The sequence below is a fragment of the Myxine glutinosa genome, chromosome 1, assembly GCF_964187855.1.
Source record: "Myxine glutinosa chromosome 1, kmMyxGlut1.1, whole genome shotgun sequence".
NCBI classification, from domain to species: domain Eukaryota; kingdom Metazoa; phylum Chordata; class Myxini; order Myxiniformes; family Myxinidae; genus Myxine; species Myxine glutinosa.
In genome coordinates this window covers 340878315-340934803 of record NC_136261.1, presented here as the reverse complement: position 1 = coordinate 340934803, position 56489 = coordinate 340878315, and the positions used below count along the sequence as shown (strand labels likewise).

Genomic DNA, 56489 nt, shown 5'->3' with positions numbered 1-56489 from the left:
GTCTATGGGATAATTCATTTATGGCCCAGTGGAATTGGAATCAATCCAAGCTATATAAACACGAGGTATTATATGTGCACATAAGCAATAGCAATATTTTGGCTTCATTAGATAACTATTACGTATTACCTTCCCAAACCACGGTTACGGTGCACCTCAGAGTCTCGAGAGGGAACGCAGCAGAAAGATTTGTTATTTTGAGTGTTCTAATCAACCATGGTAAAACCACACCAATGCAATTGTGAAGAAAAAAACATGTAGTTTTATTTAGAACTCTCACATACACAATAATAACACTATTAAAGAAAGTACGATGAAAATATCACTTGCATCAAATGAGAAATACATGTGATTGTACCATCATTTCCCAATGCTCTCAAAGCAATAAACTCACGATACGCCAAACATGAGTGGAATGTCACACTCCCAAAGTCTGTGCACGAATCCCCAAGGTGGTTGAAGCTGTGCAGAACGACAAGAACAGGCAGGCATCGGCATGGCGGCGGCCAAGGAATTACGAGGTGAGAGGTCGATATGGGAATTGAGCCGATATGTAAACCAACGGCAATCAACACGATGATGTCGATATGGGAATCCCAATGACAAAACAAGATGCACCAAGCGGACATTCTCTTCGAGGACAAAATGGCGGATTGACCTGTAATGGAGGCGCTGGCTCCCTCCAACAATAACTCACCCTTGGTGTTTGATGAAGTCCGATGTCGGATGTCCGATGAGACACTAAAGACACCATACTGAAGATACAAGCCATTTAATATGGGATTCACACATATGCGGGAAAAGGGAAGGCTCCAGATAATTGTCAAGTCCCTTCTCAATAGGTTTTACTGCGCACTCTGTTTAAAAGCAAAAAGGCAGTTTCAGTGGAGTAAAGATACCCATCTCCACAGGAAGCTTCCCACAAGAACATGGCTCATGCTCAATGCATCTCACACGTAACCTTGAGGGCCACTCCTGTCGATGTAGGAGTTTTGTACAAAGGGAGGAAACCTCAGAGTTCCTTTCATTGTTAGATAAGCAGGAATGAGAAACAGACCAGCTTGTGGTTGGAAAAGCAAAATGCAAAATAAATCACAGAGCATGAGATACACATTCTCAGCCTGTCAGCAGTCTAATAAGCGAAAGTTTAATAAAGCAACCATCAGCTCCAACATGATAAAACCTGAGACGCAGGTTTAATTGCAATCGCAATATGTGACGATGTCACGGGCAATCCCTTTCACGGGAAGCCTCAACTCATTCGTGACCAATATCAAAAAAGTTTGCTGGCAGCCTCGATGCGACTCACAGCTGTCTACTCCTCTCCCTGCCGATCTCCATCTCTCTCCTCCTCCGGTTCCTTTGCCGCGTTTTCCTTTTTCCTTCAAAAACATTTATTTTTACCTTTTACAAAAGTCATCTCCATTTCACACAAAAATCTTCACAACAACATTACCTGAAACGTAAAATCCTACAAGTATATAATAACAACAAAGGCGGAAGTAACGGATCCGTAACATAACCCGAGTTGTTATTTTATTTGGAGGCATTGAGCAATCAAGCCAGCATTTCTTGCCTGTGCACCACCCGCGGTAATCTTCATCCTGATGAAGCAACACTTACACGGGAGAAAGGAAGGAAGAAATCCCACCTAACGTTTTGAAGTGTTCATGATTATAATGCCATTTTAACCCATTCCTGTTTCCCATTCCCTTATTGCAAATAATTCATCGGATGTAATCCATAACTTTGTGTGTATAATCCTCTGTGCTTTGTGGAGTTTTGTGCACCCATCATGATTGTATCATATAAGCTTATTTAAAGCTGATATATTTGATTTTTTTTTTACACCGTATTTTGATGTGATTTTATTACAGGTCATTAGCGATCTTTTTGGATTAAATTCTACTTTTGTATCAACTTTTGTTGCTCCCATGAACGTCATTGTCTGATCTGTTTTCTTGCTCTTCCACAAGCCTTGTTAATGTATAAATATTGAAAGATCTGGCATTATTTTATTATGCATCTCTTTATTAATATTAATTGTTTATTAATAAAGTTGCACCACTTGTGCGTAAGATCGCCATCCATGTAGCAACTGTTATTGAACCGGTTCCCACAGAGTGCTTCTATGTATGTATGTCCACACACGTACGACATCTTCTTTCGCTGACAACATATTTAGCTCCCAAAAATGTCTGTTTGCGGGTTTGAACTCCTACCCTGTACCTTCACGCGATTATCTACTGTTGAAAAGGTAATCATCGATTTACCTGGTTGAAAACAACCGTTCGCATAGTTATATATTCCATCTGAACGCAAGTGAAAATGGGTGGGGAAGAGAGCAGAGACAGGGGAGGGAAAGGAAAATTGGAGGAGGGTGAGGCAAAGGGAAATTGGATGAGGGAGAGGGAGATGGGTAGGGAAGGGGTGGGGGGAGGCAGGGGAGAGAAGGGAGTGAAGGAAGAAGAGGGGAGATGGGGAGAGAGTGGGGGAGAGATAGAGAGGGGAATGGGGATCCTATGCTAGCTTTTCCCGTCACTTGGGATGGGTACTCTTCCGAGTCCATAAATAAGGGCAGGTGTTATGGCCTCAAAAATCAGTTATAATTATTCAAATTTTCAGTGTTACCTCATTGCATGTTGTGAGTCCTTTCCTTTCACAGTCCATCAATTTCGCTGAGGATGATGAGCTCTCTCAAGCTGCTTTCTGTGCTTGTCCAAGTCCACATGAGATTGTAAATGAATAGCACCTTTATTTGCCACAGAGACGTATCACTCTACATACCGAGCACTCAACTTTCCATTGAAGTGTACAACATAATCACGTTCAGCGAAGCTGTAGACAGCAAGAAACTCAACTCAGTATATGAGAAGTTTGAGGAATATTGTAATCCACAAATGAATCTAGTCTTTGAAAGGCACCGTTTTTGGGAAACCGACGGCAAGAAGGTCGGCCCTTTGAACAGTATGTCACCGAGTTGAGGCCAAACGCCAAATCGTGCAGTTTTGCAGAAACGGAGACAATGATTCGAGACCATATAGTTTGTTCGCCATGTCGGATTTTTTTTTTTTTTTTTTTTTTTTTGTTGTATACAAGATCGAGGCTCGTGAAAGAGCGAGCATTAATCACACAGAAAGACAAACCGACACATAAAACATAACATAGGGAGCAGTAGACAAGATGGGGAGAGAGGGGGAAGGACACAAACACAACATTTGAGAGCAGGGACCGAGAGACATGGAGACATCGAGAGATCTGAGAGAGGGTGAGGGCTTTGGGGGGGGGGGCGTGGAAAGGGGGCAGTGGGAGAGGTATAAAACATATGGACACTGCCAGGACTTCCAGGAAAGAAGTTGGAATTTCAAACAAGGTGGATCTGGGGTGAATTAGCGGGGGTAGAAAAGATCAAGGTTTTGGATGGGGGAAGATAAGAGATGGTGGCGAACAGCTGTTTTAAAGACCTGGAGGGAGGAGTGGGATTGAAGGGAGTGAGGGAGTTTGTTCCAGAGGCGGGAGAAAAGAGGAATGAAAGAGTGAAGGTGAGCGGAGAGCCGAGATTTCGGCAGTTTAACCATCAGAGGGTTGCTGGCAGATCTTGTGCGACCTGTAGGAATATTTGGGGGACAGAGCACAGAGAGAGCTGGGGGTGCAAGGCCGGAGAGGAGTCGGTAGAAGACAGAAAGACCACCTACCTGCCTGCGGTGAGTGAGTGAAAGGCCCTCAGAGATAGCTTCATCGCGGGAGATTCCAATAATTCTGAAAGCTTTGGTTTCAACAGCGTGAAGCCGAGCTAGGTGTGAGGCAGGAGCACCGGCCCATAGGGGAGAACAGTATTCCATTGAGCTGCGGATGAAAGCCTTGTATGTGGTGAGGAGCTCAGGTGTGCCGAGGAAGGACTTCGCACGACGGAGGATGCCCAGTCGGCGACTGGCTTTGGAGGCCAGCTTGGAAATGTGGTTTTCCCAAGAAAGATCATGGCAGATAGTGAGACCCAAAATCTTGAGCGACAGAACTTCTTGGAGAGGATTGTTGAGAAAGTAGATGGGAGGGTTGTCCAGTCGATCTTTTCGGAGAGACATGGTAAGAGTGTGAGATTTGTCAGGATTGAAAGACATGTTCCACTTGTTTGACCAGTCTGTGATTTTGTCCAGGTCTTCAGAGAGTGAGGAGGCAGCAGACTGCCGATCTGAGGGAAGAGGAATGGAGCGGCAGAGAGTGGAGTCATCAGCAAAGAGATAGAGAGGATTTTCGAGAGAGTCAGAGAGATCATTGATGAAGACCAGAAAAAGCACGGGGCCCAGAACACTGCCTTGGGGAACTCCAGCCTGAACAGGAAGAGGAGATGAGAGAAACCCATTCAGGGCCACACGTTGACGACGACTAGAGAGGAAGTCCGCCAGCCATGCGTGGAGATTTCCATGGATACCAAAGGAGGAGAGTTTGGTGAGCAGAGCGGGGTGCCAGACCGTGTCGAAGGCACGTGATATGTCGAGGGAGACAGCTCTAATTTCCTGTTTGGCATTGAGGACCTCCATCCAATGTTGAGACAGCAGAAGCAGCATGTCCAGAGTAGAGTGACCTGGTCTGAAACCAAATTGATGATCAGAGATCAAGCCATTGGAGAAGAGGAAAGATTTCATATCAGAAGCAATGATGGATTCCATGACTTTGCTGATAATTGGGAGAAGGCTGATTGGTCTGTAGTTGCTAGGATCTGTTTTTGCACCTTTTTTGTGCAAAGCGGTGATGTTGGCTGATTTCCAAGCAGATGGCAGTTGACCTTGAGCAAAAGAGAGGGTGAAGAGAACAGAGAGAGGGTGAGATAGAGCAGCAGAGCAGGATTTTAGGACCCGTGGGCTGATGCCGTCGGGTCCAGTTGCAGAATCAGAGTCGAGGGTTGACAGAAACTTTTCCACCTTGTCAGGAGGAAAGGACATGGAGTCCAGAAGCAGCAGGGTACGACTGGGTATGGTGGGTACAGAGAGGGATGGGTTTGGGACACAAGATTTAGAGGCAAACACAGAGTTGAGGCATTCAGCTTTTTCACGTGCGGAGTCAGCTGTGTAGCCGTTTGAGGTAAGGGAGGGGATGGAGGGGGAACAAACACCAGAAACGGATTTGACCAGACGCCACCAGGATTTGGAAGAGGGAGACAGATAAGAGAGTTCGGTCTTGAGAACGGAGAGATATTGTTTCCTGGCTCTCCTGAGGGTGGACACACACTTGTTTCGGGCTTTGTGAAAGGAAATGAGATTTCCTTCCGTTGGATTTGCTTTCCAGGAGACGAAGGCAAGTTGTTTCTGGGCAACAGCCTCACCACAAGATTCCGTGTACCATGGACGGGAGGAAGGGTATGACAACTGAAGACGAGATGGGATAAATCTGTGCATGAGAGAGAGCAATTTACTTTGGAAGAATTCCCAGGATGAGTTGATGTCAGAGGTGGTAGAGATGGGAGACCAGTCCAGATGATTGATGGCTGCTTGAAGACCGTGCCAGTTGGCCTGAGTGAAATGCCAGACTCGTCGACGCTGAGCAGGCTCCCTGAGGATGGTCAGAGAGATGTCCACTTTAACAAGGACATGATCAGATGATCCGATCGGAGCAGAAGAAGAGCAGCAGACATTTTCAGGGAAGTTAGTCATAACCAAGTCCAGAAGAGAAGATGTTCCGTTGACTGAGATCCGGGTCGGGAAATTGACAGATTGTGTCAGTCCCAGTGAGTCGCAGAAGTCCTTTGCTGAGGAGCCATGGCTGGTGAGAGAGGTACCCACACCCAGCCAACTGGCATGATGACAGTTGAAATCACCACATATGAGGAAGAGAGAGTTGGGATGAGTAGATAGAAGTTGGTCCATATCATCAGACAGCGAGATGTAGATGGAGTCATCACTGTTTGGTGGACGGTACAACACACATATGAACAAGAGGTGGGAGCGAAGGGGAAGCCGTAGCCAGAGGTATTCCTGGGGGTGAGGTGGAGAGAGTGCAGTGCAGGGCGAGTGAGGAAGAGAGTTTTTGATAAAGATAGCAACCCCGCCTCCAGGACGAGGCTCAGGTCTATCATACCGGAGGAGGGAGTAGCCCGGGAGAGATACTATGGAATCAGAGACATCATAAAGGAGGAAAGTTTCTGTTAAGCAGATCACGTCTGGTTTGACAGAAGCAACCTGTATGGAGAGATCAGTTAAGTTTGAACGAAGGCCCCGGATGTTTGAGGTCCATACCGTTAATGAAGAGGAAGGGGGAGCATCAGATACAGAACAGGGGGGAGGAGGGGTAGGGTAAGATGTGGAAGAGGTGGAAGAGGTAGGGAGAGCTGTTGAAGGTGTGTCAGAGATTTCAGAATAGCTCGGAGAAAGGGAAGGATGGGGCGGACAAAAGGTTTGATGGTGATTGGGTGAGCCACAATGAGGTGTTATTTGAGGAGGGGGAAGAGCGAGGCAGAAGGTTGGGGGAGATGGAGGTGAGAGTTTGAAGGGGGAAGAAGCGGGGAGGACGCTTTGAGGAGGGGGAGTGAGAGGGGGGAAATTGAGAAGCAATGAGGGTGGGGAGATTTGAAGGGGAGGGGTGAGGGGGGAGTTTGGGAGGGAAGGGACAAGGGGAGGGATTTGAAAGGGATGGGATATGGGGGAGATTTGGAGGGGAGGGGTGAGGCAGGAGTCTAGGAGGGGAGGGGCGAGGGGGCGTCTTGGCGGGGAGGGGTGAGGGGGTAGTTTAGGAGGGAGGGGGCAAGGGGGGAGATTTGAAAGGGATGGGTGATGGGGAAGATTTGGAGGGGAGGGGTGATGGGGAAGATTTGGAGGGGAGGGGTTATGGGGAAGATTTGGAGGGGAGGGGTGAGATTGGATTTTTGAAAGTGTACGATTTATGGGAAACGAACATTTATTGCAAAATGAGTTTCTTGTGACCTTCGAGTTAAAAATACGTTTAAGGACGCTGGATGGAGGATGGAGTGCAGGAGAGTTTAGGGAATGTAGAAAAAAGGCACTATTGGAGATGGATATTTTTTTTGGGATGAATTGATTTGGTGAGCAAGTCGAAAGCAGCCTTTTAAAGAAGAAGAAGAAAAAGGTGTTATAAAATATGACGGAATACATAACTTCAGGGGAAAGTGTAAACATTGAAGGTTAATGAGTGAAAACTATCTGGGGAAATGGGGGAGAAACACGTGGTCGAAGAACGAACGAACGAATAAGAATGAATAAACGAATGAGAACAGAGAAGGAAATGTTTTTTTTTTTTTTGTTTTTTTTTTGAGTTGAGATTTACACAAGGAAGTAGGCTATGGGTGAAAAGACTGGGAATCCAGAGAACGAAAGTTATTGGATCACAAACGACGGACCGCTGAGAGAAAAACAAAGCCTCAAGGTTGTACAGTGCACACTGTACAAGGCCTTGCTCGCGACACGGCAAACAGACGATCAATTTATGAAAGATAAACACCGAGAAACAACCAAAGTTGCACACAATAACTTCACACACCGAAAGATAAATACAGTTTCGACAAAATACAATTGTGAACAGACTTAACTTCGAAAAACGTGGAGACCGTGTGGAGCTTCGAAAATCCCTGCCGCCGTCTCCAAGATCTCGCGAGATCTGCAAAAGGAGCGTTTATTACACCAAAAGGAGCGTTTATTCTGTGAAAAGGATCTTGACCTCACTAAAGCGGTGCAGAGCAGAGCAGCAGAGCAGCAGAGGCCAGTCACGCCCAGCTGAAGACCATGAGAAAGACACCGCTCAAAGTAAACGAGATGCGCAGTTTTCGACAGCAGGGCGCAGTACCGAGCCATGCCAATATTTCTCGCAGTGAAGACTGCTCCTCTTTGGCCCGGAAGGACCGCCGACCATCACTAAGTGTCCTCAATGTGGATACGAAAATAAACAGGTGCACGAATGCCTGGCTAAGGAGAGGAACTGCAATAATTGTGGCCACACGGGCCACTTCAAGAGAATGTGCCATGCTCAACCTTGATCACAAGTACACGCCATCGACACTCATAGTGATAACGTAAGTCTTGATCAATTGTTTATTGATGGCGTTGATGCTGTCTGTCACCGGCAAGAATTGATTTGCGGACTTCTCTATTGAAGGTGAAGGTCAATCTGGACCCTGGTGCACAGGCATCTGTCGTGCCCTTTTCCGTTTATAGAAAATTGACAATGAAATCGCACATCTATAGTTCATCCGTCACTCTCAAAAGCACATTTGGGGCATCAGGTTTTGCACAAGGGTAAGGCTAACCTTCACGACCAAACAGAAAACAGGGAGGGCACGTTTGAGTTCTGTATTATTCGTTCCTCAACCCCACCTATTCTCGGATGTCGACCGACATCCGAGAATAACTGAATGAATGGTTGCACAACCTTGTGATCATCGAAAATAAAGGTAGCTCGTTCCGGTTATCCTTGAGTCCAAGGAATTTAAACAAAGCTGTAAAAACCATCTGTGTCTGTCCGTCTTCTACCGACTCCTCTCCGGCCTTGCTCCCCCAGCTCTCTCTGGGCTCTGTCCCCCAAATATTCCTACAGGTCGCACAAGATCTGCCTGCAACCCTCTTATGGTTAAACTGCCAAAATCAAGACTCTCTGCTCACCTTCACTCCTTCATTCCTTTTGTCTCCCACCTCTGGAACAAACTCCCTCACTCTCTTCAATCCCACTCCTCCCTCCAGGTCTTTAAAACAGCTGTTCACCACCATCTCTTATTTTCCCCCATCCAAAACCTTGATCTTTTCTACCCCCGCTAATTTCACCCCAAATCCACTTTTTTGAAATACCAACTTCTTTTCTGGAAGTCCTTGGTGTCCTTGTGTTTTATACTCCTCCCACCCCCCTCCCCCTTCCCACTCCTCCGCCCCCCAAGCCCTCTCCCTCCCACACATCTCCCGATGTCCCTGCTCTCAAATGTTGTGTTTGTGTGCTTCCCCATCTCTCCTCATCTTGTCTACCGCTCCCTCTTTTTATATATATTGTTTGTCTGTTTGATTTTTTTTTTGTGATAAATGTCAGCTCTTTCATGAGCCTCGATTCTGTATACAAAAAAAGAAAAAAAAGAAAAAAAGACCATCATATCCCCACTACTGAGGAGGTAATCAGCCGGTTCGGAGGTAAGCGGGTGTTTTTATCTTTGATCAAAAGGACCTGTTCTGGATGTGGCAGTGTGGGAGTCCACGTTTGCACCGATCGCTGCACCAAGTGCCGCACGAACAGCTGCACCGATCGCAGCACCGTGTGCCACACAAACGACCAGCACCGATCGCTGCACAGCTGCATCGATCGAATGTGGCATGAAGGAGGATCTGCACTTCGGCATGAAGGAGCATCAGATCTAACCGATCGCTGTCTCCATCGATCTTGCCAAGGCCGTAACAGCTATCGGCTCAAAATCCTTTTAACTGTTGATTTGGTACAGTTACACGTTTCGGGAATTTGTTACACGTATCGGGAGTACATACGACATAGCGATTGTGAACACGATTATCGATCACGATTCACGATCACGATCATCACGATCATAGTGTGTCGATCACGATTTGAAACATGATGGAATAATATTTACCGATATGAACAGTGATGTGGCATTTGTTGAAATTCGAAAGATACTGTTTAGATGTTGATGATTTGCGTGTGATATGAATCAACGGATGTTTACATGAATCGTTTAAAATAAAAAAAAGGCTTCAATTTCTGATATTTTGCCATCGCCATATGCAGATTCGTCACGGACCCACGATCGATGTTTCTACACGTGAACGTACCCGTTTGTTTGCGAACGGGTACGTTTTTCATGGAAGTCCTTCATGAACTTGCTGTCCATGTCTGACGTGCGACTGAAGGTGCTACAGGAATGTGGAATTTATTGGTTTCATGCTTTAGCATTCGCCGTATCTGCATTGCGTGTTTGCTTCTGGCCTCCAACCCGTGCGTAGCATGGGTATCTCCCGAGTAGAAAAAATTGAGACATGGCTCATTGTAAAGAACTCTCCATGGGGTATAATATATGTTAATAGTGATGTCATAAGTGCCTCCATTATGACGTCGTAATTCGAAAAGTACAAAACTTCATCCTATCAAGATGAAATTTCTTGAGCATAATCTAGGAATAAATTAGTTTAGAAGACAAATAATGATGACGTCATCCGTCACATGGTTCGGCCGCCATATTTGTCCAATATGGCCGATAAAAAATTACGTTCCGTCAAGTCCTCGGCCTCTGACCGATTTTTGATCTGTCTGTCTGTCTGTGCGCAGTACTACGGCTGCATCGTTGCACCGAGCATCGCCATACTTTACACACATATTTTTCTTGCCCTGGAATAGACTGTGCCCAATTTTTAACTCTCTCGGCCTCCGTTACGACGTCATAATTTCAGAATTCGAAAAGTACAAAACTTCATCCAATCAAGATGCAATTTCTTGAGCGCCATGTCGGCATAAACTGGTGGAGAAAAAAAATAATGACGACATCATCGGTCACGTGTTTCGGCCGAACATCTTGGAAAAACCGAAAACCTTTGCACCTCTATATCTCCGAAAGTGCTGAATATAAATATTTGACACATGGCTCAATGTAAAGAACTCTCCATGGGGAATAAAATATGTTTATGATGTCATACGTGCCTCCATTATGACATCATAATTCGACAAGTACAAAACTTCATCCGATCAAGATGAAATTTATTGAGCATAATCTAGGAATAAATTAGTTTAGAAAAAAAATAATGATGACGTCATCGTTTATGTGGTTTGGCCGCCATATTTGTTTTCACACAAAAGCCTTAAAAACCACTGAAAATGCATCCTGGCGAGGGTTTGCAATCTCTGATTGCTCTTTTTTTCTTGTTACCTATTATTATTCATCGAGCATCCTACTCGGGTTAAACAAAGTATGGTTAAACAAAGTACCATCCTATCTGGACTAAGGTTTTTCATTACCTACCCCCACAAATGTAACAATATTGTTATGTGGAAGAGTGGAATCCTGATCTTGACTGTAGTAAGTGTAGTATGGTCCGTGTGTTTTGAGTAGTGGTTAGATTGTACCATGTAATAGGGACCTGTTTGAGTACGTCGTTTGTTGCGTGTGATTTCACATTCCCATTCGTACTCCTGCACCAATCTATCTAACTACTTGCCCTCTAACTAGCTCGTGAACTCCCTGCCATCCCTTACACAATGCATGTTCCTTTTAATACTAAGTCACTAAGCGAGCTGCGTACCCACTTAGATCGGGTGTAACATGTTAGATAGGGTGGTGTAATAGATGCTGGGTAGAACGGAGGTAAAACCCGGAATTAATATTATTTATGACATGATTTTAAACCTCTTTCAACATTCACTTAAATTTAATTATATACTTGAAGACCGCATAAAATAAATCGCCTTCATAATACTTCCAAGAACCATGCAATATATCGATACACTGTATAACATTAGAGTGTGTGGTGGCATGTTTTTCGAGTTAAAGAGATGGCGGCCATTATGGGTATGCACCGATCATCTGTCAACTTATACTCAAAGGCAAAATTTATTTTGACACAGAAACAACAAACAGAATCAGTGTTAAACTTTTACTGCCGCGAACGAAATGTCATTACATGGAAAGACAAATGTTTCAAGGTATGGTACGATCAACAGTCCATAAGAACAGCGCACCTGGCATATGCAAATGAGCCACAACACAAGAGGGGGTTCACAAGCAAGTTCACACGGTCAGTAGCAAGTGTGTCCACCTTGTGCATTGATGCAGGCCTGGCACCTTCGCCTCATTGAGGCCACTAAACGTCGATGAAAGTCCTGGGGAAGATCCGAGGAAGGATTTGACAGAGTTCCTGCAGCGTTGTTGGAGGATTCGGATGACGTCGTAAACGTCACTCCATTTCATCCCAGACGTGTTCAATGGGTGACAAATCAGGGGATCTTGCAGGCCAGGGTAACACATCAACATTGTTCTGATTAAGATACTGCTGTACAACTCGAGCAACGTGTGGTCTGGCGTTATCGTGTTGAAACGTCACTCCAGAGCCGTTCTGTTGCAAAAACGGTAAAGCGGCCATTTGCAAAATCTCGTCTCGGTACCTCACAGCATTCAAGTTCCCCTCAATCACAATCATTGGCGTCCTTGCTGCAGCTGTTATCCCACCCCAGATCATAACGCCCCCACCTCTAAAACGATCCCCTTCCAGAACACATGGCCTGATGTAACGTTCACCTGTGCGCCCGTAGACACGTGTCCTGCCGTCAGCTCGGTGAAGAAGGAAACGTGAGTCATCGGTGAAGAGAACTCTTCTCCACTCACGTGCTCCCCATCGCAAGTGTTGTCTGCTCCACTGCAGACGTCAACGTCGATGTTCTGGCGTCAGAATTGGCCGTCGGGCTGGGTTCCAGAACGATGAATAGATGTGTTTTTCTGACTTCTGCACTTCTTAAGACTGCATTGAGTGGAAATGATAAGCGTCTGGTTGTCTGGCCTTTAAAAGTGAACATTGCTGGCCATTTTTATCGAATATGTCATGCTTCTTGCGAATTTCGTGCAATTCGAACAACAACTGCTTGGCTGCGTTTCTTCGACCATTTTAACACACTCTTTCTCTGGTTAAAATCCAAAAATTCATTCACAAGATTACCAATGAAAAAATTCCATGTCACAATAACTTTTGCCTCTGAGTATATTTTTATCGTAGTAATCTTCAACATCACGATTGCATTATTGGATCAAGTTTATCATTATTATTAAAGGTAAGTTTAATGAGCTTAATAATTCAAGAAAATAAACTTTATTTTATGTTCCTCACACAATAAAACAAATCTGTTGTTGGTTTAACGGTTAAAGTGGCTGGCTTGAGATCTGAAGGTCTTGAGTTTGAGATCCTCTCGTGCTGTTAAATAACACCAGGTGGGTTGACTCAGCCTGTCATCCTTCCGAGCTCTGCAAAGTGAATACCAGCTTACTGGAAACATTGGGCACTGCATCAGCAGCACAGCCGCACTTTCAGCAATGATGCAATCAGTCACCACAGGCTGCATTCGAAATAATAATACCTCAATAAAATGAACTTTATTTTATGTTGTTTATAACTCTTTTATTCAAGAAAATAAAAATCACAAAAACAGTGCATAAACATGTTAATTAATATAAGGGTACAGCTTGGACAAATTTAAAACTTTTAGTCACTCATCCTATTTCCCAATTAGCCCCGAAGTTTGCGGATTTGTGATTCATGTGGATTTTCAAGAATGTTACCGCGAGCACAGCAAGGGCGCAAGGCCCTTCTGTATACACCTGAACACGGTGTGGGGTATTGTGTTCTATGAACTCTCAAATTGACATTGTATTTAAGTGTGTGAAGATGGTCCCATCTTGCAAAACAAGAACTTTTTATATGCTGCCATGAATTCAGGGTTTCGTGAATAGAGGAAAGGGTTAAATGTTGAATTAATGTAACCAAGCCAGTTGAAGAAAAGGAACAGAGGATTGGGAATGCAAAAATTACATAAAACCTGCATAGGGTGTGCAATAAAGAAAGGAAGCCAGCACATAATAAAAACCCCCATGACCAGACCAAGTGTTTTTAATGCCCTCTTCTCACTGATGGACACCGCCGACAGGTTTTTTGCTTGATTCTGTAGGTTTTGTCCATTCAATCCATGTTGCTTATCCCGCTGGATGATCAGCTTCGCCTAAAGGAGCAATAACACTTGAGTTTTTCTTATGCATATCGACTCGTTCATCAAACGTAATTTCAACAACAAAGTTTATGCTGACTGCAAGAGAGGGGGTTTAGCAGCGAGCAACAACATTGATATGAGGTGCGCCAGACTAAAATGGTAGGAGCACCTGATGGAAACATGAATTGATGCAAGAGAAAGGAAGTGATTACAAAGGGATCTGATGATTATGTTTAACATAATGACAGACATTATAAAAGTAAATGCAGAAGTTTTGCAGAGTGGACAGAAACACGACCAGGGTCTCCAGCTTGAGAGTAAAGCAGGAGAGAGTTGGGACATGACTGAACGTTATGTTTCAAGGTGAAGGGTCTTTCACTCAGAGAGTACTTAATGCATGGAATTATAAGCATCACAATGTTTTACATGCATGGAATGACATTACATGAATTACATGAATTACTTACAAAATAACCAAATTATAGAGAAAACCAAATGATTAAGTGGAATAAATAAATGGAACTTACAATGATAGGACTGATGGAAAGGATGCGAGAACACATTGAAAAACATAAAGTACTATTATGAATTTTGGGGTAGAGTGATGCATAGATCAGGTATATCTGTGTAGGTATCCTGCTCTGACTGTCGTGAAGAAGAAGAACCATCTCTATGTACAAAATCAGGGACCTGTTTAGTCCGAATGTCGAATTAAGTGTATATTCGTCTCCGTCACAAGGGGCGGGGCTTGTTAACTTGATCAGGGCATACGAGTAAATTATCTTTTGTAAGTCTTACCCGATGTGATTATCCTTCGTCGCATATGGCAACGCACATAGACACTAGGCAGGCCCATTAGTTACACCACACACACACTACTTCAATTAACCCCCCTCCACCCCTCCGCCCCCCCCCCCCCCCCCACAAAAACTCACCGGAAGCCAGTTCGGAGCACTTCCGATAGAAGCACAGCCAGCTACATCACCAACTTGCATAGCAACACTCATCGCTCAGGCAGGGCGAGAGCCACGACCAGAGGGGCAGCGATTGGACGAGACACCACCAATAGGGAGACGAGGCAGGATGAAGCTCGTGATTGGTCAAGGCAGGGGCAAGAATCTGGCCAATGATTGGTGAAAGCAAGGCCGAGGAGGAAGAAGAGCACCGATTGGCCAGGTACCACCGATGACTTGACAGGCGAGCAAGAAGCGACGTGCGGATTGGAGATGTGCCTGTGACGTCACTAGACTGCCAATAAAAGAACTCGCTGGCCGGCATTTTGCCCTTCTCATTTGGACCTCCGTCTCGTTCTGGATCTCTTTTGTTTTGGACCTTCTCCCTGCGCTTGCCATTGGCCCTTGCGATCTTGACCCTGGACCCTTGCTTGTTGAGCGACGACAGATGGTGGAGCGCTGACGATTCTCCTCCCCTTTGTTCACGTGCGAGTGCCGAGTGTATAAGCGAGGCTTGTCGCTGCAGCGTACACTGGCCTAGTTTGTGTGTTTTCGACGTCTGGTGTGGGAGCGCTCCATTTTAGAAACATTAGTTAGTAACCGGCGTGTTTTCTTGTTCTCGGGTTCTGTTAAATAAACCTATTATTTTTGTACATTCCAATTCAGTTTTCGTTTGAGTTAATTTCTTGCAGGATCGGAGCTGCCGTGCGGGACCGTCAGGTAAAGCTTCCCACTTCTTCTTCTTTTCTCTTCTTCCTGTGCATAAATATAACATCTGCTATTGAATAACGTCTCAAATAACGCTCGATTTGCTGTCCGTAATTTCCCGGTCTTCACTGAAGGGAATCACAAGACAAATGGTGTCAGGAGAGGGATTTGAACCCCCTGGAATAAATTGGTTTCAAAAGTGGAGGATTTGGAGGCAAATTTTTCGTCGGACAGAGACGATAAATTTTTTTTTTTAGTCGATTGGAGTGGGGAAGGGTGCAAACATTGCGTCGCTAAATTTAAATTTTGTCTGAGGTAAAATACGTGCGCGGGAAAACGACTTCCTCACCGAGGATGGAGGAAGGGCGTAATATGGAGGGGCAGAGCGAAGATGCTGGGATCGTTGGAAGTGTGCCAAATATAAATGGGGTGGAGCATCGTGATGGAACCTCCCCTGTCCCAGACCGGGAAATAGATGGAGCGGCCGCGATACCCGACCAGGGCCTGGCTAAATTATTGAGGGAATTAATGGGAGGAATGGAGGAGCGAATGAATAATAAAATTGATGGCTTGAAGGGGGAGTTAACAGAGGAAATGAATAACAATAGTGAACGAATAGAAAACAAAATTGATGGCTTGAAGGGAGAATTGAATGCACAGAGTGATAAAATTGATGGATTGAAGGAGGAATTGGAGGGACAAACTAATGGGTTGAAGGGGAAGATAGAGGGAATGAGTGCACAAATGAATGAACAAGGGAATGAAATAAGGGAGATGAATGAACATTTGGAAGGCAAAATTGAAGGAATAACACAACAGCGAGGGAAACGAATTGATAGCATGGAGGGGAAAATGATTAATCAAATTACGGACAGACTGGGGGAATTGAGGTCAAAGTAGACTAAATTAGGGGAAATGGAAAAATCCATGGAAGTAGAAAATGAACTTAAACGGGAGGAATTAGCATTCAAAGTAGAGGAGGGCATGACCCCGGCTGTCCGAATGGGGGAAAAGTTGGAGGATAGAATTGGTGCCATGAATACCCGAATTGATAAAGTAAATGGAGACCTGGAAGGCAATCCGGGCTGGGTGGATGCCAGAATGCGGCAACATTGTGAGGAATAGGGACTCCTCAAACAGCAGGGGGATATATTGGCTGAAGAGGTAAAGGGGCTGGAAGCCCACGTACCAGAGCAGGAGCGGGTGTTTATAGATAAAGGCCTGTGGGGGCCGAAAATGACTGATGAAAGGGTGAGCGATTTGATGCAGGAGTGACTGGAGACCTAGGACAGTACCATCGAGGTAGAGGTTGACCGAGCCCAAGGGAGCTTGGGGGTTGAGGTGAGTCGGTCCGTTGATGAGGTTAGAGTGACAGAGGGCATCCTCACCACGAACCATGATTGAGTACCAGAGGCTCCGAAAGTGAATACCCAGTTTGGGGGGGGGGGAGGGGGAGGGGCGTTTTGGCTCCGAGCTGGATTCGGAGCGGAGGAGTCGGGAGATAGAGCCTCGGAGAAACTGGTCCCCGGAGGAAATTTGGAACAGCTGCTGGGAGGGGCAGAACAGCCTGAGAATGGGGTTGTTACCTGCAGCTGCCGTGGTTGGGCACGCGATGCCAGCATTTTAAAAAGGAAAAATAAATTTATATTTAAATGTGAAATTGATTTGGAGCAGCCTTGGTGGGAGTTGGTCCCCGGGCTGTGGAATGTGGACCAGGAGAGGTCATTGGGGATGGCCTCAGATAAAAGTTGCCTCTTTCGAAATTTGGTTATGCCAGCCAGCTGGGGTCTGTGCTGGCGAGATTTGGACTTGGGGTCCAACCATGTGTGTCATGGTACGACCTCGGCCTCACGGGGGTCTAGCAGAGTGTGGCATCCCTTGTCCATCGGGGCGCCGCCCGAGCGGATGTCTCGGGCAGACAGGGTCACCGGACTCTGGTGGGCGTTAAGACCTCCAGCGGGTCCGGAGTGGTTTCTCAGGAACCTAGGGTGGTGCATTATGAGGACCACTAGGGGGTGGTGTTGTAGGTCGCGCTTTGTTGGCGGCACCATGGATGGCCAACATGGGCCTGATGTGGTGACCACCTGGGCAGGTGGCCTGACAGCGTCTCCTTGAGACTCTGGGACAGCCAGCATGTGGTGACCTGCCATGCTGTGCTGGTCTATGGACGTGGGTCGATCTGCATGGACAGGGATGGATATAGCCTACTGAACAACCATTGGGGCATATGTGGAACGTGATGGTGTGAGAATGATCTTCCGCAGATGTTTCGTTATGATTTGTTGACTCACAGCTTGGGAAGATAGCCATGGGATTGATGAAATTGGAAATGTGTAACGAGCCGAGCATCTGGGCCATGATCGGCTGGCATGTGTATGGAAAAGAACCCTTCTTTGGTGAGATTAGAAAGTTGTGAAAGATATTTGGCATGGATAATCTGAGGGTTAGATGTAAATTTAAGGGTGAATTTTGTAACGCAATGGTGGACACTGCACAGTGGCACCATTATTGTTTCAGACGTGTAAGACCAAAATGTTGGAGGCTGGAATAAAATTGATAGAGTAGCAGGACACAGCCTTCAACTGGTTGTGGGGGCAATTGTGCCGATATTTCGGATGCGGAGTTGTTGGGATGTATTTGGGTAATCTGAAGGTCAACGTGGTGCTGTGGGTGTCCGAGGTGTTTGGACCATGTCTTCTGGGTGAGTCTCATGGTGGAGCATGGCTGTCGACTTGACCTTGGCGTGGTCAAGTGTGGGTGGGCACTGGGGGCTGCAGTTGAGTGGACTGGGGGATGTGGGTGGTACAGGTGATGTGATGTGGATGCCACGCACTGCAACCGCTGCCCCCAGGGCCGAGCTTTTGGGAATGGTAGTGTTGTTGGCAGCAGGTGCTCACCACATTGGCCATCTGGGGCTAGCGCAGCCGTGTTCCTCGCGGCAGGGCCGAAGGATGGATGGTGGGTCACACCCTTTTGGACACTCGTGGGCCATGTTGGCGTTTCGGCTGCTCAACTTGTCCCTGTGGCCCTTGCATGGTAGAGGTGCTGAGCTGCCATAGCCAAATGTAGTAGTTTAGTACAGTGCACCATTGGAGGCGGATCCACATACCTGCCAGTACAGTCGGGATAAAAGAGCAATTTGGAGAAATTTGATTGGTCCAATGGGAGAAATTTTGGGATTCTGTAGTATGGATGGCACTTTGGACCTGACCAACTGGCAAATACCTGCACATCAAGGTAGGGTTAAAGCCTTGATGTTTACTGTCCCAGGCTTCAGGACTTGCTCACGTAAATTGGGACATGTAATTTGGAGAAGGGGGCGGGTGAGAGTGATGGCATGGTCGGTGAGGGGATGGAATGTGTGCCACACAGTGTCTTGTTGGTGGCGTTTGTTTTTGTGCAGAGGTGTTGTGTTTTCATGTGGTCATGAGGTTGGAAATTGAGTATGAGTGATGATTCTTGTGATGTGTTTGGAAATTTAAATGTGAATTGGGATTTCACATGGGCAGGCCATTGCATCTCTTTTGTAACATCTTCTCAGGGAAATATGTGTTGGAGAATTGAATGGCAGCGGGGGAGGAAATGTTTTTGTGGACTTTGTGGGTGGGGAAGGTGTGTATATCCGCAGGTATGGATAAAGCTCTGGAGGAGCGATGACTGCGGCCCCCCTCTCCAGTGATTACGCCTGGCAACAAGTGGTGTCTGAAAATTGGAGCCCATCGGTGGTGGGGTCTGGTTGGGCGCCCTGGGGGGGAGAGATTCCCGGCAACCCGTGAGGCTGCAAGGAAGCCGGAGGCAGTGAGCCTGGTGTGTGGAAACCCCCACCGGCGGGATGACAGTGTAATGAGCTGTTTGGCTGTCACGTGGCCAAGAGGTAAAGGGGGCTGGGGGGGGGGGCGAATAAGTTGTAAGTCGGGTGACATGTTTTGGGACTGCGGGCACCACAGCCTGAAGCGCCCGCACCAACTTACTTTTGCTGTACCTCCCCGCTGCCTCGTAGAAATGCATACTCATGTGAAATGACATCTATGCCATGCTCCTGCATGGGGGTGAAATAAGTGATTTGTTGTAACGAGTTTTGTGTCTTGATGATTTTTGGAATGTGTATGAGTGGTTATGGGTTTGTGTTGCATGAATGTGGGCGAAATCCACTGAGCCATGTCACTCACCTGTAACACCAGAACAGGGCCCGTGGAAATTTGGGGTGCATTGGGATGGCCCCGCAGGTAACGTTAAGTATTGTGGCATCCACCGGGTGACGCGGTCTGTAGGAAGGGGTTGTACAAATATTTATTGGAATATTTGAATTTTGGCAGGTTTGGTTACGTTTTGTGGTTAAGTTAGGTTTTGGCGTGTTGTTGTTTTTCTCTTCCTCCCCAGGAGTTAGGCATGAACTTCAATGATTATACATATTTGCATGGTTGTTTTTGGGGGTAGCATGTTAAGGAGAATAGGTAGGTAGCTTCAGCTCTATTCCCACAGCCCTCCTGATTTATTTCATATGCTAACTAGAACGCCCCTCAGTAAAGCGCATAATTCCACCGTGGGTGGCCGCTGCTGAGCCGTATTTTCCAATGGTAAAAAATACTTCAAAAAATTCCTGGGTCCGGAATAATATCCTGAGCTTCACCAAAAACTAATCAATTCTTCCTTATCCCAAGGGCAATCATAGCACCAACTTTCATCCAAATCCGTTCAGAACTTCTCCAGATATCATGTTCAGAAACACATGAACACACGAACATACGAACACACATACGCATACAGTTAATTGCCGACAGGATCGGAGCTTCTGCGCGGGACCGACAGGTAAAACTTCCCGCTTCTTCTACTTCTCTCCGCACATAGATACAACATCCGCTATTGAATAACACCTCGAATAACGCTCGATTTGCTATCCGTGATTTCCCAGTCTTCACCGAGAGGGATCACACACAGTACCAAACACACAAAGGCTTTATGGCTGGAGGAGGGAGAGAAACATGTAAAAAGGAGAGTTGTTGATTTGAAAAGAAAATTTTGAATCAATAATCCGAAGGTAATTTTAAACAATCCAGAGACTCGTGATTGTTTAAAACATTTTAAAACAGTTTCAAACACTATGTTATTGTTCTAATTGATAAAGCAAATTATAAAATTGCATGTGTATGCAAAACATTCTGCATTCAAACAATTATATTTATAGAAGAATTGGGCTTACAGCCTGGACTTTCAAAGACCTACAATATAAGTAACAATAATATAATAGACTTGACACAACACTCATGTAGATGAGTGCCTTTCTTTCCTTTCTTTGAAATGAAATATTTGAAAATGCCATTCTTTGACAGCAATATCCTAATCCTAAGAATCTATTTTATGGAACGGTGGCAGGTGTAATAATTAGGACAGTGAGAGCAACGACACAAAAGTAATGCACTTATCAATGGATTCATAAATTAAATAAAAAAATCCCTCAAAATCAAGAAGACTGGTAGTTTCAGATAAACACCATAAATTACCATTAGTTTACTTGATCCCCCAAAATGCACAAAAACCCTTGTAAGATTAGGCTCATCAAGGCTAGTATAGAATGTAGTTTGAAACCATTGTCACTAGTAATATAGGGGTGATGAAAATAATATATTAATGCTTCAAAAAATACCATGAAAAGATGAGGTTTTATTTTGGTATTAAGAAATTCTGGAACATTGATAATTCCAAACCTACAATCGACAGTATCCACAACTTGAATGACAAGCGTAAGGCTAAATTTTGTATCAACTTGTGCAAGATTTACAGGAAAAAATTAACGATAGCAAAAAGGTGTGGAAACATCTTGAGATTCATTGATGATTTTTTCGCAATTAATGAGGGATTGGTATTTGATGAGATTTATGATGATATTATATATCCAAAAGAACTTAAAATATAAAAGAAAACCAAACTCACACTTCAGTTTCCTTTTTAGAATTACAAATTGATATCCATGATAATAAATTTCACAACATATTATTTGATAAACGAGATGCTTTTCCATTCCACATTGTACGAATGCCTTTCTTTGACAGCAATATCCTAATCCGAAGAATCTATTTTATGGAAAGGTGGCAGGTGTAATAATTAGGACAGTGAGAGCAACCACACAAAAGCAATGAACTTATCAATAGATTAAAACAACTCGTTATACGTATGTTTACCCAGATAGCTATAGTTGGCAGATTAAAACAAGTTTTCTTTAATATCACAAAATGACACCAAATATAATTGGTGAAATGCAATATGAAGAGTAAAAATATTAATGAGATATTTCCATAAATCCAGTATATATATATATATATGAACAGGATTATATCTAATTAATTGACATATATGGGGAAAATTAACATTTATATTTTTAACACTTTATTTTCCTCATGGGAAAGCAGCACTGGTACAGTTCACCAGAGGACCGACGTTTGAATCCTGGTCTGGGCATGTAATTTCCCACATATGTCAATAAATAAGTTATAATCCTGTTCATTTATATATAATTTTGTTTCTACATCAATCGATTGACGAGTCATTAATCGATGGACTAAAATGACATAATGATAAAAATATGTCGTGGAGTTGGTTTTTAAAGGAATTTCTGCTGCCAGCGAAGGTTTCGTAAAATAGATTCCAAAGATTTTCTCATGTCCCATTAGACTAATTTAGTTCTTCATCATAAAAGTTAATTTTGTGATTAATGAAGACATTTTTTCAAGATATTAATTTTTTTTTTTTTATTTGCATCATCTACTCTTCTGCTCCATTATTCATTTTCTAAAGATCATTGCACTACCACATTTTTACATTTTTAAACGTTTACTACATTTAAAACGGTTTGCTACATTTTTAAACAAATTATTCACCTGTAGACTTACTTATAGTTAATCGAACATTTAAGTGACAAATAAACAACACACAAGTCATTGCCACATGAAATTGATGACATCAAAAACACTTACCTGACGTTCAGCCTCCTTCAATACTCGATTATAGACAAATATCATGATGATAAGTGGGATGTAGAAAGAGATCGCAGAGCTAATAACGGCAAAATATTTGTTTGTGATGAAATCGCAACACGTTGGATCATCATAACAAGTCTGGGCTGCGGGATCGTCTGACCGCCACCAGCCGAGGTTAATTGGGAGGATGGAAATTGCAGCAGACATGACCCACACGCAGATAATGAGGATGTAAGCTCGGCGTCGAGTCATGATGGACTGATAGCGCAGCGGAGACGTGATGGCCACATATCGATCAATAGCGATCGCACACAGGGTCTCGATACTGGCAGTGACTGAAAGAATGTCGATGGAAAACCACACTGCACACATTGTTGAACCGGCACTCCAATAGCCGGTGAGCATAAGAGAAGCACCAGGAGGCATGATGAGAGCACCAATCAGCAGATCTGCACAGGCGAGTGAACTCACAAAACAGTTCGTTACTCCTTGCATCAACCGTTTGTTGCTCGAAATTGCTCCGAGAACCAAAATATTTCCTACAACTGTTATTATTGCCAGGAAAATGAAAAATGTTCCTAAAGCGATGTTGATACGTTGAAATAACACATCGAAATTTTTTACATTAGTACTGCTGTTCATCTTGCCATGGGTTGCTGATCATCTTGGATTGAATCACCCACAGCAGAGATATTTAAGATGGTTCCACGTCTCCAGAGTAAACACTCATTTGAGAATTATCGTGCAAAGCACCAATTGGAGTTTGTACAACTCTATTGGGACTTATGTATTAATTGGTTTTGGGATATTGGGACGTATAGTTTGGGTCTTCAGGATCCTCAGGATCTTGGTGGCCCAAAGGGTCTTTTGGATCTTCAGTGTCTTGGTGGTCTAAAGGGTCTTGAGGTGTCTTAAAGGGTCTTCAAAGGTGTAAGTGGTCTAAGAACTCTAAAGGGTTGAAAGGAACATTCCATTAGTTCGTATTTAATATACGACACAATTAATAGACAGTGTTCAAACTGTACAAAATTAATAGACATATAGTCACACTGCTTCACGGATAGCTTCACGGTCGGCTTCATGGATGGACGGATGGACTATGTTTTTTAGTTTTATATACACTACATGACCAAAAGTATGTGGACACCCGAACAACGAACATCTCATTCCAAAATCATGGGCATTAATATGGAGTTCGACTCCCCTTTGCTGCTATAACAGCCTCCACTCTTCTGTGAAGGCTTTCCACCAGGACTAGATATTGGAACATTGCTGTGGAGATTTGCTTCCATTCAGCCACAAGATCATTATTGAGGACAGGCACGGATGTTGGGCGATTCGGCCTGGCTCGCAGTCGGCATTCCAATTCATCCCAAAGGTGATCGATGGGGTTGAGGTCAGGGCTCTGTGCAGGTCAGGCAAGTTCTTCCACATCGATCTCGACAAACCATTTCTGTATGGACCTCACTTTGTGCACGAGGGCACAGTCATGCTGAAACAGGAAAGAGCCTTCCCCAAACTGTTGCCACAAAGCTGGAAGCACACAATCATCTAGAATGTCATTGTATGCTGTAGCATTAAGATTTCCCTTCACCGGAAATAAGGGGCCAAGCCCAAACCATGAAAAACAATCCCAGACCAATATTCCTCCTCCACCAAACTTTACATTTGGCACTATGCATTTGGGCTGGTAGCGTTCTCCTGGCATCTGCCAAACCCAGATTCCTCAGTCGGACTGCCAGATGGTCCTGCCCGAGCATGATACATCATGATACATGATCATACAAGCATGATACATCACTCCAGAGAACCCGTTTCCACTGCTCCAAAGTCCAATGGTGGGGAGATTTACTCCACTCCAGCCGACGCTTGGCATTGCGCATGGTGATCTTAGGCTTGTGTGCGGCTGCTCGGCCATGGAAACCCATTTCATAAAGCTCCCGACGAACAGTTGTTGTGCTGACTTTTCTTCCAGAGGCAGTTTGGAACTCAGTAGTGAGTGTTGCAATAGAGGACAGATGATTTTTACGCACTTCAGCACTCAGCGGTCCCTTTCTATGAGCATGTGTGGCCTCCCACTTCGCAGTTGAGCTGTTGTTGCTCCGAGACGTTTCCACTTCACAATAACAGCACTTTCAGTTGACCGGCACTGCAGCTCTAGCAGGGCAGAAATTTGACGAACTGACTTGTTGGAAAGATGGCATCTTATGACGGTGCCACGTTGAAAGTCACTGAGCTCTTCAATACAGCCCATTCTACTGCCAATGTTTGTCTATGGAGATTGCATGGCTGTGTGCTTGATTATATATACCTGCCAGCAATGGGTGTGGCTGAAACAGCCGAATCAACAATGAGGATTCAACAACAACAATCAATATGAGGATTATTTAATTTTTTAAGTGATTCTTCACCATTGAGTGATTGGGCTAAAACCAACATATAGCAGTATATCTAAAAAAATGTTATGGACAGATTTGGACGAAACTTGGTGGACGTGTTGTGTGTGTGTGTGTGTGTGTGTGTGTGTGTGTGTGTGTGTGTGTGTGTGTGTGTGTGTGTGTGTGTGTGTGTGTGTGTGTGTGTGTGTGTGATACGGACAAAATTATTAGATTTTGGTGAAGATCCGGATTTCGGATCAGGTTAGTATAATTTTTTAAGTGATTCTTCGCCATTGGGAGATCGGGCCAAAAACTATATACAGCAGGATATGTCAAAAATTTATTGATGGATTCAGACGAAACTTGATGGACAGGTTAGGTATGTGATGGACAGGTTGGGTATGTGATGAGTACAAATTGATTCAATTTTGGTGAAGATACGAATACGGATCTGGATATGAGAATTTTTTAATTTAAAAAATGATTCTTCACTGTTGAGAAATGAGGTAAAAACGATGAGCACGATATTCTGGGCACGATATTTCAAAAAGTTGTGGACGGATTTGGACAAAACGTGGTGGACAGGTTGGGTGCGTGATGGGGATGATTTGATTTGATTTTGGTGAAGATCCAGATCTGGATACTACAATTTATTTGTTAAGTGATTTCACCATTGGGAGATAGGGCCAAAAATGATATATAGCAGAATATCACAAAAAGTTGTGGACGGATGATTTTCATTCAATGTGATTCTGTATTGTGACTTTCTCGTCCACTCTGGCATACAAAAACGTAAACCTCACCTGGCAGAGGTATGCTCTCTATTGAGTGCCGTTCTAGTTTGTTTGTTTGTTTGGGCAACATCTTAGCCATCCTTTGAGCTACGAAGCTGAAATTTGGGCACAATAGTATGCAAGTGCTTTGAAAAAAACTGTATTTTTTGTTTTTTTATAAATCAATTAATTAATGAGTTACTTGATTATTATCGATTGATTAAGTACTTATTTATTTCCTTTCTCATCTGGCCAATATCTCAGGCACCTTTTGAGCTAGGAAGATGATATTTGGACATGACAATGACCAAGTGATTTGGCTATAAAGAGTATTTTTCATTTATCTGTTAATCAAATACTCCATTAATTAATTATTTTGTCGATTATTTATTTAATTATATAATTTTCAAAAAGTTACAGATTCGGATGAAACAGCGGCGGTTTTGGTATGCCATTAGCCAATTGGTTAAGAAATTAATTATTTTACGATTATTATTTATTTATTTTAATTATGCAATAAATCAGTTGCTGTACACTGCTTACTCCCAACTCCGGCATCGACAGATGACAAAGGCCCTGCGGCAATGTTGCATGCTGCATGTAATTATTTGGAATATGTTATGTATTTATTTAGTGTGGGGGTGGTGTACTTTGAATGTAGCTCTACTTGTTTGTTTTACTCCAGCCCCCCCCCCCCCTCTTGATTACATCTCCAGGCACTGAATGACGTCATCTCCAGGCGTTGAAGAGGGCCCGTCGATGATGTGTGCCGAAAGAGCGTATTCAGTTTTCACTTTGTTTGTTGTACTCCGCACCTCGCCATCCCATCTCCAAACACTGCATGACATCATCTCCGGGTGTTGAAGGCCTTTTGTCCCTCCCAATTACGTCTCTATGTGCTGTGTGGCGGCATCGTCAGGCGTCTGAGGCGCCTTGGCAATGACTCGCGCTGGAGGATATGTTATTGATTCATTTGGCATGGGGGTGGTGTACTTTAAACATAGCACTATGTGTCGATATGCTTATTTGAGAGAGTAAACCCTCACTAATTTGAAACTTGGTAATTTTAATTCAAAACAAGCTGATTCAAGTTTGAGTTTTAGCTCAAACTGAATATCTTACATAGCCTAAGGCCATACACACTCACCTCAAAGCAATTTAGCTTGGGTTTTTGTGTGACCCTGCTAAAAACAGGCAGTGCAATGCATCACTGTGTGCACCAACCATGAGAAGGATGTTAAACTGGAGGGCTCTTTTTCCAGCATTGGTTGTTGATGGATGTTAAAGATCCCATGATGTCTTTTGCACATAGTGGGTGATTTATCACCGTCACCTTGGCCAAATTCCAAATGCTTGTCAATGTTGTGCGTAGCAAGTGATCTCATTTCATGACCTCCACCACCAAAGGTGGCCGAAGGTTATGTTATGTACCAAAGGTGGTGGGATGATCAGACCCTTAAGACACTTTAACCCCCTTTCAATCCTTCAGCCCTTTACAGCCTTTAGACCCCTATAGACCCTTCAGCCCTTTACACCCCTTAGACTTCATATATTCCTTGGACCCTTGAGGCCCTTTATACACTTTTATACCCCTTTCGATCTTTTCACTTATATTAATCGAATGCCTGAATATTACAAATATTTCACCACCTAGTGCAGCCAACCAGTAATGCAACTTTACCACCTGTTTCAGGTACTTGCAAGTTGGATGCCTTTTGTTTTTTAGACCAATAGGTAAAAAGGTCAATGTCACTAAAGTCATCAATTTTCAACGGATTCACTTCATGTGTGTGTATATATATATATATATATATATATATATATATATATATATATATATATATATATATATATATATATTGTTACGGACACGACTTAAGATGTTGCTTGACCGAGCGGAATGGCCGCCGTGTTCGCACAGTTTACCCGATTACCCCCAACTCACCCGATTCCACTCGAACGTTGGCCGAATCGCGCTACGCTAAATCAATGATGGAAAGGACACAACGGCTGGGATAAATGAAACGACACAAGGGGTAAGGATATAATTGGTGGTGGAGAAAAGGGGTAGATTACAAGGTATGAGGTAAAGCACAGAAAAGATGGGCACTTAGACACAATCTTATCTATCCCAGACAGACCACAGACAAACGGAACAAGACTGACTTACACAGGGATTGATGGCAGGGAAGGACAGGCAGTCGATAGCACAAGGTGCACCCCGGCTCAGGGACAGGACACAGCATGGTCCAGTAGATGCAGGGAGGTGTCACAGCGCTCGGTTGGTGGCATCTCTCTTCCTTCAAGTCCAGCGCGCATCTGACGTCACCTCCCTCTTCCTGCGCATGCTCAGCGGGGAGTGACACGCCCTCGGCTCGTTGGCTCCGCCCCAGATGGAATCGGTCCGCCGCTTCTATTGGGTGCGGGGGGTTACCGGGCTCCGCCCTTGACGAGGAGCTGACAGCGAGCCCCTATGTGGTAACCCCGTCGGAGCACATGTTCGATGGCGGCTAACCAAGCCGGAGTGAGGACGCGCACTCCCCGCGCCGCCGCCGTTGTTGTTGCTGTTGTTGTTGTTGTTGTTGTTGCTGAACCGTGAGGAAGAGCTGCGGGGAGGTATTGGGAGGTCCTAAACTTCCTAACGGTGCCATACAATCACATTCTGGTGCAACGAAGAGTCAGAATTAATGGAAACGAGTCCTTAACTGACATAGACTAAGAATAACTAGCAAGATGTCCTATAGTTGTCTACGTGAGATGCGGTGGACCTGGATGCGACATTTAATGGGGGAAATAGGGGAAGGTCGGGTCTACAGAGTGTTGTTTACAGAAAATGGGACTAGGGAATGGGGGATTGGGGATAGTTGGGAAGTATTGGGGAAATAGGGGAATATTTACAAGCGGATCTGGATGGAGGCCAATCTCATATCCGCAACATTGCACCCTTCTCTACCTCGGGGCGTCCCGACCCGATAAATTTTTACTTACTTTAGTGTGGCACTCAGATGTAGTTCCCTCTACTATTAACTCAACCCTGAGTGCGACAGTTTTACAGATGTTCACAAATGAGTAAATATGTCCCCCTGCGACGTTGCACCCTTCTCCTCACAGAAACACACCCACAGGATAACCGAATCGCGGAAAGAATCCTCAAACTAAACATACAGCCGGTAGGGAGCATCATTTATACAAGACTACACTGATATTTACACTACGATCCAGGACCTGTTCTTTGAGGAACACATGCAGATGTTATGCATAGAGAGAGCAAGCATGCCAGCATCGATACACCAACCCACGAGTGCCCTGTGGCCCTACGGCCTTTAATAATGTGCAGAGCACCCCATCCAAGCACCAAAAGCACCACCCCATACATACAGTCAGCACCATCCGGTGCACCAATAAAGTGTTCAATAATCACCGGTGGTGTCGCAGCCGGCCGATGTTCTGCCGCTGGTCTTGCCTTGGAGCCCACTTGGTGTTCTGGCTTCTTTAGAAATAAAGAAAGGCGCCAACCGCGTCCATTTCTAAATTGTGGCCGTCAGGGGGCCAACTATAGTGGTTCACCTCTATGGCATAGGTGCCACGTTGACCCAGAGGTCCATCAACGGGTGGTGCTTGCCCGCAAAAGACTGCGGTCCATTGTGGGCGGCCACAAAAATTGCGGTCCATATGGTGTATCGATCCCGGCAGCAAGCAGCGAAAGTACAGGCCCACAACTGCGGAGCCAGCACCTCTCTCTCCTCTCTCTCTGCCCCAAAGCCAGATCCTCGGAGGTGGGAGACAAAAGAAAACAAGTGAGTAAGGTGGTAAGGGCGCAAAAGTGCACGCAATGCTAGGTAATGCACACTGGGGGCACATGGGAACCAGGTGAGACAGGTACGTTCCTACCGTACGCCCCTCCCCCCACCAGGTAACCTACATTGCCCCTCCTTTACCCCTTACTGTATCCACAAAACACAACACTACCCATAAACATCTACTTTACACATCAACAAACGTCCCTACTGTCTTCCCCGTTCCTCCCATAAACCAAATTCGTCTTCTCTCCCTCCTAACCAATCAAATTTGCCATTTCCAACTCCCATCAAAATTTGCCATCTCCAACTCAACATCAAAATTTGCCATCACCAATTCATCATCAGTCCCTCCTAAGGAGGGAGAGATGGAATCACCCCAATGTCTTATCCACGTCGTGATGCGTCTCATAAATCCACACAGCAATTCTCCCTTCCTGCACACAGAACAAAGAAAACGCAGGTGTGGAGTCATCATCATCACCTCAGGTAAGTGGCTGCGTATGGTGCGACAGGTTCATCAATCCTAACTATTTCCTAAATGACTTTAACAACTTTACATTACCCGGGGTCTTTCCCTGCCAATCCATTGGCCAACTTACACTATGGGTTCTAAAAACCAATTCCCATTGACCGAACTGTGGTGCTTCTCAATTTGGGGTCTCACTCCCCCGATTCAACTCCCGGTGCCCTCGCACAACTTCTGGGCTGTGACGTGTAGCTCTCCCAGCAGGTCTACCCACCTGCACACCTCCACCACTGTAGTTGCCACCCGAGCTTACCTGCTCCTCACCCTAACCTAACTAACTGGGGAAGGCCCTCTCGCACTCTCACCCCCTCAGTGCCCTCTCTGGCACGGGCTGCCCGATCCACACCCGGGATCCTCAGGCACCCACTGACACTAACGGCTCCCAGAGCCCACCTGCGGCCTCACCTGGCCGACATCCTCACAGTGGTGGAGTGCCCAAACCAACTACACACACTAACAGGCTACACGCCCAGCCATTTCCACAACACTAATGCACCCATCCACAATACCATTCTGCAACCGCACCACAAATGCCAATATCCAACCACAATTTACCTATACCCTCTACCTAACACTTACACTACCCGCCCCGGGTACTCGTGAAAGGGGTCCACTCTTCCCCCATCCACACCTTCGCACCATGCACACCACTCCGTACCACTTACTCCAACTCTCTCCACACCACTCATTCCAATACTCCATGTATTCCACACACCTGTACTTGCACACCTGTGCTCTCATACTTGGTGCCGCCTGCACCCTTCTCTCCCCCAGGCGCATTCGCGCTGATCCACAACACTCACTACCCATACACTGCTCCACACACCTGTCCAGTTCTCACACAGCATCATCTCATCTAACTACTCCCCTCTGAAACTTGCGCTTCCCGGCCGTCCCTTTAAACTATTGCGCTCCCACGTCGTTATCATCCATACTAATCTACCTGCGTCCCCACTACAGGTATCATTGTCACTAACTAACCTTAACGTTACCTAATGTCATCTTCGCTAGATCCCTATCAATATCCTAACCCACCCGGGCTAGTTTTCACTGCCATACACCCCATAATCTATAGCGCATTTGCCCCACGTTTGTGAGGGATGACGGAGTTGCCATCCCACCACATCGGGCACCTCCCACTACCAATTTTGCACATCAAATTTCAACAAATCAAAAATTTGCCAATCACTACTCATCATCTGCCAATCATTACTGCCAATCCTTTGCCAATCATCAAATTTTGTTTTTTTCTAATTTTGGGTCCAAAACACTAACCTCATCACACAGTCTACTCACTAATGCCTCTCGGTGCGCCAATTCCTGTCCAAAGCCCGGCTTCGTAAAGCCGAGCAATGAATGCGGGTTGTTTGGTGCCAGCGGCTGGATACGTCCCGCATTCGGTGCAGGGAAGGAGGTTTACCCGGGCCGAGATCCCACGCACCATCTCGGCACGGAGCCATCCCATGGCCCGATCTCGACCTGCCGGAATGCCTCAACAAAAGGTGGTCGCCATGACGACCCTTCCTATTGGGCTGCCCGCTCCGCCTAGTGGAGCACGGACGCGGCCGTTCAAAGCGAGGCCCAGCGTGGATCGCGTACGGCGGTCCTTTCGAACCCGCCGTGGCTCGGATCCCCGCTGGTTCTCGCGGCACGCGAAGCCCGGCACGCACCGAGGGCCCGATTCGGCTATAAGTCGTTCTAACCTCTAACCCGGTTACCGTCGATGCTTCACCTGCATGCTTACATGCATACGCTACCCCTTTCTTGCTCATACCTCCAGCTGTTCCCATGCGCCTCGTACCTTTCCTTACACACCTCGGTACACTCATTCCGCTCACCGACTTGGTCACACACCTGACCACCGAACACCTTGGCACACATTCGTCGCTCGCACACCTCACCAACACACCTCTTCGCGCCCCCTCCTCGGTCACCTCCTCTGTGACAACCACAGGTGTGCTCTCACTCGCACACCCAACCACGTGCCTCACGACCAATTCCAGCGTGCATTCCCACACACGCTCTACCATTCCAGGTGTGCATCCTTCCATTCCAGGTGTACATCCTCGCTCACCTGTCACAACTAACTCACGCTCCATGTCACTCTCACTACTCTCACCTCCACTCTCGGTCGCGCACTCACCCTTACTCTCGACAGCGCACTCTTTCCTCATGCACCTGTCCGTTACACACCTTTCTTGCGCACACTCTTGCGCACACTCTCCCGTCACACCCTCTGTAACACTCACCACAGGCGTGCATTCTTCCTTGCCTTTGACAGCGCACTCTTTCCCCATGCACCTGTCCGTCACACATCTTTCTCGCACACCTCCTTTTTCGCACACCAGACCTGTCGCACACTTCACCAACGGCCTCTCACGAACACCCGGGTCCATCTCGACCCCCAAGCTCATTAAATCACCTGGCGCATCATACGCATGACCATATTGGTCACCACTTACACCGGGTCCTCTTTCTCTTCGCTTCTCCTCCATCACCTGCGAATCCCTCATCCGGTTAATGAGCACATCATCACGATCCGAACACAGACTTTGGACCAATTCTTTTACTTCCTCTTTTATCTCTTTCTTATCCCCTCTCCGTCGCTTCTTAATTTCGCTTACCCCTTCTTCCACTTCTTCTAATTTCTGCTTCACCTCTTTTATTTCCCGGTGCGTCTCCTCAAGCTCGTCCTCTAAGGCCACCTTGACCGTTTCTATGTGCGTCCTCACCTGCCGGTCCTTCGTCTCCATTACCTCTGTCACCTCGTCCAACCTCGTTGTCAGTCCCTCACGTACCATCTGACATTCCTTCTTCGTCGCTATCAAGTCGTCTTTTAGGTCATTTTGTGTCGCTTTTAACCCTCCTATTACCGCTGTGTTCTTCTTTACCTGGTCCGTTAGTTCTTTTTGTCCCTCTGTCAGTTGTTCTACTCCCAGCGTCAACTCCTCTATACCACCTTGCAATTTTACAGTCCCCTTTCTCACCTCCTTCTCCATGCGCTCCTTACAGTGCCTCACCTCCTCGCGCACTCCTCCGACCTCCTCACTCACACCTCTTCTGATCTCCTCTCCCATCACTTGCATCTCCTGCCCAGATGCCACCCTCATCTGCTCCATTTCCTCCCTGTGAGCATCCAATTTAGTTTCTACCCCCATTCTGACCCCCTCTATCTGCTGCCCCATTTTTTAAACTTCCCTTTCCGCTTGGTCCCTCATGTCCCTCAATTTGCCTTCCATACTGTTTTCTAACCCCTCTAACCCCTTTTGCATCCCTTCCATTTGATTCTCTTGAGTGGCCATTCTGTTTTCTACCCCCGTTAACCCATGTTTCACCCCTTCTATTTGATTCTCTTGAGCGGCCATTCTGTTTTCTACCCCCGTTAACCCATGTTTCACCCCTTCTATTTGATTCTCTTGAGCGGCCATTCTGTTTTCTACCCCCTTTAACCCATTCTTTACCTCTTTTATCCCATTGTCTAATGCCTCACCGGTACCCCTCGCTTCGTCCCTCATTACCCCCATTTGGCCCTCCAATCGCTCACCCAATCGCTCACTATCAGCCCTCATTTGCTCACTATTAGCCCTCATATCGTCCTTCTGCAGATTGAGGGACGCCTGCATTTGTACCATAAATTGCTCCATGAGGGCCTGCATTTGCGCCATCCCTCCCACTTGTGCAGCGGGTGCGGCCGCCGTAGCAATGTGCGAGGCGCCATTTTGCGCGCCCGCAACCTCGTGCGCGAGGACGCCATTTTGTGAACCTGCCGCCCTCACTGCTTCGCTCTCCTCATGTCCCTCACTTTGGTCCTGGATCGACCCTGCCTCACTCTCCTCTACCGGAACCCAGCCGTCTTGATCTGCCATAGCGCGACTTTCAAAATTCGGGTTTTTTTTTTTTTTTGTAAAACAAAATCAAATTTCGCCGTTAATAATTTCGAGCGCGTGAAGCGCGCTTCGGGTCCGATCTCACTTCCTGACACCAATTGTTACGGACACGACTTAAGATGTTGCTTGACCGAGCGGAATGGCCGCCGTGTTCGCACAGTTTACCCGATTACCCCCAACTCACCCGATTCCACTCGAACGTTGGCCGAATCGCGCTACGCTAAATCAATGATGGAAAGGACACAACGGCTGGGATAAATGAAACGACACAAGGGGTACAGTTCTCAAGACCTCCGGAGGAGGATATAATTGGTGGTGGAGAAAAGGGGTAGATTACAAGGTATGTGGTTAAGCACAGAAAAGATGGGCACTTAGACACAATCTTATCTATCCCAGACAGACCACAGACAAACGGAACAAGACTGACTTACACAGGGATTGATGGCAGGGAAGGACAGGCAGTCGATAGCACAAGGTGCACCCCGGCTCAGGGACAGGACACAGCACGGTCCAGTAGATGCAGGGAGGTGTCACAGCGCTCGGTTGGTGGCGTCTCTCTTCCTTCAAGTCCAGCGCGCATCTGACGTCACCTCCCTCTTCCTGCGCATGCTCAGCGGGGAGTGACACGCCCTCGGCTCGTTGGCTCTGCCCCAGATGGAATCGGTCCGCCGCTTCTATTGGGTGCGGGGGGTTACCGGGCTCCGCCCTTGACGAGGAGCTGACAGCGAGCCCCTACGTGGTAACCCCGTCGGAGCACATGTTCGATGGCGGCTAACCAAGCCGGAGTGAGGACGCGCACTCCCCGCGCCGCCACCGTTGTTGTTGCTGTTGTTGTTGTTGTTGTTGTTGCTGAACCGTGAGGAAGAGCTGCGGGGAGGTATTGGGAGGTCCTAAACTTCCTAACGGTGCCATACAATCACATTCTGGTGCAACGAAGAGTCAGAATTAATGTAAACGAGTCCTTAACTGACATAGACTAAGAATAACTAGCAAGATGTCCTATAGTTGTCTATGTGAGATGCGGTGGACCTGGATGCGACATTTAATGGGGGAAATAGGGGAAGGTCGGGTCTACAGAGTGTTGTTTACAGAAAATGGGACTAGGGAATGGGGGATTGGGGATAGTTGGGAAGTATTGGGGAAATAGGGGAATATTTACAAGCGGATCTGGATGGAGGCCAATCTCATATCCGCAACAATATGTATGTATATATATATATATATATATATATATATATATATATATATATATATATATATATATATATGCAGAAGTATTGCTTTTATTTCCATATTTATTGAGTTATTATTTTGCCAAAACATTTACGTGAGGTATTTTACATCCTTCTGAAATCAATAGTGATTCAGGGCCGAAATGCATATTATGGAAGGGTAATGCTTGTCTGATATACAAAGCTCTTACTGACTGACTGACTGATATTAATGTACCTTTCAGGTGTCATAGCTGAAATTTGGCATACCAACGAGCATTGAAGCTGACATACTGGGGAAAAAATCACAGAACAATTGGAAAGCGTCAGTAAATGAAAATTTACGTTAAAAAACCGAAAGCATGTCCGTAAACGCAAAACATCAATCATTATCTAGTACTAGCAGAAGTACCCGGCATTGCCGGGCGGGGGTGGGGAGGGGAGGGGAACGGGGGGGAGGGGAGAAGAGGGGGGGGGAGGGGAGAAGAGGGGAAGGGGGAGGGGGAGAGGTGGAGAAGAGGGAGAGGGGGAGGGGGAGAGGGGAGAAGAGGGGGGGTGGGGAGGGTGAGGGACGGGAGGGGAGGGGGGTGGGAGGGATGGGAGGGGGGAGGGGGGAGGGTGGGAGGGGGGGGGAAGCGTCAGTAAATGAAAATTTACGTTAAAAAACCGAAAACACGTCAGTAAACGCAAAACATCAATCATTATCTAGTATTTGAAAGTTGTAATTTCTATAACTGTAAACTGTGAAATAAACATGACAATAATGTCCGTAAAGGAGAAAATTAAAAAAAACGTCCGTAAATGAAAAATTACTTTGAAAACCATAAAAGTGTTGTTTTTTTCCGTTAAAAATAAATAAATAAATAAATAAAATGTAGCAGGAGGTCGTTAATGATTGCTTATAATCAGAAAGCTTTTATTTATCATGTACCTACATACTTATTGCTTACGAGAAAGGCATAAGCATAACCCACTGGTGTAAGAATTCAGTGCTGTTCCGGAGTGACATATGTACTTCTTTGTATGTATAGTACTTCGGAGATTGCAACCGGTGTCGCAGTGACGTCACGGTGTTCGGACGTGGGTTGGAGCACAAATTATATATTATCATATATATACATATATACATAATATATATACAGTCACGTGAAAAAGTAAGTACACCCCATGTAAAGTTTTGACCTTTTCAACATATTTCAACATACATTTGATCTTCATTTCAACAATATTGATAGATAAAGGTGATATAATATAACAAATATCATGAAATATTTACATTTTGTAGTCCATTGTATAATTTAAATAAACATAAATGCAAATTTCGCATGTGGAAAAAGTAAGTACACCCTTGTCTCCAACAGGTGGTATTGCCCCCTTTGGCAGAAACAACCTCAAGTAGGCGTTTGTTATAACTGTCTACCAGTCTCTGACATCGACTGGGAGAAATTTTTGCCTACTCCTCCATGCAGAATTCTTTCAGCTGTGCGATGTTTGAGGGGTTTCTTGCATACACAGCTCGTTTCAAATCCCCCCACAACATCTCGATGGGATTTAGATCCGGGCTTTGACTTGGCCATTCCAGAAGCCTCCATTTCTTTCTTTTCAGCCATTCCTTGGTGGATTTACTGGTATGTTTAGGGTCATTGTCATGTTGCAAGGTCCACCTTCGGTTGAGCTTCAACGTTCTGACAGATGGCCTCACATTATCCTCAAGCACCCTCTGGTACAATGAAGAATTCATTGTGGATTCTATGATGGTGAGCTGCACAGGCCCTGATGCAGCAAAGCTGCCCCAAACCATAGTATTTCCACCACCATGCTTTACAGTTGGTATCAGGTTCTTGTGGTCAAATGCAGTCTTTGGTTTTCGCCAAACATGTCTTCTGGTACTGTCGGCAAATAGCTATACCTTTGACTCAACTGTCCAGAGCACATTGTTCCAGAAGTGCTGGTCTTTGCCTAGGTGTTCATTGGCAAACTTTAGTCTTGCCCTGATGTTCTTTCTGGACAGCAAAGGTTTCCTCCTGGCACACCTCCCATATAGATCAAATTTGTGCAGCCTCTTTCTAATGGTAGACTCGTGCACTTTGACATCAAAAGTGGCAATAGCTACCTGTAGGTCGCGTGATGACATTCTGGGGTCCTTAGAGACGTCTTTCAGCTTCTTGCCGTCTGCTCTCTAGGCTGAACTTGCTGGGGCGGCCTGGCCTGAACAAGTTGGCAGTTGCTTGGAATCTTCTCCACTTGTAGATGATCTTCCGGACAGTCGAATGATTGATTTCAAATTGTTTGGAGATCTTTTTAAATCCCTTCCCAGACTCGTAGGCATCTATAACCTTCTTTATGAAGGCCTCAGAGAGCTCTTTTGATCTACGCATGGTGAAGCCGCACACTTCAACAACAAAGAGCAAACCAAACTAAATGTCTGAGGTTTAAATAAGACAGGTTCCTCCAAGATCCTCTCTAACGATGTTCTAATCATTTGCACCTGAGCTGCTGCACCTGATTCTAATTTTAGGTATTTGAAGTAGTGATAAATGTAGGGGTGTACTTACTTTTTCCACAGGCGAAATTTGCATTTACTAGGGCATGCCCGTACTATATATATATCTAAAATTATATCCCCCCCCTCTATTTACATGGAATGGTTTGGTTCATGAAATGTTTTGGTCCATTCGCAACGCCAAAGCGAACGGCGAACGCTTTACATGAAATGGTTTGGTCCATGAAATGTTTTGGTCCATTCGCAACGCCAAAGCGAACGGCGAACGGCTTGCGAGTACAGTGACAATCCCCCCCCCCCCTCTATTTACATGAAATGGTTTTAATTAGTTTTAAAACATAGTTTAACGCCAACATAGCGGCAACATAGTTTGCCAACGTGAAATAAATGAATACGCTCTCAAATGTGCCGTCCGAGGCAGAGTGTGTTCGCCACGTTCGGCACACGCGATAGCTCGCTGCTCTCTGATTGGTTGAATCGTTTTTTGGACATAGCTCGGTAAGTAATTGTCCGATTAATATGAAACCTTGAAAAGGCACATCCTCGGGTCCCCAGCAATATACCGGGCAAGTTTCAAGTATATCGGACCCGTGGTTGTCGAGAAACAGCGGTCACAGACAAACAAACAAACAAACAAACAAACACACATACAGAGATTACTGGAATTATAGATAGATGTTTATTTAAATTATACATTGGACTACAAAATGTAAACGTTTCATGATATTTGTTATATTATATCACCTTTATCTATCAATATTGTTGAAATGAAGATCAAATAGCTGTTGGTTGAAATATATTGAAAAAGTCAAAACTTTACATGGGGTGTACTTACTTTTTCACGTGACTGTATATATATATACAGGGTGTCCCATAAGTTTGGAAAATAAATGGAGCAAAATAAGCGATTCATTGATTTGTTTCACTACTCCCGCTCGGGAGTAATGCATTCACTCATGTCCGTGTGTGTGTGTGTGTGTTCGTGTGTTTGTGAGCAAGATATCTGGAAAAGTTCTGAACGGATTTGGATGAAAGTTAGTGGGATGATTGCCCTTGGGATAATAGTAGGGGAGCTCCCAATAGAGTTCGTGACCATTTTCCCGTGATCAAGGTTTGAAGGTTGATTTTGAAAGATAAAAATATATATAAAAAAATAAGCTTGGGTATCTTTTTTTTAAATGCGGGCTAACTCGGCCAGAGGACAAAATCCAAGATGTCCGCCAAAACCGCGAAATCGGGCATATTTCCGCCTACGTGAATGCTACATATACATATTGGGTGTCCATATGTGGGTTTTTCTGGGCCCAGATCTTGCATCTTACATCAGTCAAGTGATATTGTGACTTAAAATGATATTAAATGATTAATGTTGACCAAAATACAAGATGGCCGCTGCAAAAAACCATGTATTGTATATGTTCATAATTGTGCATACCATAGATTCATCGCTGGCGTCTAAATACAGTTTTACATGACTAGTGTTTTCATTTATAACCTTATTGTTACTATGAATGACTTTTTGAGCAGGTAACGAACCAAGATGGCTGCCTCTCGCCCGTTAGATAAGCAGTTATGGCTACTGTACATTGTATCTATTGCAACGTCTTTTATTTGACACAATGTTCAAGGTTTTCATTTGCAATCAGTAAGAAAGAATTTATCTTTCTCTATTTTGTTTTATTATATTTACAGTGACATGACATTACATTTACAAGCAGTGATACACATTGCACAAGTAGCATATACGGTAGGGTTGAAAATGACAATAGTTGTTATAACAGTTTGTTTGTGTTGGATAGATTGAAATTGTTATTCACTGTCCGAATCGTCCGTCTCGGACCCAGACTCGACTGGATCATCCATAGTTGGGCTGCTTTCCAAAGCCTGAGTTAGTTTTTCTGGGAGTGCTGGGTGAATGTACCTCAATGGAAGACACATGCCTTCCTCGAGATGCCAGCCATGAGATAAAGGAGACGGTGGCGCATCAGGTTTTTCGTAGTTGAGCAACACGTAGGTTTGATAGTTCACTCTCTTGACTTTCAAATCGTGGGATTCTTTGTCTGGTGGAAGCCGCAGTATTGATTTCCTTTTCATTTGTCGCCACTTCCTGGCCCGAGCATCACACAGAGTGGTACTTTGTTTGTCCTTGTATATGTACCGTATGGTGTACAGCGTCATATGATCAAGCACCTGCTGAGGGACCGGTAGGTGTTTCCCTACTTCACTGAGGAACGCTCTAGCTTCAGGTGAAGTGGATGATATGTCGAAGATGGTTTTCTTCCCATGTCCAAAGAATGCTGCTGTTGTGTCTGAGCCGCTGTGGACGTGAAGAGGAACTATGATATCTGCTATTTCCTTCGGGCAGAAAGCTGTACAATCTATGAACTGCTTTTTGTACTTCATTGCGAGCACCCCTTCAGTTCTATGAGCAAATACGATGCCAATACAAGTACGTCCGTATCTTCTGCGTCGATGATAACAGGTGTTTCTATTCCAGCTTTACGTATTTGTGAGTAGATGAAGAACATGCATGTGTCTGCTTCTAACTGTTCACACTGGAAGTCTGTAACAGGCAAACCTGTCGATAGATTGACACATGTGGGCCCAACGCAGTAGACAAATTCAGTGTTAGAATAGTTTCGGTACAACACGCTGAACTCGTTTCTGAGAAAGATCTGTAGGTGCTGCTTGTTTGTTGCATTGTGGAAGAAGTCTTGAAATCCTTTGGCAGATGGGAATTTGTCCGACTGCTTGAAAAATACATTCTTGGAGCCATCTGAAAATCCAGAAGTGCTTTTTCGAAGCTTGCATTCGCTATCCTTGACGGTCAGGGAAACATCATATCTGTCATTGACAAACACAACTTGTGATGCATATTTATGTCTGCTCATAATGACGGCGAACACCTTCGATGCGTAGTCTCCCCAGGTGTAGGAAATTCCATCAGCCTTTTCCCTGTCTTCTACCGATGGCGTAGACAAACGCCATATAAATCCCATGTCCAGGATCGCCGTGTACTTGTCTGGTGTTGGTTCCAACGCATGTAGCTTGAATTTTTCTACCAACTTAGATTTTTGCACTTTTTTCATGGTGCCGTTGATATTGAATATTGGCAGACATTCATCTGTGACTCGGTACGACATTATCTCTGACAAGGTGAAATTTTCGGTGTCATTTTCAGCAAGTGAGACAACTGCTGCCATCGCTCTGTTCTCCATTGCGTCTGACTTCATGATGCGCTCGCCAGTCTTGACTGAAGGTGGGTTGCTGAAGTTCCGTCTCAAATTCCTGTGAATGGTTGCATGGAAAGGTTTGTTGCTGCTGAACATTCTGTCTTCACAGAATGCCTTCAAGCATTTCTCGCCATCGGTGTGGACCGATTCAAAATCTTGAATGAGGTCATCAGAAGCTACCATTCCAGACTGTAGTGACTTCAAGACCTTGTTTTCTTCATTGAAAGGGTCACAGCCGAATTCAGTGATGCAGTTGTTAATATCTTGTACAGCTTGTTCGTCTTCCTTCATGCGAGTGGGAGCATTTTCACTGTGATGTCGTTTTGATTCTGATGTGCTGGCAAGATCATGCAGTGAGGATCGGACTCTATTAACATTGTTAGCATTTCGGGAATGTGACAGCAGCATCTTTTCGTTCTTCAAAATTTTGAGCCAGCCAGCTTTCATCTTTGAACCCTTGTTCATTGTCATCTCGATCCAGAGATCCAATGGCAAACATGAGTAAGGCTTTCCCGACATGGATTGAGCAAATAAGCCATCTCGCATGTATTGTGCTACATCCTCTGGGAGGGATTCCATTTCCAGCCAATACTCAACCAACCACCGTCCATATTTATCGTTGTCATAAATCTGGATCCATGGTAGCATTAAACGTAATGTCGACTTGAATTGTTCCCAGTTCTGGATTCTCAACGCATGCAGATTCATCATCAATATTTCAGTCATCTCCATAAATGTGATCCAGTACTTTGCCATTGAACCAACGGACTCCTCAATTCTATTGAACTCATCTGCCACCAATGAAATAACCTCTTGGTTGGCTTCCAGAAGTGCATAACATTCCTGCCGTTCTTCTGCTGTTGAGGAAGGATTCCGCAGGACAGTCAAGTGAGCTTCAAGTTCATCTGAGATGCTTCCCCCATTCTGTAGTGACTGTTGTATGATTCTTCTCAGCAGAGTTTCATACATCAATCGGAGACATCGTATGCTCCTCTTGTAGTGTTTGCCCCGTACAATACATGGTTTTGTATTGAAATGATTATGAACATATACAATACATGGTTTTTTGCAGCGGCCATCTTGGATTTTGGTCAACATTAATCATTTAATATCATTTTAAGTCACAATATCACTTGACTGATGTAAGATGCAAGATCTGGGCCCAGAAAAACCCACATATGGACACCCAATATGTATATGTAGCATTCACGTAGGCGGAAATATGCCCGATTTCGCGGTTTTGGCGGACATCTTGGATTTTGTCCTCTGGCCGAGTTAGCCCGCATTTTAAAAAAAGATACCCAAGCTTATTTTTTTATATATATTTTTATCTTTCAAAATCAACCTTCAAACCTTGATCACGGGAAAATGGTCACGAACTCTATTGGGAGCTCCCCTACTATAAGGAAGATTTGGTTCGTTTTTGGTGAAGCTCAGGATATTATTCCCGATCCAGGAATTTTTCGAAGGATTTCTTTTACCGTTGGAAGATGGGGCTCATTTTTTTTTAACATTATCTTCTATATATTCTATATTCAACATTGTGATATGAAAATAGTTTTCATATTTGCTGTAAATGTCGTTTAAACTCGTGGTTATGCGTTAGAGCGGTGTGTTTTTTTAGCAGCGTCGTCTTCAATGTTCATTTTTTTTCCTAATAAAGACATATTCTGTCATTTTAAAACCACAAAAGTGTGTATTAGGGTTCCCCGTTTCATAAAATGTATCGTTTGATACGTATAATGCTTTAAAAGTGTTTTTTGTTTTTTTTAACCTCAGAAGAGATATCAACATTCAGCTCAGCGAATGTCATTCGCAGTGTCAGTATTTGATGAACTTATGAAGACTTAGTTCCAGATTTGTCAATGGCTGAGGTATATTAACAAAGGAATAAAACAGATCTGGCAAAATTCCAACTTTTTAAAAAAAGATCGCATATTCACCCAGGGTTGTGAGAGGCTGAAAAAGAAGAAACCTCGCATGGCTTCCCAGACCAAATAAATCATTCTGGTTCTGGCTCTGCGATTTTCAGATTTATTACTCCCGTCAGGGAGGAACGCATTCGATCGTGTCCGTCCGTGTGTGTGTGTGTGTTTTCGTATGTTCGTGTGTTCGTGTTTGTGAACAAGATATCTGGAAAGGTTCTGAACGGATTTGGATGAAATTTGGTGGGATGATTGCCCTTGGGATAAGGAAGAATTGATTAGTTTTTCGTGAAGCTCAGGATATTGTTCCGGATCCAGATTTTTTTTGGGGAATTTTTTTTGGGAAAGATTTTTTTCTGTTTTACTGCATTAAACCTTTTATTCTTTATTCTTAAATGATGTTTTTCTCCTCCAATTCCGAGATACATCAAAATAAATTCTCTGACAGTTAGGGCCTACTTTCTTTTTAATTTATTGTTTTGGGAGAGGGGATGTTAAACAAAACGTATTATTCCAACTAAACCGACGGCGGGAGTATGCGCTCTACTGAGTGGCGTTCTAGTTTAAGAATGATTTTTTCATGATTTTTTTCATTTCATGATGTTCCAAACTTATGGAACACCCTGTATACTGTATATACAACTGAAAAACATCGATGGATGGAGAATCCTCGTCGAGTTGAAGTCTTGGTCTTCTGCTGTGAGTATATCTATTAATTACGTACTGTCTGAATGTGTTTCGTCGTCAGGATGTCTATTAATTACTTTTTATTGGAGCTCGACTATATCTATTAATTACCTCTATTATTTATGGACTTTTGGTACATGTCTCTCAGACACGTAGACCTGGAGCCCTTAAACCTTTCAGACCCCTTGGACCTTTTCGACCCCTTTAGACCATCTTAACCTTTTATACTCTTCAGAACTTTTAAGACCATTTATACCCTTTAAACCTTGTTGCAAATATAATCTCTATATTAAAGAAGTGGCAGTTTTTTGTCCGTCCGTCCGTCACGCCATAGCGTGACTATTATGTCATTTACATCTATGATGTCATTGTAATCATTACGTACATCATGACGTCTGTGATGTCATTATGGCGTCGGACGGCTGACTCCACCGACCGCCATTTTAATTTATATGCCGTTCAGGCCGAACACGTCGTCAAAGCGGTCGAACCTGTCATACATCACAATCGCCATGTTCTACCTTTACGTTTTTCATTCAGTTTGAAACAAACAAACCGATTGTTAAAATGACCATCACATATTGAAAGCATAGGCGTTACGGGTCTTCCAGCAACACAGTCTGTATAGGCTTTAGGCTTCATGCCTCACCTTCACGCCGCTTCAGACAAATTAAGGCCAGTTTCTTAAAACAGTAGTATCGTTTTCATAATAATAATAATAATGTTAACAATAATAATATAGTAAATATAACCGTACGACTTTCATCCCAATGTTGTGAATGCAAAGTTAATGGATTGAAGCAGTGTATGGTTCATGAATCAATGATAAGCAGTGTACGGTACTGATAACCGTGGGAGTAAGGAATTAGCCTAAGTTTCTTGTTACAGTAGTATCGTTTTCGTAATAATAATAACGTTAAAGCGTGGCGTTACGCGCGCTGCTTGCGAGCAAGGAGGAAGCGGACAAGCGGTAACTTATAAGCGTCTTTATTTCAGGAGCTCACTGTAACACTGGCGCGCTCTGGGCTGCGCGCTCGGTGTATATCATGAGGCCACGCCTACCCCTCGGGCGTGGCCACCGCCCACTTGGTGCGCAGAATGATGTCACCACGCCAGTGGGCTTTTGTGTCCGCCACACGTGCCCCCCCAGAATTCCCGCGCACCTGGAGGGCCAGTTTGCGGGGCAGACGAATGACCCGGCCGAAGCGCCCCCTGGCGATCGGCGGCGTCCAGGGTGCAGGGATGCCAGGTGGGATGCCCCTGGCTGCCCCTGGGATGGGTGCAGGACCGGGGGGCGGCGTGGCGGCGGGGCTGGGCGGTGCCGGGGTCCGCCCGCAGGGGGGCAGCCCCGACGTGGGGGTCGGGCCACTGGTGGTGGATGGTCCACGTCGAGGTGGGCCGGCTTGAGGCGGTCTACCGAAACGCGGTCAGGAGTACCGCCGATGTCCAGGGTGAAGTGCTTCGCCCCGGTCTCCAGCACGCGGAAAGGCCCGTCGTACGGGGGCCGCAGTGGTGTCCGGTGGGCATTGTGGCGGACGAAGACGTACTCCGCCGTGCGAAGCTCCGGGGCGACGTGCGTCGGTGGGTGCCCGTGGCATGCCATTGGCAACGGGGCAAACCTCTGGGCGGTCTCTTGCAGAGCGGAGCGCTGCTGTGCTGCGGACCATGGTGCCGTGGAGTCGGGGAGGAACTCGCCCGGCACCCGCAGCGGTTGCCCGAAGACCAGCTCCGCCGCGGATGCGCGCAGGTCCTCCTTGGGCGCCGTCCGGAGGCCCAGCAGGACCCAGGGGAGCCTGTCGACCCAGCCGCCGTCGCGGAGGGTGGCCCGGAGCGCGGCCTTCAATGAGCGGTGAAATCGCTCACACAGGCCGTTAGCCTGGGGGTGGTAGGCCGTGGTTCGGTGCAGCCGGACCCCGAGCCCCTGCGCGACCGCCCCCCAGAGCTCCGAGGTGAACTGGGGGCCGCGGTCGGACGAGATGTCTGAGGGGGCGCCGAACCGGGCGACCCAGGTGGCGATGAAAGCCTGCGCGACATCGGCCGCCGTTGTCGACGCCAAGGGCACGGCCTCCGGCCACCGGGTGGGGCGGTCCACCATGGTGAGGATGTAGGTGAAACCCCGCGAGGGGGGCAGAGGTCCCACCAGGTCCATGTGGACGTGGTCAAACCGGCGTTCCGGCACCGTGAACGGGGCCAACGGGGCCTGGGTGTGCCGGTGCACCTTGGCGCGCTGGCACGCGAGGCACGTCCTGGCCCAGCCGCGGATGGCCTTCCGGAGGCCATGCCAGATGAACTTGTCGGCGATCAGCCTTTGGGAGGCCCTCGCGCCCGGGTGGGACAGGCCGTGGATGGCATCAAACACCTGGCGCTGCCAGCCCGCGGGCACGATGGGGCGAGGACGCCCGAGGGAGACGTCGCACAAGAGGGCCGCGCCCGCGCCGTCGAACGCCACCTCGGTGACGCGGAGGCCCGTGACGGCGGTCCGCAAGGCTTGGACGTCGGGGTCAGCGGCCTGGTCCGCTGCCATCCAGGCATAGTCGATGCCGAGGTGGACTGCGTGGGCGACGGCCCGGGAAAGGCAATCCGCCACCGGGTTGTCCTTCCCCGCGACGTGCTGGATGTCCGTCGTGTACTCGGACACGGCCGAGAGGTGACGCTGCCGCCGGGCCGACCACGGCTCAGTGACCTTGCCCATCGCGAAGATCAGCGGCTTGTGGTCGACGAAGGCAGTGAATGCACGGCCCTCGAGCAGATGGCGGAAGTGCCTGACCGCCAAGTGAAGCCCGAGCAACTCGCGGTCGAAGGTACTGTAACGGCGTTCGGGCGGGCGAAGCTGCCGGCTAAAGAACGCCAGCGGTTGCCAAGCTCCACGCACCCATTGCTCGTGCACCGCGCCCACCGCATAGTCCGAGGCATCGGTGGTGAGGGCGATCGGTGCATCGGGCGCCGGGTGCGCGAGCATGGTGGCGTTAGCCAAGGCGAGCTTCGCGCCCGTGAACGCCATGTCCATCTACTCGGTCCAGGTAACGTCGCCTTTGCCCGGCTTACCTCGGAGAGCTTTGTGCAGGGGGCGCAGGAGCTGGGCGATACGGGGCAGGAACCGATGGTAAAAGTTCACCATGCCCAGGAACTCCTGCAGCCCTCTGATCGTGCGGGGGTGCGGAAACCCCTTCACCGCCTCCACCTTGGCCGGCAGGGGGACGGCTCCATGCCTGGTGACACGGTGCCCCAGAAAATCGATTATGGTGGCGCCGAACTGGCACTTTGCGGGGTTCACAATCAGGCCATGCTGGCCCAGGCATTCGAAGAGCGTGCGGAGGTGGCGTAGGTGCTCTTCGCGGGACGCGCTGGCGACGAGGATATCGTCCAGGTAGACGTAGACAAAATCCAAGTCACGCAGGACGCTGTCCATCAGTCGCTGGAACGCCTGAGCCGCATTCTTCAGACCGAAGGGCATGCGCAGGAACTCGAAGAGTCCGAATGGCGTGATGACCGCCATCTTCGGGACGTCCTCCGGCCTGACGGGGACCTGATGGTAGCCGCGTATGAGGTCCACCTTCGAGAAGAAGGACATGCCCGCCAAACGGGCGGAAAAGTCCTGAATGTGGGGGACGGGGTAGCGGTCGGGAGTCGTGGCGTCATTGAGACGGCGATAGTCCCCGCACGGTCGCCATCCCCCGCCGGGCTTCGGCACGATGTGCAGCGGCGACGCCCAAGCGCTCTCTGAGCGCCGAACGATGCCGAGTCGCTCCAGGGTAGCGAACCCCGCTTTTGCCACCGCCAGCTTCGTCGGCTCGAGGCGGCGTGCCCGGGCGTAGACCGGTGGCCTGACGGTGGGGATGTGATGGGCCACCCCGTGCTTGACGGCCCCCGCCGAGAAGGTGGGCCGCGTGAGGGCCGGGAAGCCGGCGAGGAGGCGGGTGAATGCGTCCGCTGCCGGAAGCGTACAGACCAACGTGGCCGGAACCGAACCGTTCGGCAAGCCGCTTGGCAAGCCGCTCGTTGAGCTGGGCAACGCACAAGCGAGCGAGCTGAACGTCTCGGCCTGGACAAGACGTCTGCGCTTGACGTCGACCAGGAGCCCATTAGCGCACAGGAAGTCTGCGCCAAGCAGTGCCATGGGCACGTCGGCGGTGACGAACGTCCATCGGAAAACCTGCCCTCCGAACCGCAGAGAGAGGCAGCGTTTTCCGTACGTATGGATGGGCGTCCCGTTTGCGGCAAGCAGCGCGGGGCCCCCGCCCGCGGCGTGCTTGTCCGACGTGCCGGCGGGAACGACACTCACCTGCGCTCCCGTGTCGCACAGGTAACGGCGCCCGGAGAAGGTGTCCGTTATGAACAGCAGGCTGCTCGAACGGCCGGCGCTCATCGCCACTATTGAGCGCCGGCCCAGGCGTTTCCCGACCTGTTGAAGGAGCATGGCGGATGACACTGCCGAGCTTCGTGGCCGAACTTGGCGTGGAACCAGCACCAGGTGGTGGAGCTGGAGGAGCGCGGCTGGCTCCGCCAGGCCGGTGGATTTGGCGGGTTTCCCCGCGGTGGCGGTTTTCGCCGCGGCGGTGGGCGGGGCGTGGCGGCGGTCACGAGGTGCGTATCAGCATGCTGCGTATGCTGTATAAGCTGATGCTGTGGATCAGCAGCATCAGCAGCAGCATCAGCAGCATCAGCCACGAGGGCCGTGACGGCCACGCCGACTCTCGCCCGCGTGTCCGAAGCGGCGAAGTACTTGTCCGCCTCGGCTGCCAATGCTCGGGGTTCCGTTAGCCCGGTCCCGGCCAACGCGAGGCGAACCTGCGCTGGAAGTTGGCGACGGAAAAGCGCCCGGAATAGAGAACCGGGGGCTTCGTCGCCCAACAGTGACAGCATATGGTCCATTCGGACCGACGGGCGCGTGTCACTGAGCTCGGGGAGATCCAGGAGGCGGTCGGCCCGTGCGTCGTCCGTGAGGCCGAACGTGGCTAGGAGTAGCCGCTTGAGTGCCTCGTACTTGTGGCCGTCCGGTGGGTGGCGAAGGACGGACACAACTCGAGCGGCCGTGCTGGGCCCGAGGGAGGCGACGACGTGGCAATAGCGCGTGTCATCGCAGATGAGGCGCCGAAGCTGAAATTGGGCTTCGGCCTGGACGAACCAGACTTCGGCCTGAGCCTCCCAAAATTCGGGAAGTTTGATGAAGTTGGCCATGGCAATGGCGTCGCGTGTGGAAGGATCGCTCCGGCAGATCCAACGTCAAGGTGGTCACCAGTAAAGCGCGGCGTTACGCGCGCTGCTTGCGAGCAAGGAGGAAGCGGACAAGCGGTAACTTATAAGCGTCTTTATTTCAGGAGCTCACTGTAACACTGGCGCGCTCTGGGCTGCGCGCCCGGTGTATATCATGAGGCCACGCCTACCCCTCGGGCGTGGCCACCGCCCACTTGGTGCGCGGAATGATGTCACCACGCCAGTGGGCTTTTGTGTCCGCCACAACGTAACGTTAATATTATAGTAAATCTAATCGGAACAATAATCCCTTCGTAGTGACTGCAAAGTTACTGAAGGTTAAAATATATCATACTAGCAGAAGTACCCGGCATTGCCGGGCGGGGGAGGGGAGGGGAACGGGGGGGGAGGGGAGAAGAGGGGGGGGGGGAGGGGAGAAGAGGGGGGGGAGGGGAGAAGAGGGGGGGGAGGGGAGAAGAGGGGGGGAGGGGAGAAGAGGGGGGGAGGGGAGAAGAGGGGGGAGGGGGGAGGGGAGAAGAGGGGGGGAGGGGAGAAGAGGGGGGGGAGGGGAGAAGAGGGGGGGAGAAGAGGGGGGAGGGGAGAAGAGGGGGGAGGGGAGAAGAGGGGGGAGGGGAGAAGAGGGGGGGAGGGGAGAAGAGGGGGGGAGGGGAGAAGAGGGGGGGGAGGGGAGAAGAGGGGGGGAGAAGAGGGGGGAGGGGAGAAGAGGGGGGAGGGGAGAAGAGGGGGGAGGGGAGAAGAGGGGGGGAGGGGAGAAGAGGGGGGGGAGAAGAGGGGGGGAGAAGAGGGGGGGAGGGGAGAAGAGGGGGGGAGGGGAGAAGAGGGGGGAGGGGAGAAGAGGGGGGGAGGGGATAAGAGGGGGGGAGGGGAGAGAGGAGAAGAGGGGGGATGGGGAGGGTGAGGGATGGGAGGGGAGGGGGGTGTGAGGGATGGGAGGGGAGGGGGGTGTGAGGGATGGGAGGGGAGGGGGGTGTGAGGGATGGGAGGGGAGGGGGGTGTGAGGGATGGGAGGGGAGGGGGTGGGAGGGATGGGAGGGGAGGAGGGTGGGAGGGATGGGAGGGGAGGGGGTGGGAGGGATGGGAGGGGAGAGGGATGGGAGGGGAGGGGGGTGGGAGGGGATGGGAGGGGAGGGGGGAGGGGGTGTGGGAGGGGGGAGGGGGGTGTGGGAGGGGGGAGGGGGAGGGTGGGAGGTGGGAGGGGAGGGGAGGGGGAGGGGGAGGGGGAGGGGAGGGGAGGGGGAGGGGGAGGGAAGGGGAGGGGAGGGGGAGGGGGAGGGGGAGGGGAGGGGGAGGGGGAGGGGGAGGGGGAGGGGGAGGGGGAGGGGAGGGGAGGGGAGGGGGAGGGTGAGGGATGGGAGGGTGAGGGGGTGGGAGGAGGGAGGGGGAGGGGAAGGGGGAGGGGAAGTGGGGTGGGGGAGGGAGTATGGGGGAGGGGCGAGGGGGTATGGGGAGGGGGGATGGTGAGGGATGGGAGGGTGAGGGCGTGGGAGGGGGAGGGGGCAAAGGGAGGGGAGGGGGAGGTGGAAAAGGGAGGGGGAGGGGAGGAGGAGGGGGAGGGGGAGGGGGAGGAGGAGGAGGAGGGGGAGGAGGGGGAGGAGGGGGGGAGGAGGGGGAGGGGGAGGGGGAGGGGAGAAGGGGAGGGCGTAGGGTGGACGGGGGAGGGAGGGGGAGGATGGAGGGGGAAGGGAGGGGGAGGAAGGATGGGGGAGGGGGAAGGGGGAGGGTGGAGGAGGAGGGGGAGAGGGAGGGGGAGGGGGAGGAGGATGTGGGAGGGGGATGGGGGAGGGGAGGGGGATGGGGGAGGGGAGGGGGGATGGGGGAGGGGGTTGGGGGGGAGGGGAGGGGGGAGGGTGAGGGATGGGAGGGTGAGGGGTGGGAGGGGGAGGGGGATGTGGAGGGGGAGGGGGGAGGGTCAAATGGAGGGGGGAGGGGGGAAAGGGAGGGGGAGGAGGGAAAGGGAGGAGGAGGGGGAGGGGGAGGGGAGAAGGGGAGGGCGTAGGGTGGAGGGGGGAGGGAGGGGGAGGACGGAGGGGGAAGGGAGGGGGAGGACGGACGGGGGAGGGGGAAAGGGGTGGGGGAGGGAAGGGGAGGGCCAGTCAACAATGACGTTGCAGTTCTCATGGTCAGAGAGCAGCACAACAATCGCGACATCGTCCTGCATATTCGCAAGAGCACGAAGCGGATTTTGGAGACTCACCGATCCTGTGACACACGCCCTCCAGTACCGGCGTTGCCAGGCGGGGGAAGGGAGACCCGTACATTCCCAACCCGTACATTCGCCCTCTCGACTCAAGCTCGTATTCGATTCGTATTCGAAATCGAAAGGGGAAATCCTTCGTATTCGAATTCGTAAACACGAAATATGAATTAAAATGTAATTCATATCGCACAAAATCGACACAAAACACGATCGCATAAAGGTGAAAAATCTCAATCGCTTTTCGCCCTGAATTACGTGCAAACGTGTGACGTGTGACGGGATGGAACATAACGTGATCGTTCTAAGCGAATCAGCGAGCTGCTCGCACTGGCTGAGATTAGCGGGTACTTCGCTGAAATGCGCTGAGGTAAATATGAATAAAAAAATATGGATCTTGTCAAATATTGTCTCGGCCATGTTCGTCCCAGGCTCAATGGCCATGTCTATGCCAAATATCAAGCACGTGAGCCTCTCCGTTTCGGAGTCTATCGGTAACATTACACACACACACACACAAACTGTGTTTTATATACAGTGTATAGATATCAAAATCACCATGCTCTACCTTTGCATTTTTCATTCACTGTGAAATGCAAAGCGATTGTTAAAATCATTCCAAAAGCATACTTGTCATGGGTTTTCCAACGACACTGTGCATATCGGCCAATAACACTGTACGAACTAACGTTCATTATTAAGGCGGTGTATTTTTTCAGAACTCACGATGTTATCTCCCATGGCCAGGAAGGACTTTTGTCATTGAAGATAATAAATTGTACCGCAATAACATATTAATACTATTGTAGCGGTTACCGCTGGATGTACATAATCGCCTTGCACCGGCCTGAACACGGCCAGACGCGCCTCTCCCGGGCATGCCGGGACTCACTGTTCCCGGGCACGCCCGAACCTCCCGGGCACGCCCGGTCTCGTCTTTCCCGGGCATGCCCGCTCTCGCCTTTCCAGGGCTCGCCCAGAGCGTCCGGGCATGCCCGCTATCGCCTTTCCAGGGCTCGCCCAGAGCGTCCGGGCATGCCCGCTATCGCCTTTCCAGGGCACGCCCAGAGCATCCGGGCATGCCCGCTATCGCCTTTCCAGGGCTCGCCCAGAGCGTCCGGGCATGCCCGCTATCGCCTTTCCAGTGCTCGCCCAGAGCGCCCGGGCACGCCCAGCCTCGACTTGCCAGGCCGCAGCCAAACACGCCCGGGCAGGTCCAGACTCGCCTTTCCAAGGCTCGCCCTTGATACCCGGGCATGCCCGGTATAGCTTTTGCCGGGCAAACTTCCCGACATAAATGTGTATATATATTGTTGCCCGAAAAACGGGCTTGTCAGAATACCTGAGCTGTTTCGTTTCAATAAAGCAACTCGGACGAATTCCGTCTTTGGTCGCGTCAATTCTTTCGACTCGCGTTGGAGCGCAGTTCCTTCATTGGTGACCTACCGACATGGATACGGCAGTGACGCTTAAACTGCCTACCTTCTGGGAGACTCACGCGGCTGTTTGGTTCGCCCAGGCGGACTCCCAGTTCGCCATGCGAGGCATCACCGCGGACGACACCCGCTTCCACCATGTTGTGGCGGCGCTCGGTTCCACCACCGTGGCCCGTGCCTTGAGCCTCCTCCAGCACCCGCCGGCTGCTGACAAATACGACGCGCTGAAGATGCTCCTCCTCGGCGCTTTCGCCCTCTCACCGGCAGCACGCGCACGGCGCCTGCTTGACCTGCCCTAGCTCGGTGACACGCGCCCGTCCGAGCGCCTGGACTATATGCTCTCGTTGATCGGCGAGCACTCTCCGGCATTCCTGTTCCGGGAGCTGTTCCTCCGTCAGCTGCCTAACCCGGTACGCCTCGCCCTGGCTGGCACGTTGATCACGGATTCCTGCGCCCTCGCCAGGGAAGCCGATAAGATCTCCTCGGCGGGCCAGCACATCGGCGCGGTTACCTGGAGCCCGCCGCCATCCGAGGCGACGCCCACAACGCCCGAGCGCCCTGCGCGGTTGGAGGCCGAACTGCCGGTGCAACTGGCGGCCGCCACGCCGCACCGCCCGCTTCCGACACGACGGCCGGGGCCTCCACCTGACCGGGCGTGGTGTTATTACCACGCCAGGTTCGGACACAAGGCTCGGACGTGCCGGCCCCCGTGCACTTTCGGCAGGTCGGGAAACGGCCGGGCCGGCGTTCATTCCCAGCCATGAGCGCCGGCCACTCGGGCAACTTGCTGTTTATTCGGGACAAAGCGTCTGGACGGCGTTTCCTGTGCGACACCGGCGCCCAACTGAGCGTCATACCTGCCTCCGAGCAGGACAGGCTGGACGCAGTTTGCGGCCCCTCTTTGGTCGCTGCTAATGGCTCTGCCATACGCACTTTCGGCCCACGCGTCATCACCCTCTGCTTCGGCAGCCAGCGCTTTCAATGGACTTTTGTTACCGCCAGCGTCCCCGTGGCTTTGCTGGGCGCCGACTTCCTCTGCGCGCACGGGCTGCTGGTCGACGTCAAACGACGTCGCCTTGTCCACGCCGAGACCTTCAGCTCCCTGGCGTGCACAATGAGCAGCTCCGCGCCGACCGAACTGGCGTGCGCCCTCCCGGCAACGAACGAGTTCGCTCGCCTGCTCGTGGAATTCCCGGCCCTCACGCGGCCGACGTTTTCGGCCGTCGCGGTGCGGCACGGGATCGAGCACCACATACCCACTACGGGCCCGCCGGTCTACGCCAGGGCCCGCCGCCTCGACCCAGCCAAGCTCGCCGTGGCAAAGGCCGAATTCGACGCGTTGGAGCACCTCGGCATCGTGCGGCGCTCCGATAGCGCGTGGGCCTCGCCACTGCACATCGTGCCAAAGCCGGGGGATGGATGGCGCCCGTGTGGCGACTACCGCTGTCTCAATGACGCTACCACCCCCGACAGGTACCCGATCCCGCATATTCAGGACTTTTCCGCCCGTTTGGCGGGACGGGTCATCTTTTCGAAAATTGACCTGATACGGGGCTACCACCAGGTACCTGTCTGGGCGGCCGACGTCCCGAAGACGGCCGTCATCACGCCGTTCGGCCTGTTCGAATTTTTGTGGATGCCGTTTGGCCTCAAGAACGCGGCCCAGGCGTTCCAGCGCTTGATGGACGGCGTGCTGTGCGACCTGCCGTTTCATTTCGTCTATCTGGACGACACCCTCGTCGCCAGCACGTCCCGTGCCGAGCACCTCCTCCACCTCCGAACACTGTTCGGTCGCCTCAGCGAGCACGGCTTAATTGTCAACCCGGTCAAATGCCACTTCGGCGAGACGACCGTTGACTTTTTGGGCCACCGCATCACCAAGACCGGGGCCGTGCCGCTGCCGACCAAGGTCGAGGCCATCACCACGTTCCCGCGTCCCCGTTCCATCAAGGCCCTCCAAGAGTTCCTCGGCATGGTGAATTTTTATCACCGATTCGTGCCCCGCGCTGCTCAGCTCATGCGGCCCCTTTACGAGGCCCTCCGGGGCAAGCCGGCCAAGCATGACATTGTTTGGTCCGCGGCCATGGACGCGGCCTTCGCCAGTGCCAAACGGGCCCTCGCTGACGCAACGCTGCTGGCTCACCCGGTGCTCAACGCGCCCATCGCCCTCACTACGGACGCCTCCAACTACGCGGTGGGCGCCGTCCATGAGCAATGGGTGGACGGGGTTTGGCAGCCACTCGCTTTTTTCAGCCGGCAACTCCGGCCGAACGAGTTAAACTGCAGCACGTTCGACCGCGAGCTGCTCGGGCTATTCCTGGCCGTTCGCCATTTCCGACACCTCCTGGAGGGCCGCCCGTTCACGGCTTTCGTCGACCACAAGCCGTTGGTCTACGCAATGGCTAAGGTCACGGAGCCGTGGTCGGCCCGCCAGCAGCGCCACCTCTCCGCCGTGTCGGAGTTCACCACGGACATCCAGCACGTTGCTGGCAAAGACAACGCCGTGGCCGACTGCCTTTCGCGGGCCAGCGCGAACGCGGTCCACCTCGGCGTGGACTTCACGCTCATGGCGGCCGACCAGACCACCGACGCCTCGGTGCAGGCACTCCGCGTGGCGGACACGGGCCTCCGCCTGTCTGACATCCCCTTCGCGGGCACCGTCCTGCTCTGCGACGTCTCCAAGGGCCAGCCTCGCCCCATCGTGCCCGTTTCCTGGCAGCGCCGCATCTTCGCCTCCATCCACGGCCTTTCTCACCCGGGCCGGAAAGCTTCTCAGATGCTGGTGTCGGCGCGTTTCGTCTGGCACGGCCTTCGACGAAACATCCGCGACTGGGCCAACGCCTGCACGGCCTGCCAGCGAGCCAAGGTCCACCGCCACACCCAGGGCCCGCTGGCACCTTTCGCCGTGCCTGAACGGCGTTTCGACCACGTCCACGTGGACCTGGTGGGTCCCCTGCCCCCCTCGCGGGGGTTCACCCACCTGCTCACCATGGTGGACAGGACCACCAGGTGGCCGGAGGCCATGCCCCTCACCTCCACCACCACCGCCGACGTGGCGCAGGCGTTCATCGCCACCTGGGTCGCGCGCTTCGGCGCACCAGCGGACATCTCATCCGACCGCGGCCCACAGTTCACGTCTGAGCTTTGGGGCGCGGTCGCCCGTTCGTTGGGGGTCACGCTGCACCGCACCACGGCCTACCACCCCCAAGCCAATGGGTTGTGCGAGCGGTTTCACCGCTCCATGAAGGCCGCACTCATGGCCGGCCTTCAGGACGACGGTTGGGCCGACCGGCTGCCGTGGGTCCTTTTGGGCCTTCGCACGGCCCCCAAGGAAGACCTCCAGGCGTCCGCCGCCGAGCTCGTCTACGGCCAGCCACTCCGCGTCCCAGGCGAATTCGTGCCTGACGCTACCAGTCCCTGGTCCGCCGCTCGCCAGCGCTCGGACCTCCAGGAGGCCGCCCGACGATTTGCCCCCGTGCCGACGTCCCGCCACGGTGGCCCCCAGTCCTACGTCCCCCCGGCGCTTCGCACAGCGGAGTACGTCTTTGTGCGTCATGACGCGCACCGGGGGCCACTCCGGCCGCCGTACGACGGGCCCTTCCGGGTCCTGCGACGGGGCGACAAGTCTTTCATCGTCGACTTCGGCGGCCGGCCGGACCGGATTTCTGTGGACCGCCTCCAACCGGCGCACATGGACGTCGACCGACCACCACAGTTGGCCCTTCCTCCGCGGCGAGGCCGCCCCCCGTCCACAGTTCCCCCCGCTCGACCACCCACCACCACGTCAGACCCCTCCCCACGACCCTCCAGGGGTCACTTCGGCCGGGTCATCCGGACCCCCCTTAAATTGACCCTGCCAGTGCAGGTCGATTCTGGAGGGGCGTGTGTAGCGGTTACCGCTGGAAGTACATAATCGCCTTGCACCGGCCAGAACACGGCCAGACGCGCCTCTCCCGGGCATGCCCGGACTCACTGTTCCCGGTCACGCCCGAACCTCCCGGGCACGCCCGGTCTCGGCTTTCCCGGGCATGCCCGCTCTCGCCTTTCCAGGGCTCGCCCAGAGCGTCCGGGCATGCCAGCTATCGCCTTTCCAGGGCTCGCCCAGAGCGTCCGGGCATGCCCGCTATCGCCTTTCCAGGGCACGCCCAGAGCGTCCGGGCATGCCCGCTATCGCCTTTCCAGGGCTCGCCCAGAGCGTCCGGGCATGCCCGCTATCGCCTTTCCAGTGCTCGCCCAGAGCGCCCGGGCACGCCCAGCCTCGACTTGCCAGGCCGCAACCAAACACGCCCGGGCAGGTCCAGACTCGCCTTTCCAAGGCTCGCCCTTGATACCCGGGCATGCCCGGTATAGCTTTTGCCGGGCAAACTTCCCGACATAAATGTGTATATATATTGTTGCCCGAAAAACTGG

The 56489-nt window shown here is 49.3% G+C and overlaps 1 protein-coding gene across 1 annotated transcript; it reads right to left on the bottom strand.

Annotated features, from left to right (window-relative positions):
- Positions 1–13344: 13344 nt before the first annotated feature.
- On the bottom strand, positions 13345–39793 carry LOC137419276 (beta-1 adrenergic receptor-like). The gene is made up of 3 exons (XM_078779971.1): positions 39526–39793; positions 22310–22890; positions 13345–13689 (listed from the first exon to the last, which is right to left on the bottom strand). The coding sequence occupies exons 1-3, from the start codon at positions 39791–39793 to the stop codon at positions 13345–13347; spliced, it is 1194 nt and encodes a 397-aa protein (XP_078636097.1).
- Positions 39794–56489: the final 16696 nt, after the last annotated feature.

Coding starts and splice junctions, on each gene's coding strand:
- LOC137419276 (XM_078779971.1), bottom strand. CDS start 39,793: ATGAAGTACAAAAAGCAGTTCATAGATTGTACAGCTTTCTGCCCGAAG. Junction 22,891..39,525: donor CATATACAAGGACAAACAAA/GTACCACTCTGT, acceptor ACATCGCTTTAG/GAACATTTTTCATTTTCCTG. Junction 13,690..22,309: donor TGAAGGAGGCTGAACGTCAG/GTAAGTGTTTTT, acceptor TTGCTCCTTTAG/GCGAAGCTGATCATCCAGCG.